Raw genomic sequence first — 68,310 nt, forward strand, 5'->3', positions numbered from 1 at the left:
CTGGATCTCCCCCAGCGCTTAGAACAGTGCTCTGCACCTAGTAATCGCTTAACAAATCCAACATTATTATTAATTTGCCTACCACCTCGATTGTAAATCTCCCCAGCGCTCAGTACAGCACTCTGCCGACAGTAAGCGTCTAGGGAAGCAGCGTGGCACAGTGGAAAGAGCCCGGGCTTGGGAGTCAGAGGGCATGGGTTCGAATCCCGGATCTGCCACTTGGCAGCTGGGTGACTGTGGGCAAGTCACTTCACTGGTCCTCAGTGACCTCATCTGTAAAATGGGGATGAAGCCTGGGAGCCTCACGTGGGACAACCAGATGACCCTGGATCTCCCCCAGCGCTCAGAACAGTGCTCTGCACCTAGTAAGCGCTTAACAAATACCAACATTTATTAATTAATGAGTAGCACTAGCTGAATGAGCAAAGTGAAGGGAGGTGGCAGGCCCAGGCCGCTCCCCCTCCCTCTCCTCCCGCTCCAGAGGCCGAGGAGGCCGAGCGGGCGGGGAAGAAGGGGGGCGCGCAAGGCCCGCCGGGAGTTGTAGTCCGCGGGGAGCAGAGAGGCTGCCGGGAGCTGTAGTCCGCACGCGGAGCCCCCCCCCCGCTCCCCGCCAGCGCTCCCTCCCCCGCCGCTCCCGAGGAGAGGGGCGGCACCGGGAAGGGCCGAGGCGGAGGGAGGACGGGCCGACCCCGGAGAAGCCCCTCGGCCCGGGCCTCTCCACCCGCCAGGGGCGGCGGAGCGGGGTCGGACGGCCGCGGGGGGAGGGGCGAGGCCCCGCTCGCCTTTTGTTCCCCGCCGAAGGCCGGCGGGCCCCGGCCGCCCGCCCAGAACTACCGCTCCCGTCGTGCCCCGGGCCGGTCTCCGATTGGTTCCCTCGGCCCCGAGCTCCGGCCTGGGATTGGCTGGGACGGCGGCGGGGGCGGGGCCCGGAAAAGGCAGGGGCAGAAGATGGCGGCGGGGCAGGGGCAGGGGCGGGGGCGGCGGCGGGGTCGGGCCGGGGCCCGGGCTTCGGCGCTGGGGCGGGGCCGGGGCAGGGCCTCAGCCTGAGGCGGAGGCACAGCGGCGGCGGCGGCGGCGGCGGCGGGGAGGGGGGAAGGTGAAGGTGCTGACCGCGGCGGCAGCGGCGTTGGTGTCCGGGCCGGGCTGGAGCCACGGTGAGGAGCCGGAAACCGCGGGCCTTTCCCTCCCTCGGGGGAGCTGCTGCCCAGCGGGCCGAGCGGGGGTGGGCGGGGGCAGGGAACGGGGAGGGATATTAGGGGGTGATTCCCCCCTCTCACCCAATTCCTTCTCCCACCCATTTCTTCCCCCCTTCCCGTCCATTTCCTTCCCCTTCCCGTCCATTTCCTCCCCCTTCCCATCCATTTCCGTCCCCTTCCAGTCCATTTCCTCCCCCGTCCCACCCGTTTCCTTCCCCTTCCCCACCCGTTTCCTTTCCCCTTCCCACCCGTTTCCTTTCCCCTTCCCACCCGTTTCCTTTCCCCTTCCCACCCCTTTCCTTTTCCCTTCCCACCCCTTTCCTTTTCCCTCCCCACTTCTTTCCTCCCCCCTTCTTTCCTCCCCCCTTTCCTCCTCTTTCCTCCCCCCGTTCCCACCCCTTTCTTCCCCCACCTATTTTCTCCTCCCTTCCCTTTTTCCCCCCCTCCTCATTCCCCCCACCTCCATTTTTCTTCCATGCTCTTCCCTCACCTCCTCCTCCTATTACCCAATCAATCGATCTATCCGTGAACGCCTACGGTGTGCAGTCCATTTCATCGAGCACCTGGGAGAATTCAGCAGAGTCAGTAGGCATGATCCCTCCCTGGAAGAATTTACAGTCTGGCGGGGGAGACGGAAAAAATAAATTACAGATAGCAGGAAGAAGAAAGGGGGAGCGGGGGGGTTATGTGCCTTAAGTTAGGGCTTCAGAAAAATGGGGTATGTAAGGTATGTGAATAAATGCTTAGGTGGCTAGGAAGTGCCGAAGTGGCAGTTGCGGGGCTATAAGAGGAGAAGATTAGAAATTATTCGGTGAAGGCATCTTGGAGGAGATGTGATTTCAGAAGGGCTTTGAAGATGGGTCTGCCGGATGTGAAGGGGGAGGGAGTTTCAGGCAGGGGGATGGGCGTGAGCAAGAGGTTGGCAGCAGGAGAGGAGAGAACGAGGCCCAGTGGGTAGATTGGCTGGAAGAACAAAGAGTGAGAGCTGGAGGTAGTGGGAGGAGAGAGCGGATAAGTGGATAATCCAAGCATTATCCCATTCAGCCTTGATGACTGCATCACCCTCGTTGCTGACCTCCCTGGCCTCTGTTTCCCCACTCCAGTCATTCGTTCATTCAGTCGTATTTATTGAGCGCTCACCGTGTGCAGAGCACAGTACTAAGCGCTTGGAAAGTACAATACAAGCGCTTATTATGTGCCAGGGAGTGTACTAAGCATCGGGGTGGATACAAGCGATCCATACTTCACTCGGCTGCCCAGATTATTTTTGTACACATCCGTTCAGTCTACGGTTCCCCACTCCTCAAGAACCTCCAGGGTTTGCCCACCTACCTCCACATCAAAGGAAAGCTCCTCACCATCGCCTTTAAAGCGCTCAATCGCCTCGCCCCTTCCTACCTCACCTCTCTGATTTCCTACTTTAACCCCAGCCCGTACACTTCGCTCCTCTAATGCCAACCTGCTCGCTGTATCTCGATCTCGTCTATCTCGCCGCCGACCTCTCGCCCACGTCCTGCCTCTGGCCTGGAACGCCCTCCCTCTTCGTATCCGACAATCACTCTCTCTCTCCAGCTTCAAAGCCTTATTAAAAGCACATCTCCTCCAAGAGGCCTTCTCTGACTAAGCCCTCATTTCCTCTTCTCCCACTCCTTTCTCTTGCCCTTGCACGGGGATTTGCACCCTTCATTCATCCCTCCCTCAGCCCCACAACACTTAGGTACATATCCAGAGTTTCTTCGTTTGAATTTATAGTCTCCTCCTATAGATGGTTAACTTGTTGTGGACAAGGAACCTGCCCAGTGACTCTTACATCGTACTCTCCCAAGTGCTTAGTATAGTCCTCTGCACACAGTAAGAGCTCAGTAAATACGATCGGTTGATAGTGGGTTGGAGAAAGCTAATTGAGTGCCCTAAGACCAATGGTCAGAAGTTTCCACTTGTTCAGAGAGGGATGGGGGGTTGGCCCTGTCAGCCCTTCCCCCCCCCGCACCTTCACCCCGCCATTTTCTACCTTCTTTTTCTTCACACATTCCATTCTGATTCTGGAGTGAGACCGAGCTCCCCATTCGTCAGAAACTGGAGGGTCAAGCTCGGAGACAGGAAGTTCTGGGCCCCTTTCTACTCTCCAGCTACACCCACTCCTTTGGGGAACTCATTTGCTCCCATGGCTTCAACTACGATCGCTATGCGGTTGATTCCCATATCTACATCTGCAGTCCTGACCTTTCACCATCTCTGCTGTCTCATATTTCCTCCTACCTTCAGGACATCGCTACTGGGATGTCCCCCCGACACCACAAAGTTGGCACCTTGAAATAGAGCTCTTTATCTTCCCGCCCAAACCCCGTCCTCCCCCTGACTTTCCCATCACTTTAGACAACCCCACTATCCTCCCCGTCTCACAAACCCGTAACCTTGGCGTTATCCTTGACTCATCGCTCTCATTCAGCCTGTCACCAAATCCTCTCAGTTCAACCTTTACGGCTTTGCTAAGATCCGCCCTTTCCTCTCCATCCAAACTGCTACCTTGTTAATTCCAGCGTTTATCCTCTCCTGCCTTAATTAATAATAATAATAATAATGGTGTTTGTTAAGTGCTGTGCCAAGCACTGTTCTAAGCCCTGACATTGCATTGGCCTCCTTGCTTCTTGGCTTCTGTCTCCTGCCTCTCGCCGCTCCAGTCCATACTTCACTCTGCTGCCCGGATCATTTTTTTTTACAAAACTGTTCAGTCCACGTCTCCACTCTCCTCAGGAACCTCTAGCGGTTGCCCATCCACCTCCGCATGAAGCAGAACCTCCTTACCGTTGGCTTTAAGGCATTCAATCCATCTCCCCCCCCTCCTACCTTACCTCACTGATTTCCTGCTGCAGCCCAGCCCGCACAGTTGGCTACTCGGTCTCATCTATCTTGCCGGTGACCCCTCACCCATGTCCTGCCACTGGCTTGAAACTCTCTCCCCTCTTCATATCTGACAGATGATCACTCTCCCCAACTTCAAAGCCTTATTAAAAGAGCATCTCCTCAAAGAGGCCCTCCCCAGCTAAGCCCTCATTTCCGTTTCTCCCCTTCCCTTCTGTGTCAATCTCGCTCTTGGATTTGTACCCTTCATTCACCCTTCCCTCAGCCCCATGGCACTTATGTACGTACCCATAATTTATATTAATGCCAGTCCCCCCTGTCTAGACTGTAAGCTCCCTGTGGGCAGGGAACGGGTCTACCAACTCTGTTAAATTGTCCTCTCCCAAGTGTTCAGTACAGGGCTCTGCACAGAGTAAGCGCTCAACAAATACCACTGATTGACAGAAAGGGCCTGTAAGCTGTGGCATCCGGCTCAGGGCCCAGACCATTCAGTCGTATTTATTAAGCGCTTACTGTGTGCAGAGCATTGTACTCAGCACTTGGGAATATACAGTACAACAGTAAACAGCGACATTCCCTGACCAGCTCTCCCACCTCGATCCGCCCCCCTCTGTCCTATAGGGGTGAACCTTCTCACCTGGGTGGGGCGGGGGAGGGACTTGGGGACAGAGTTACCCTCTTACTTGAGCACTAACTCATGCACAAACGTAGCGCCCCTGCCTTGCCTTTCCTCCTAGCTGGAAATTATTTCTGCGTCTGCCGTCCCCCACCAGGCAACTCCTGAGGGGCAGGATTTCTATCTACTAATTCTGTTGTCCTCTCCCGAGCACTTACTAGAGTGCTCCGCACCCAGCAGGACCTCAGTAACTGGTGCCCCCGCCCAGCAGAGCATCCTCAGTCTCGGCCTCCGCGGGGGCCCTGAGTGCTGGGCTCCAGGTGGGTGCTAGTTTGGGGTGGCAGGGAACCAGGGTGGGAAGGGAGGGAGTGTTCAGTACCTCTTGTCTCTTCCCTCAGCCCCACCTGCACCCTGTCCATTGGTCTGCCCGCCCTTCCTGAGGACGTGGGCATCGAAGACGCGTGATGGCAGCCTCGCTTCTGATGGCTGGTTCCCAGGTGAGCTGCGCGTAGCCTCGGCGGGTCTCAAGACTCTGGGCTGTCAGTCCCGCGGCCCTGCTAGAGCAGAAGCTCCCCGCGGTCAGGGAACGTGTCTCGGCTTCTGTCGCGCTTTCCCAAGCGCCGGACACAGCGTGCGGCCCCGGGTGACACCCGACGCAGATCCTGGCCCCAGACTGCAGTTTCCCACTCCTCAGCCCGCTGTGCCCTGGGCAGCTCCTCTCCCTCTATCCCTTTGACCATCCCAGTCTGGGCCCCGCCTTCCCAGGCGGGCGGGCTGGTGGGTCACCAGGGCAGCCTGGTCAGGGGCTGCGTTTCCATTCCAGACACCTGTGACGTTTGAGGACGTCGCCGCTTACCTGACCCGGGAAGAGTGGAGGCCGCTGGATCCCGCTCAGAGGGACCTGTACCGGGAGGTTGTGCAGGAGAATTTTGGAGACATGGTGTCACTGGGTATGGTGTCTTTGTGTGTCTGTGTTTGTGTGTCTGTCTGTCTTAGTTGGGGGATCTGTGTGGTCCCTGGTGGGGGAGGGGACTGGCTAGACCCTGGGTCCCACCCAGGCCCAAAGCCCCTTAGGGGTGGGGGATGTATCGGAGCTGACTCGGTGACGCCGAGGCTCTGGTTCACTTGCGGACCCTTTGTGAGTTTCTGGGCCCAGCTTGACCGTGGTTGAGCCGTCAGGTGTGCCGTTCCCGTACCTACCCCGGAAGAGACCCAGAGCTGGGCTGGGCCTGGCTCCTTGCGGTTGTGATTAAACCCCCCACCCAGTGGGTGAGCAGGAACCCTGGCTCCGCACCTTCTCGAGGCCGGTCCGGCCCCCGGCCCCTGACCCGGGATCCCCCGGCTGTCCCCCTTCTTCCGCTTCCAGACTTTACAATTGGCGGCGAGAACGAGGTGATCCCCAAGCAGGAGGTGGTGGACGAGGCATACGGGGCCCTCCCGGGGCGGCCCAAAGGCGGCGGCTCCCAGGAGCTGGAGTTCGACGGGGGCGGCCTGACGGCGCGGCCCTGGGGGTCGCTGGCGGCGGAGGGCTGGGCCGGCTACCCCCCGGCCCAGGTGGCCGACCTCCTGGCCCAGGCGGAGGCCCTGGGGGGCGGGGCCGGGACGGACGGGGCCGGGGCCGGAGGGGGCCGCTTCCTCAAGTGCCCCGAGTGCGGGAAGGGCTTCGGCCAGACGTCGGACCTGAACCGGCACCGGCGCACGCACTCGGGCGAGCGGCCCTACAAGTGCGGCGAGTGCGGCAAGTCCTTCAGCCGCAGCTCGCACCTGATCCAGCACCAGCGCACGCACACGGGCGAGCGGCCCTACGACTGCAGCGAGTGTGGCAAGAGCTTCGGCCGCAGCTCCCACCTGATCCAGCACCAGACCACCCACACGGGCGAGAAGCCCCACCGCTGCACCCAGTGCGGCAAGAGCTTCTGCCGCGCCTCGCACCTGATCCAGCACCAGCGCACCCACACGGGCGAGCGGCCCTTCGCCTGCGCCGAGTGCGGCAAGGGCTTCGGCCGCAGCTCCCACCTGGCGCAGCACCAGCGCACGCACACGGGCGAGAAGCCCTACGCCTGCGGCGAGTGCGGGCGCGGGTTCAGCGAGCGCTCGGACCTGATCAAGCACTACCGCGTGCACACGGGCGAGCGGCCCTACCGCTGCGAGGACTGCGGCAAGCACTTCAGCCAGAACTCGGACCTGGTGCGCCACCGGCGGGCCCACACCGGCGAGCGGCCCTACGAGTGCCGCCAGTGCGGCGAGAGCTTCAGCCGCATCTCCCACCTGGCGCAGCACCGGCGCACCCACACCGGCGAGCGGCCCTACGAGTGCCGCCAGTGCGGCAAGGGCTTCAGCCGCAACTCCCACCTGGCCACCCACCAGAAGACCCACACGGGCGAGAAGCCCTACGCCTGCGGCCAGTGCGGGCGCGGCTTCAGCGAGCGCTCGGACCTGGTCAAGCACCAGCGCACCCACACGGGCGAGAAGCCCTACGAGTGCGCCGAGTGCGGCAAGGGCTTCACCCAGAGCTCCAACCTCCTCACCCACCAGCGCACGCACACCGGCGAGCGGCCCTACGAGTGCGACGAGTGCGGACGGGCCTTCAGCCGCAGCTCGGCCCTCATCAAGCACAAGCAGGTCCACGGCGACTAGGCGTGCCCTCGGGGTATGCGCGGGGGCGGACGCCCCTGCACCCGGAGCCCCGAGCGGAGCGGGGCCGGGGAGGGCGGCGACGAGGCCCGCGGGCCTCCGTCTCCCCAGCTCCGGACCCAGGGGGCCGACGGGCCCCCGGCCGGCCTCTCTCCGGACCTCGCCTTGGAGCTCGGGCCTCCGGCCGGACGCCCTCCCTCCCTCATTCCGGCGGGTCCCCGCTCCCGGCCGCCCTCCCTCCTCGGACCTCACCGACGGACGTGGAAGGGGATGCCGAGAGCCGGGGGTCCGGGACCGCGGAAGGCACGGAATCCCCAACCCCCCGGCCCGTCCGCTTGCCCACACAGCAGTATTACTCGGAATTGATGATGACGACGATGACGACGACGACGATGATTCAGCCTTTGGAAATTATCTCTGGGAAAACTGGAGGGCGATTTAAGCGGGTGGGCCCTCGATGACAAAGGCGTGGATCCGGGTACCCCTTTCCCGGGTCAGGCCCGGGCAAGGGGGCCGTAAATCCGAGAGGAGCGACGCTTCCCCGACCCTCTCCCTCCGCCTGTGGGTCTCCAGTGTCCCAGGCCTCACGCCTCTCCTCTGCTGGGAAAGCGGCAGCTTCGGGGGGATGGGGGTTGTTCGGCGGAGACTTGTTGCTGGGGGCCGGCCCGGGGCCCCGGTCCGTGCCCAGGGGAACCCGGGCTAGCCCCAGGCGGGGATCCTCTCACTTAGCCTGGGTCGGGGTGGTTCCCCCCTACCTGCCTGCCTGCGCACTGGGTTGTGCTGGGAAAGGTGGGCAAGGGCTTGGTCCCAGGCAGCAGCGGGGTGGGGGTGGGGCCCATGGGGGAGCTGGGTCTGCTTTAATTCGGGCATCTTGGGAGCAGGGACATAGGCTGGTGGGGGTTGGTCCACAGCCCACTGGGGTGAAGCAGTCACTGGCTGTGGGAACTGGGAGCTTCCCGAGGGATTGGCTCCCAGGGTTTTCACCCTTTCCCTGAGGGATATCCTCCCGGAAAGCGACTGAGAATTTTAAATTTAGGGGAGTGGGGAAGCTGCCGGGTGTGGGGGGGACCCCAGTGTCCGGGCGCACTGGATTTCCCAGGCCTCCCTCCGGAGGGCAGAGGCGGGGATGGGCAGTTTCGGGCTTCTGCCCCGGGCTGGCCCATTCTCCTCGCGGCTGCAGCCATGGGACCAGCTGAGCTCCCGGAAGCGAGCGGTAGTGGGGAAGAGAAAGTCCTGAGGTCTGTCCTCCTGAAGGGTGGGCGGCCCCTCGGGAGAGGGGAGAGACCCTTTGTGTCTCTGCCCCACCGGATGCCCCAGATCTCACCGGAAACCCGTGGCGCTTTATATTTGGGGGGTGGGGGGAGGGCACTGAGGGAACAGGGTGATGGGGGTTGGGGATCTCAGGACCCTGGTGGGGGAACATTATCCATGTGTGTTTATTTGCATTGTATTATGGCAACTACTCAAATTAAAACACTCAGAATTTTAACGCACCAGGTGTTTGGAGTCATTACTGCCCCTCTCCGCCTGAGCGTCCGTGCCACCACCTCACCCACGCATCCTTCACGGTCAGCTCCCTGGCCCTCTTCTCCAGCTTCGGTACCGTTGGGCCTCCACACACCCTCGAGTAGGGGAGAAACACTAATAGTAATAATAATAATTGTGGTATTTCTTCAGCACTTACTGTTTGCCAGGCACCATACTAAGCGCTGGGGTGGATTCAAGCAGTCCTTGTCCCACCCGGGACTCACAGTCTCCATCCCCATTTTACAGATGAGGTAACGGAAGCCCAGGGAAATGAAGTGGCTCGCCCGAGTTCACACAGCAGACAAGTGGCGGAGCTGGGAATAAAATCCATGACCTTCCAACTCCTAGGCCTGTGCTCTATCCACTCCGCCATCCTGCTTCTCTGTGGATAGGGGAAGCAAAAAGATAGGGGAAAGGCAGAGTGGGAGTTTGGATAGCACTGCCCCAAACCAAAAGACACTGCTCTAGACTGTGAGCCCATTGTTGGGTAGGGATCGTCTCTCTCTCTGGCCGAATTGTGCTTTCCAAATCCTTAGTACAGTGCTCTGCACACAGTAAGCGCTCAGTAAATACGATTGATAGAATGAGGCAATGAGAGCAATGAGAGCCCAAGAGAAGCTCAGCAAGCTTGAAGTCGTGGGGAGGGGGTGGGCGAGTTATCCAGTCATTCAATCGTAGTTGTTCAGTGCTTACTGTGTGCAGGGCACTGTACCGAGCCCTTGGGACAGTGCTTGGCACAAAGTAAGCACTTAACAAATATTATTAACAACAGACACATTCCCTGCCCACAATGAACTTAGTCCAGTGGGGGAGATGGACATTAATATAAATCAATAAACGACAGATAAGGACATAAGCGTTGTGGGACTGGGGGGGATGATTAAAGGGAGCGAGTCGGGGTGACAAGGGAATGGGAGAAGAGGAAAGGAGGAAGGCCTCTTGGAGGAGATGTGCCTTCAATAAGACTCTGAAGCGGATTTGAGGAGGATGAGGGTCAGTGCGGGGTTACTGAGAAGCAGCATGGCTTAGTGGAAAGAGCCCGAGCTTGGGAGTCAGAGGACGAGGGTTCTAATCCCGGCTCTGCCACTTGTCTGCTGTGTGATCTCGGGCAAGTCACTTCTCTGTGCCTCAAGTACCTCATTTGTAAAATGGGAATTAAAAGTGTGAGTCCCACATGGGACAACCTGATTACTCTGTATCCCCCCCAGCGCTTAGAACAGGGCTTGGCTCACAGTAAGTGCTTAACAAATACAATTATTATTACTGGAAGGAGAGGTAAACATGGAGAGAGGAGAGTCCAGGTGTTGGCTGTTCCTTGGCTCCCTCTAGACTGCGAGCTTGTTGTGGGCAGGAATGTGTCTGTTGTTATACTGTCCTCTCCCAAGTTCCCAGTACAGTGCTTTGCACACAGTGAGCACTCAATAAATAGGATTGAATGAGCAACAAGAGTGTTGGATGTTCCGCGCTGCTCCCCCTCTCCTCGCCCCCCCACCCTCTGCTCTCCTCCCTTCCCCTCCGCACTGTGCTCATTTGTATATATTTATTACCCTATTTATTTTGTTAGTGAGGTGTCCATCCCCTTGATTCTATTTATCTTGATGATGTGGTTTTGGTTTTGTTCTCTTTTACTCTGCTGTCTCCCCCGTTTAGACCATGAGCCCGTCATTGGGCAGGGATGGTCTTTATCAGGTGCCAAATTGTACCTTCCAAGTGCTCAGTACATAGTAAGCGCTCAATAAATACTATTGAATGAATACATATTATTTATTACCCTATTTATTCTGTTAATGAGGTGTACATCCCCTTGATCCTATTTATCTTGATGATGTTATGTTTGTTTTCTTTTGCTTTGCTGACTTCCCCGTTTAGACCGTACGCCCGCCACTGGGCAGGGAGGGTCTCTGTTGCTGAATTGTACCTTCCAAGCGCTCAGTCCAGTGCTCAGCACATAGTAAGCGCTCAATAAATACTACTGAACATACATTACCTTATTGATTCTATTTATTGCTATTGTTTTTGTCTCCCCGGATTAGACTGTGAGCCCGTCAATGGGCAGGGACTTACTGTCCATTCCAAGCGCTTAGGACAGTGCTCAGCGCATAGTAAGCGCTCAATAAATACTACTGAATGAATATATATTATTACCCTATTGATTCTATTTACTGCTATTATTTTTGTCTGTCTCCCCGGATTAGACTGTGAGCCCATCAATGGGCAGGGACTTACTGTCCATTCCAAGCGCTTAGGACAGTGCTCTGCACATAGTAAGCGCTCAATAAGCAGGGTGGCCCAGTGGCAAGAGCCCGGGCTTGGGAGTCAGAGGTCATGGGTTCGATTCCCGGCTCTGCCGCTGGTCAGCTGTGTGACTGTGGGCGAGTCACTTCACTTCTCTGGGCCTCAGCGACCTCATCTGTAAAATGGGGATTCCCTGGGAGCCTCACGTGGGACCACCTGATGCCCCTGGATCTCCCCCAGCGCTTAGAACGGTGCTCCGCACATAGTAAGCGCTCAACAAATACCAACATTATTATTATTATTGTTAAATACTATTGAATGAATGAATATGAATGAATGAATATGATTGAATGAATGAATGACGGGGTTGTTTCGGCTCCGGCCGGACAGAGAGGCGTGGGGGTGGGTGGTCCGGCCGGGGGGCTGAGGCGGTGGGCGTCGTTCCGGGGCCGCCAAGGCCGCTGTTCGGTCCTCGGTCGGTCGACGGTCGGCTGGGCGGCGAGTCCGAGCCGCCTCCGCCGCCTCCCCTCAGGCTCCTTTGTGTGTCTGCCCCGAAGCCCCGCCCCCCGGGCCGGGGGCCGGCGGCGCCGCGCCCCGCCATTGGCCCGGCGGCGGGCGCCCGCCATTGGCTCGCTCCCCCCCCCGGCCCTCCCCGGCCATTGGCCCGCGCCGCCGTCGCTCGGGGCGGGGGAGCGCGCCGATTGGCCGGGCCCCGGCCGGGGCCCAGTCCCTGGAAGCAGTTCCGGGAAACCCCGCGCGCGCTGCCGGGAGCTCGCTGGCCGTCCATGAGGGGGAGGGGGGGGGGCGGCGCGCGCGCGCCATTTCTGGTCGTTTTCAAAGCGCCTCGCGCCGCTCCTCGCGGGCCCCGCCGCCGCCCTCCTCCTCCTCCTCCTCCTCCTCCTCTTCCTCCTCCTCCTCTTCCTCCTCCTCCTCCCCGCCTCCGGCTTCCTCCTCCTCGCCGCCGCCGCCGCGCTCTGCCCTGGTGAGTCTCGCGCCGCCCGCGCGGGGGAGGGAGCGGCGCCGGCGCCTAGGCCCGTGCGCGCGCGGCCGGGGAGGGGGGTGGCGCGCGAGGCTCGTGGCGCCCCCGGGCGGGGACGGGCCCGGGCCTCGCTCCTCGCGGACACCCGGTGGGCCTCGCCCATCGCCCCGGGACCGGTCCTCCGGCTCCTCCCGCGGAGGACATCTTCCCCGGGGCCGGTGGGAGCTGTCGGAGGCTCAGGAGCCTCGTCGCATCGGGGAGCAGGAAGGCGGGGAGCTGGGGGGGGGGGAATCTTGGCGAAAAGGCCTTTTCCCTTCCAGGTCAGCGTGCGAGCGGGGCGTAGAGAGAAGGTTGCATTAGTTTGGACGCCATGAGGTGGTCTCTTTGTCACGGTGTGTAGCTTTGGTCAGCCCAGTTTTTAGCCAGGAAGCAGCGTGGAGCTTGAGCGAGGTGGCCCCGGTGCTCAGCGTGTGCACGTGTAGGTGTGAGTGTGTGTACACACGCCGCACGTGGCCGGGGAAGCCCTGGTAGGGGCCGTCAGTGTGCAGGGAGGTAAAGTCCGGGGAGGTCTCCGCCAGACTTTGTTTCGTCGAGAGCTGCATCGCCCTCGTGCTCCCTCCCTCCTTCCCCGCGATGGGGAAGCGAGTCCTCTTGGAATGGGCACGTTTGGGGGCCGGGCCCCGGAGCTCGGTTGGATCGGCGACGGCTCCCAGGTGTGAAGCGGTGGGCTTCCCTCCCTCCTCTCCCCCGCGCTCTGCTTTCCCCCTCTTTCTCTTCCTCTCGGCTCCTTTGTGCTTTTTCAGAGACCCGCGTTGTCTTGTTCGGCGAAGGGCGCTCAAGAAGTAGGCTTGTTGTTGAGCTCCACCTTGGCGGCACGTGTGCCGGGTTTGGCCGTGGCCCTCGTGCCGTCCGCGTCAGTGTGGCCCCGGACCCAGCGCCCCCTCCGATCCCGCCGGCCCGGGGCCTCGAGCGGAGGCCGGTCGACCGACGTGACCCCGGTGGGTGCCCGTTAGGAGACCCCCAGTTGCCGCCCGGCGGGTCCGGCCTGGGGACTGTCGAGGGACCCCGACGCGGGTCCCGCCGGCTGCTTCCCCAAGTGGGCTCGAGGCTTCGGCGGCGGCCCCGTGTTCCTAGCCGAGGGCCGCCCTCACCCGCCACGGGTGCCCGGCCGAGGGGCGCGGGAGCCGCGGCCAGGTGGCGGAGAGGGGGACGGGGTCAAAACCCAAACCCGCCCCAACGCAGGGGACGGACGGAGGCCGTCGGCATGGGGTTTGAAGAGTGACTGTGAGGCGGAGTGTCAGGAAGCAGCTGCCCCGTGGCCGGCGACGTCGAGCGGGTCCGGGGGCGGAGGGGACCCTCCGAGTTTCCCGATGGGCCCGCGCACCAGATCCTTAATCTCCAGAAGCCGAGGGAGCCCTGCGACGCTGGCCCCGGGACTCCGGCAGCTGCAGAGTAAGCCCTTTGAGCTGAGGCCCGGAGAGGGGCCGCTTTACAGACCGGCCCCCCCCCCCCCCAAAATCACCCGCAGGGTCGTTTCGCAGAGTGAGGCAGAGGCTCCGCCGCCCCCCTCTCTCTGCCCCCGGCCCCCAGCCCCTGCCCCCGCCCCCCCAGGTCCTGCCCGTTTCAGCCCAGACGGTCAATATTATTCCGGTGCGGGTTCCCGGCCGCATGCGTCCCCGTTAGTTTAGATAAGTCACGCGTTGTCCTACCAACTAGTTCTCTGTGGCTCAATGTAATGTAGCTCCTGAATTTCTTCCAGCAGCCTAATAAAATGGCTAATCAGGTGAATGGTAATGCCCGACAGTTAAAAGAAGAGGAAGAGCCCATGGATACTTCCAGTGTATTTCACCCCGAACACTCCGAGACACTGATAGAGGCAGGCCTCCCCCAGAAGGTGGCAGAAAGACTTGATGAAATATTTCAGACAGGTATAATATGCATTTCTTGTTTCTGACTGGTTATGAAAGCGAGGGTAAAGCACCGTGCCTTTCCTAGCTTTCCGGGCGAGAGCCCGATGGCCCTGTTTCTGGTCTGCGAGGCGCTGAGTGTGTGCTGCTCCCCTTTCCCCGGCCCCCGGTCCTCCCTCCCCCCTCCGGCGGGCAGGCCCAGGGCTCAGACTGCACCGCTGACCCCCGCCCACCGCGTTCCCGGGGCCCGCAGGGTTGGTTGTTAGTGCGGCTCCCTCCGCCGCCCCCCGGGAGAGACCGCATCAGTTTGTCCGAGACCCGCCACACCGCCCCCTCCCCCGAGAGAATGTTTCCAGCGCACTCGGTTTTACGTTTTCTTTCCTCGATCCAAGTCCAACCATCATTTTGCTTTTACTTTTCGACTGCCCGCTTCTGGGAGCGAGGTCTGAAAAGCTGGCTTAGAGGTGACCCGGTGGCTTAGCGAGCAGGCCGGAGAGCCTCCGGGGGTGGGTGCCCGGGGGGGCCGGAACTGGCCTCGCCCCGTGGCCGCTCCATCGGGATCCCCGGGAGGAGCATCGAGCCGGCGGCATCCGGTTTGGGGTTACAGGAGGGGTGCTCTCCTCCGAGACGGTCCGCACACGTGGCCGTCCTCCCTCGGGGATGTCAGGGCTGGGGCCCAAGTGGCGGGGATTAGGGTCCCGATTCTACCTGAGGCAGTTTAGTGACAGGGTGTTTATATATGTGTGTGGGGGTCTTGAGCTGCCTGGGAGGTGGGGACAGGGATGCCTGTGATGGTTGCGGGAGGGGACCTTGGAAACGAGGAGCCCCATCCCGGGACCCCTCCGGTTTCCGCCGGTGGACGGAGTCGCCTGGGTACAGATGGCTCTGGAGGGATTGGCGGGCTTGCATCCTGGGCTGGCTGGCGTTCACGCGGTGTGAAGTTCTTGTGTTAGAAGCAGGGAAGTCAGAGTCCCTGCCCGAGGTGGACTCCCTGACGTGTCCAGTTCCCCGGTGACCCTCGAGGAAGTTTGGAGGCGGCGCTACGTTGGGCACGGCGCCCCTCCAAAGTCAGCCGGTCCCTTGTGTTGGCTCCGCCAACCCTCTCGCTTGCTTGCTGCTTTAGCCCACTTTGGGGGCCAGCGCTGGGTCTCTCCCCTCTGGCCTGCCGAGTCTCTCTCTCTCTCTCTCTCTCTCTCTCTCTCTCTCCCTCTCCCTCTCTCCCCCCTCCCGGTTCCCCGCGCCGATAAATCCGCCCCCGTCAGAGTTAAGCCGGCTGGTTGTTTTCCATGCAAGTTCACGCGGCCCCTTGATTCCCGTGGCGTCTTCCTTTTCACGGCTTGGACAGTCGAGTCGCCGTTGCGTGCGCGATCTTGTGCTAGCTTCCTTGCGCCTCTTGGGAAATGGAGTTCCCTGTCGACGTTCAGCGTCCCAGCCGCCACGGCTCCGGGGAGAACTCGGCCCTTCTCGCCGGCCCCTTCTCACTCCCCTGCCCCGGGCCGGGAGGCGTCTTCCCGGGGCCACCCTTCCCTTTCCATCTGCCCGGATTGTCGGTCGGGGTCTTGAACCAGCAGGAAATGGGTTGGATGAAAAGTCCTGACCTTCCCCCTTCTGGCTTCCTGATCAGTGGTTCCCTGGGGGGAGCCCCAGGGAGAGCCATAGCTGTTCTCCGAGGCCCGAGGTGATACGTGTCCAGGAAAAGGGGGGGGGTGTCTCTCTCTCTTTCCCTCTCACCCTCCCTCCCCTTCTTGCCCCCATGTCCCTCCCTCGGCCCCTCCTATTTGAGGTGGGTTTTAGGGGAGGGCAGTGTCCGCTTCCTCGCCAGGGTGGTGGGTCCAGAATCCGGCGCATGAGGCAACCTCCCCGGCCTGACATAGCGAGAGCAGGATTCAGGTTCCCCGAGAATGAGAACTGGCTAGGGTTGGGGATATCAGGGGTGCAGGCCCCCCATGAAGGGTTTGGCTTAGTGCCGAAGCATTTCCATCTTAATTTTTCTTTTTCCTCATGCGTGTTCTTTTGCCCCGTCATATCTGTGTACGTCTACATACGTTTGTGTAGCTGCCTGTTAGTTGGACCGTGGCCTCGTTGGCCAGCGTGAGGGCGGTGCCGCTGGGCACCGCCGGGAGCTGACGGGCCCGTTTCGCCCGCTTCTCGTTCTAGGCTTGGTGGCTTATGTCGACCTTGACGAGAGAGCAATCGATGCTCTTCGAGAATTTAATGAAGAAGGGGCCCTCTCTGTGCTGCAGCAGTTCAAGGAGAGCGACTTATCACATGTGCAGGTGAGTCCCGGGGCCCAGTGCTAGCCCAACCATGGTTGGAAGCGCCGGCCCTCTGTCTGCTCACCGTTTTCTGTCCGTCCGCTGTTTGTCCCTCGTCTGTTTCCCCACAACCGGTCTCTCTGGGAGAGAGTCGCTGCCGGGCTTGCGATTATTTATTTTGATGCCATGTCATTGTCCCCCACCGCCCCCCAAGACCCTAAGCCTGTTGTGGGCAAGGATTGCCTCTCTCTATTGCCATATCATACTTTCCAAGCACTTAGTACAGTGCTCTGCACACAGTAAGCGTTCAATAAATATGAGTGAATGAATGATTGAGTGAATGGGGATGGGGGCTGGTTGGGTCTGGCATGGCTGGAGGGGCCAGACCCTCAGGCTCCACTCCAGAGGGCCAGCCCAGTTACCCCGACTTCCGGCCTGCCCCCATGGTGCCCGCCGGACCCCGGCCTGGCTCGCAGCGTGGCGGAACCGTGGTGCCCGCCGGACTGAGGGTGGGGCTCGGTACACTTTGTTTTGAACCTGACCCCGGCTTGCCTTGCAGAACAAGAGTGCGTTTTTATGCGGAGTCATGAAGACCTACAGGCAGAGGGAGAAACAGGGGAGCAAGGTGCAAGATTCATCCAAGGGGCCAGATGAGGCCAAGATCAAGGTGCGGCCAGAGTGAGCGGGGAATCGCATCTGTAAAATGGGGATTGAGACGGAGCCCCACCTGGGACGGCGGCTGTGTCCCAACCCTATTCGCTTGTATCCATCCCAGCGCTTAGTAGAGTGCCTGGCATATAGTGAGCGCTTAACAAATGCCACAATGATTATCATTATCATTCAGGCGCAGGTGGCTACTCAGTGGACCTCTCTTGGCACCAGGCAGCCTTTTGGGCCCTTTAACGTCCCTTTCCCCCAATTCAGGGGTAGGGCTGAAAAGTGGGAATGTTGGCAGATCTGTCCATCAGAGACTCCTACATTTGGCCCTGAGGGATCGGCCCTCTCTTTCTTATATCTGCAAAGAGCCGGGGGCCCTGGATCCCCTCTGCCGCCCCAGGACCGGCGGCGGGTGGTGGCCGACTGGACCGGCTGCCCCGGACCTCTTGCTTGGCCTTCCCTTGGCTTCCTGCTTCCCTCTTCCCGGGTTTGGTGTGGGGGTCGTTGGACCCCTTGTGCATTTGGTGGCAGGCACCTCCCTCGCTCCCCACCCCGCACGCCCCAGCTGCTTGGCTGCCGGCGCAGGGACGACCTAGGCAAGAACACGCCACTCCTTGGTACCTCAATCTTGTCTCTCTCGCTGTCAACCCCTTGCCCACATGCTCCCCTGGGGCTGGAACTCCCTCTCCGTATTTAACAGTTCGTCACTCTCCCCCACCCCAAAACTCTTCTAAAGTCATATCTCCTCCAAAAGTCCTGCTTTGACTTTGTTTCCCTTTTCCGCCCTCCCCTCATCATTGAGTGTGCATTTGGCTGCATACTCCTTGAGCACTTTGATATTCACCCCAGCTCCATAGCACTTAGGTAATTATCCTTATACTCCCCTACTTCCCCTATCTGCTATCTACTTTAACGTGTGCCATCCTCAGTAGGCTGTAAGCTGCTTCTGAGCAGGCATCGCTTCTACCAACACCATTACATGGTAATAGCCGAAGCGCTTAGTAGAACGCTGTGCACCGAATAAGGCCTAGTGGACAGAGCACGGGCCTGGGTTCTAGTCCCAACTCCACCGCTTTTCTGCCGTGCGACACCTTGGGTGTCACTTAACTTCTCTGTGCCTCAGTTACCTCATCTGTAAAATGGAGATTAATAATAATAATAATAATAATGGCATTTGTTAAGCGCTTACTATATGCAAAGCACTGTTCTAAGTGCTGGGGAGGACACAAGGTGCTCAGGTTGTCCCACATGGGGCTCACGGTCTTAGTGCCCATTTTACAGATGAGGTAACTGAGGCACAGAGAAGTTAAGTGACTTGCCCAAAGTCACACAGCTGACAAGCGGCTGAGCTGAGATTTGAACCCATGACCTCGGACTCCCCAGCCCGTGCTCTTTCCGCTGAGCCACACTGCTTCTCTAGATTAAGATCTAGATTAAGACTGTGAGCTCCATGCGGGACAGGGGCTGAGTCCAACCTGATCACCTCATATCTACCCCAGCACCTAGAACAGTTCCTGGCGCATAGTAAGCACAAAACAAATACCGTAAAGTAAGTAAATAAATGTCATTGATTGAGGGTCGGGAGAGCCTCGTTGAATGGGGCCTCTTTGTGAGCGCAACTTAAGCTGGGCCTGACCCGCCCCGCCCCAGGCGCTGCTGGAGCGGACCGGCTACACTTTGGACGTGACCACCGGGCAGAGGAAATATGGGGGCCCTCCGCCGGACACTGTCTACTCTGGCCTGCAGCCCGGTATCGGCACCGAGGTGAGTGGACGACCCCGACCGCCGAGGGGGCCGTCAGACAGGGGCTGGGGGCGGAGGATCGGTGTCTTTGTTCCCGGGCCGGCGGCCGGGATTGCCGGGATCGTGTCACCACCCCAACTTCCTGGCTCTCCTCTGAGCGGGGGTGGGGAGAGTGGTGCTGGGGACGGAAGGAGAACCCGAGGTGTTGGATGGTCTCTGCTGGGTCACTGCAGGGGAGAGTCAGGGGTGTGGGCTGGTCTGTAGGATTGAGTTGGTAATGGAGGCCTTTCATGTACTTGTTGGCTCCCCCAAGCCCTTAGTAAGGTCCTCCGCACACAGTAAGGTCTCAGTAAATACCACTGATTGAATGTTGGGGCAACTGGGGTGTGAGATTATTTTTGAATTCTTGTCCATCCACGCTTTTGTTCCTCCCCTCGCGCTCGTCGTCGTAGGGGTGGGGGTCACTGTCACCGTCACCGTATTTATGATCGGCTTACTCTGCGGCAAGCACTGTACCGAGTGCTAGGGACACGAAGCCCGGTGACGATGTCCTCCCCGCCCCCCCGAGAGGCTCCGACCGACAGCAGCGGCCCTGGGCCAGACCCAGCCACCGCCACAGGGCTCCGCGGAGCCACCCGGCGGGTCACGGTCAGAAAACGGCCTCCTGGCCGTGGGGGCGCTGGGATGGGGGGGCACCAGGGCGGGGGGGCCGCCAGGAGCAGCAGGGTGACCTGGCACCCAGTGTCTCTTACCCTCCCGCGCTGCTGCTAGTAGAGATGGCCCCTCCCCGGGGCCGGCAGGGATTCTCTGGCCGCGAGTGGGTTGGGAAGGAGCAGGTGGCCTGGGCCGGGCACCTCACCTCCATGACCATCCATCCTGCTCTCTGGCAGGAGAGGTCCTCGTTGCCGAATGAAGCTCCCAGTTGTCCATCTGGGTGACATTTTCTCCCAAGTTGCCAAGAGACACAGCAGCCCCCCAGCCAAATGGGTGTGTCCAGGGTGAGGGGTGGGCGTCATGGCCGGTGTTGATGAGAGTCCCGCGCTGCCTACTCCCGCAGGTGTTCGTGGGTAAGATCCCACGGGACCTCTACGAGGATGAACTGGTGCCCCTCTTCGACAAGGCCGGCCCCATCTGGGACCTCCGCCTCATGATGGATCCTCTGTCGGGCCAGAACCGGGGCTACGCTTTCATCACCTTCTGCGGGAAGGACGCCGCTCAGGAGGCCGTGAAACTGGTGAGCTGCCTGGGCGGGGAGCCGGGAAGGGGTTGCCGTCTAAACGCCCCCGGGTCTCGGGGCGGGGTGACTCCGGGCCCGCCGTCAGAATCCGGCCATTGAGGGGTCAGCCTGGCTTCGGGAGCGGCCCGGGTAATAATCATGATTAATAATTATGGTACTCGCTAAGTGCCGAGCACTGTTCTAGGTGCTGGGGTAGATTCAAGGTAATCCACAGGGACCTCACTCTCTTATCCCCATTTTACAGATGAGGGAACTGAGGCAGAGAGAAGTGAAGTGACTTGCCCAAGGTCACACAGCAGACACGAGGCGGAGCCAGGATTAGAACCCAGGTCCTTCTGACTCCCAGACCCGTACTCTATTCACTAATCCATGCTTCTCCGGAGGGGGCGGGGCGGTGGGGAGAGCAAAAAAGGAGGCCAAGATCCCACCCGGAGCAGTCGAGGGGCCCCTCCCCACCCCCAAGGTCAGACCTGTAACACTTCTGTGGCGTGGCGTAGCATGACTGGGCATGACACCAGGCCTCACTTTTCTTAGTGCGACAACTATGAGATCCGTCCCGGGAAGCACCTGGGCGTGTGCATCTCCGTGGCCAACAATAGGCTGTTTGTCGGCTCCATCCCAAAGAACAAGACTAAGGAGAACATCCTGGAGGAGTTCAGCAAAGTCACAGGTAACAAGAAAAAGATGACCTATGGGCTGGGGGGCAGAGGTGGAAAGCGCGCGTCTCTCCGGGCTCTGTGGTCTGTCCGGCTCCAGCCCCGCCCGGCCCGTCGGGGGTCGCCTTGTGCCTGTCGGACAGGGCTTTGTCGGGCCAGGGTCTAGTTGTGGAGGTCTTTGGGGCCTGTGGAGGTTGGGGAAGGCCCGGAGCCCCAGGGTCGGTCGTCGTGGAGGCCGAGGGGAGCCCTCAGCGGCCCCGGCTCCGGTCAGGGCCTGGGTCAGATGATTGTCGCTCGCCTCTCCCAAATAAACCCTTGTCGCTGCCTCTTGCTGGGTTCTGGGGGAGCCCGTTGGGCCAGGGAGGGGCACTTCTTTGCCCCGCTACCCGGGGCCACCCTGCTGTGTTAGTGACAGTCGGACATGGTGTTGTTCTACTGCAGTAGGGTCCCCTCTCTGCTCTGGGCTGGCGGGCCTCCTAGCGCGCCCGGTCGGCGAGGGCCCCGGCATCCGGAGAGCGGTGATGGGGCTGCTGTCACGGTCCGGGGGCAGGGCGTTGTGGGTGACCCCGGACAGGCAATGTTGCCTTTGAGCAAGGGTCCAAGGCCTGCCCTTCCCTGTCCTGCCCTGACCAGGGATTGGGTTGGTTCATTCATTCAGTTACTGTGTGCAGAGCCCTGTACTAAGCGCTTGGGAGAGTGTACTACAACAGTAGAGATACATTCCCTGCCCACGAAGAGGTCTGTCCCTCCGGGAGGTCCTTTCTCCAAGGGAGTGTTTGCTGACTGGCTTTTCTGGGAAATTTGGGGCAGTAGTGACTCCGGTCAGGGACCCTCAGCTGGACCCAAGGTCCTTCCGACCTGATCTTTCCCGCCTGGATGGGTTGAGCGGGTGCAGTGGCCTGGAGGGGCGGGGGAGGGGAAGTGTTTCTATTTTAGTCCTGAGCAGTGGGGTGAGTAAGAAGCTCAGCTCTGGGTCATCTCGGTAGCAAGATTACTTTGTGCTAATCTCTGAAAAATTCCGCTGCTCTGCCTCTTTCCGGCCCGGTGTCTCTACCGAGTTTGCTCCCGGACTCTGTCCGGTGGAGTCCGGGACTGTTCCGAGAGCATTGCCACCTTCAAAGGTCATGGGTTCTAATTCTGGCTCTGCCACATGTCTGCTGAGTGACTTCGGGCAAGTCATTTAATTTCTCTAGGCCTCGGTTCCCTCATCTGTAAAATGGGGCCCCATGTGGGACAGGCACCATGTCCAACCTTATTAACTTGTATTTACCCCCGGGGCTTAGAACAGTGGTTGGCACATAATAAGCACTTAACAAGTACTATTATTTTTATTATGATTATTACTATTATTCCGGGTTGCCGAGACTCTCTAGTGCAGCTGCTCACGCTTACTCTCTCTGGCTTTCTCTCCCTCACTCACTCCCACCGCTGAGCCCCGGCTGCTTCGTTCCAGCTCGGTTCAAATCCTTGGAGTTTCCAGTCACTTGAGCAGAGGTCTAGCCCCCCATCCCGCTCTGTCCAGGTCTCCCTCAGCCCGGGCCCTGGTACTCTTTTTGTCAGGGCGAAGGTTGGAAGGAGAGGCGCTGTCTTCTTCTTCTTTTTCTTCTTCTGCCTTTTCTTCCCTGGGATCCTGCTTATCTGTTCAAGGTGGAAGAAGCTGGGAGCTGAGACATTTTCTTTAACCTTTCCTTGGCTTCTTTGGGCAGCCCTGCCTCGCTCTTCTGCCACGTCTGGTCAGTGACTGCTCCAGCCAGCTTCCTCCTCCTCCTTCCCTGCTCTCCCTTTTTCTCCCCCTTCTCCCCCTTTTCTCACACCTCTTTTCTCCCCAGTGTCAGACACGTGAGGGCTCTATAGGAAAAAGTCACCCGCTGACTGCGTAGTTAGAGCCGGGGGACCCAGTGACTGGTGTCTTTTGATTGACTCAGAATAAAGGAAGATCACTTTGTTGCCTTGCACCTCAGCGTAGGGAGGGTGGGTGGGTGCGGAGGGCTCTGGGCACAAAGAGGCCCAGCAGCTTAGTTGAGTGGGACTGGTTTCCGCCGTGTGGCTCCGTGGCTTGGACTGGCCTCCAGTTGGCAGCAAGTAGTGCCCACACCCGGCATTCTCTGCACTCGGGACTCCCTTTGCTAAACTCGGCTTGTCCCCAAAAACCCGACACTGCTTAATTTGTACATGTGCACGCGCGTGGGTGTTTGTGTGTGTGTGTGCGCATGTAGGCTTCCCACTTTGACTCATTTGCTCTTGCCGGTGATTTTGCCCCCATGGAGTGTGGATCTGGCCCGGCCAGGCCCCCGCTGCCAGTTGGCAGCAGGGGCACAGGTGGTGGATTGGGCACTGATCTTGGGAGCAAGAGGCGATCCCGCCTTCACCCGCTCCCTGTGGCCTTCTGGAAGGCAAGTGGGGGCAGCGCGGAGGAGATAGAGGCAGGCCACGGCTGGAGTTTGGGGAGCGAACTGTCGTGCTGGGCAGACCAACTCAGAGGAGGCGGTGGGGAGACGTACCGGTCCCCAGAGGGTGCTTACTCGGGGAGCTGGGTTGTCCTAGGGAAAAACACCTTTCTGAGCCAGGAAGGGTGGGGCGGGGGTGGGGCCACCTGGCGTCAGAGCCGGCGGTGTTCAGCAAGTACCTAAGGATGCCGGAGACGAGGTCCGGTCGCTTCAGCCCTGTGCCAGTCGTGGCCCGGGCCATTATCCAAGAGGGACAATAATAATAATAATGTTGGTATTTGTTAAGCGCTTCCTATGTGCCGAGCACTGTTCTAAGCACCGGGGGAGATACAGGGTCATCAGGTTGTCCCACGTGAGGCTCACAGTCTTAATCCCCGTTTTACAGATGAGGAAACTGAGGCACAGAGAAGTTAAATGACTTGCCCAGAGTCAAACAGCTGACAAGTGGCAGAGCTGGGATTCGAACCCATGACTTCTGACTCCAAAGCCCATGCTCTTTCCACTGAGCCATGCTGCTTCTCTAAGCCCCGGCAAGGGGCTGGCCAATCAGCCAGAGGTGCCCGTCTGTCAGGGAGCGAGACCCCCCTCCCCCAACCATAGCCCCCCACCCGGGGGGGACAGGGCGATGCCCGGGACAGGCCCCCCCAGTGGGGCGGTGTGGGCGGGGGATGCTTTTGGCTCATCTATCTGGCTGTTGGTTTAACAGAGGGTTTGGTGGACGTTATTCTCTACCATCAACCTGATGATAAAAAGAAGAACCGGGGCTTCTGCTTCCTGGAATACGAAGACCACAAGTCAGCAGCGCAGGCCCGCCGCCGCCTGATGAGTGGCAAAGTCAAAGTCTGGGGCAATGTGGTTACGGTTGAGTGGGCGGATCCCGTGGAAGAGCCGGACCCCGAAGTCATGGCGAAGGTAACGGCCCGCTCCGGGCGGGGGGCGGGGCCCGCTTCGGGACGGGGTGGGGCCGCCCACCCGCCCTCAGGATGCTTCGCGGGACCACGGGCGGCCGCCCCCACGTGGAGGCCTGGCTGCTGTCGACTGGGGACGGCCCGGTCCCTTCCCTCTCCGTCCCCGAGCCAGGTTTGGAGCGAAGGTGGCCCGGCGAGGGCATCTCACGGGGCCGGGGGGTGGCGACTGGGTGGGCCGTTGCTACTGCTGGCAAGAGAGGATCTCTCCGAGGTCGCCAGGAGGAATGGTCAGCGGGTAGGGCGGCCCTCTGAGCCTAGTCCGGGTGGCCCGGGGCTGGAAGCCCAGAGCCTCGGCAGCCGGAAGAGCGTGGCCTCCTGACGCTGCCCGTTCCATCCCCCTGACTCGGACCAGTTCCTTCAATCAGGTGAAGGTCTTGTTTGTGAGGAACCTGGCGACCACGGTGACCGAGGAAATCCTGGAGAAGTCGTTCTCCGAGTTCGGAAAGCTGGAGAGGGTGAAGAAGCTGAAGGACTACGCTTTCGTTCACTTTGAAGACAGAGGGGCAGCAGTGAAGGTGGGCGCCTGGGGGATGGGGAAGCAGGGCAGGGGGACACCAGGGGGTTCCGGCCTCGGGAGCCTCGGTGGCCGAACCCAAGTACTCGGTGGCTTCAGGAGGGCTCAGGGTCGGATCGGAGAGGGGCAGCGGTGCCGCCGGGCCAGGCCGGTCCCGAGCGGGGTTCTGTTTTTGCGCAGGCCATGGACGAGATGAACGGGAAGGAGTTAGAAGGGGAGGAGATCGAAATCGTCCTAGCAAAGCCACCGGACAAGAAAAGGAAAGAGCGCCAGGCGGCCAGACAAGCCTCCAGAAGCACCGCGTGAGTCGGTCCTGCCCTGTTGTGCTTGGCACTTTCAGACTCCCCCACCTTTATCCATACCCACACGCCCGGTGAGGGTTGAGCGAGAGTTCTCCCGTCTCTGGGGAGAGCAGACAACGGGCAGTGGGCAGGGGCGGGAGCCATGGGGTAGTGCCCACTTCTGACGTGAGTGTGAAATAGTCCTTGATTCGGAGAGGCCCGGGCATGGAGGGATTGGGAGGGGCAAACATGGGGTTGTTGTTCCCCTAAACCTCCCTCTATAGACACATGGGGTCCCTAACTGGAGCTGGGTGTTGGGGTGGGAGTTGTGCTCTCCCAAGCGCTTAGTACAGTGGCGTGCACACAGTAAGCACTGAATAAATAGCGTTGATGGAAGTTCAAGATGAATCTCAAAAGAATGCTTCTATGCTCCAAGGATGGTGAGCATATGGTGAGGGAAAAGTAATCATTGATGACTTGAGAGGAGGTTTTTTTGATTCTTTTCTTAATGGTATTTGTTCCAGGCACTGGACTGAGCACTAGGGTAGATAGAAGATCATCAGGTTGGACACAGTCCATGTCCCCGATTGGGCTCATAGTCTTTCATTGGTTCATTCGGTCGAACTTATTGAGCCTTACTGTGTGCAGAGCACTGTACTAGGCCCTTGGAAAGCACAATTCAGCAACAAAGAGAAACAGATCCTGCCCACAACGGGCTCACAGTCTAGATGGGTTTAATTCCCTTTTTAAAGATGAGGTGACCGGATCACACAGCAGACAAGTGGAGGGTTGGAGGGAGAAGTCTGGCGGCCTAGAAGGCTTGAGGGGAGTCGGTCAATAAATGCATGGTATTTTTTGAGCACTTACTGTGTGCAGTGTACTAAGCGCTTGAGAGACTACAAAACAACAGAGTCGGTAGATACGCTCCCTGCCTTGCAGCCTAGAGCCGGAGACAGGTATTAAAATAAATAATGGGTATGTACATGAGTACGGTGGGGCTGAGGGTGGGGTGAGAGAAGGGTATAAGTCCCAGTGCGAGAACAACGTAGAAGGGAGTGGACGTCGTTGGGGAAGGTCGCTTGGAGGGTTTGTGATTTTAATGCGGCTTTAAAGGAGGGGTGAGTGGTTTTCTTTTATGTGTCGGGGGAGGGGGTTCGAGACCAGAGGGAGGGCACGGGCGTGACGAATTAAATGAAGTTGAGGTACAGCAGCGACATCAGAAGAGTGGAGTGTGGGGTCTGGGAGGTAGCAGGAAATGAGCGAGGTGAGATAGGGGGCGAGGGCTGATCGAGCACCTTAAAGCCAATGTTAAGGAGTTTCTGTTTGATGCGGAGGCGGTTGGGCAGCCACTGGAGGTTGTTGAGGTGTGGGGCGCTGTGGACCGAACGTCTTCTTAAAACAGTGATCCAGGCAGTAGAGTGAAGTGTGGACCGAAGTGGGGAGAGACAGGAGGCAGGGAAGGTGGCAAAAAGGCTGAAGCAGCGTGGCCTAGGAGAAGGAGCACCGGCCTGGGAATCAGAGGGCCTGGGTTCTAATCCCGGCCCTGCCTTATCCTTGCTGCGTGACCTTGGGCAAGTCACTTAACTCCCCCATGCCTCAGTTCTCCCCTTCTCCCTCCTATTTTGACTGAGAGTCCCACGCTGGGCAGGGAAGGTGCCCAACCTAATTCACTTACATCCACCCTAGTGCTTAGAATGGTGTTGGACGCATAGCAACCACTTAACAGATACCATTTAAAAAGGAAAAAAAAAGCGGTGGTCCTTAGATCCTGGGAGAGTCATTAGTGCTGGGTCAGTGGGGGAGAGGCGGGGACGGGTAGGGGAAAGGGTGCCGGATGGTCCATCCCGTGCGGGCGGGAAGCTACCCAAAAGGCCAGCCGGGCAGGCCGGTGGGCCCCGGGCGGCCTGACTGCCATTTCTCCCCGCTAGCTACGACGATTATTACTACTACCCTCCACCCCGGATGCCCCCTCCCCTGAGGGGCCGAGGCCGTGGAGGGAGGGGCAGCTACGGCTACCCCCCGGATTACTATGGCTACGAAGACTATTACGACGACTACTACGGCTACGACTACCATAACTACCGAGGCGGCTACGAGGACCCCTACTACGGCTACGACGACACCTACACCGTCAGGGGAAGAGGAGGAGGAAGGGGCGGGCGCGGGGCCCCGCCCCCACCCCGAGGGCGGGGCCCCGCGCCCCCTCCGAGAGGTAGAGCCGGCTATTCCCAGAGGGGGGCGCCCCTGGGCCCCCCCCGCGGAGCGAGGGGCGGGCGAGGGGGTCCCGCCCAGCAGCAGCGAGGACGCGGGGCCCGCGGAGCCCGGGGCAGCCGGGGGGGCAACGTGGGCGGCAAGAGGAAGGCCGACGGGTACAGCCAGCCCGACTCCAAGCGCCGCCAGACCAACAGCCAGCCCAACTGGGGCTCCCAGCCCATCGCCCAGCAGCCTCTGCAGCAAGGCGGTGACTATTCCGGTAACTATGGTTACAATAATGACAACCAGGAGTTTTATCAGGATACTTATGGGCAGCAGTGGAAGTAGACCAGATAGACAGACAGACCAGAGTGGGCTGGCGGTGGCTATTGGTGCGATGCATTTGGCTCTAGCGCTACTTTCTTCACAAACAAATCAAAATGGCCTTCACCTGTTGCGCCCTTCAGTGGCCAAGTGTCGCCATTTGTATTGGGTTGAAGAATCACTTTTGTGTATATACTCGTCTTTTTTTCCCCCCTTCCCTTCCCACCCCCTTTTTGTTTTGTTTCTCTTGTTTATTTGTTTCTCTTCCTCTCTCTCCCCACTCCACCCTCGTCACCCTCTCCTCTCATCCACGCTCTTGGACATTACTAGGGCTTTGCAGACTCCTCTTCCCCGAGGGTTACAGTGCTGCTTTTATCGTTTTACGCTTCATTTTAGCAGTTTCAAAGCAGGCTGGGCACCTTGTTCAATCATGATTTTGGCAGAACCTCTGGTTTGGGACAGTCTCTTTTTTTTATTATTATTAATTTTTTTTTTTTGGACTTGGAACTAGACTGCATAGGAGAATGGAGTATATGCTGTAAATAAAAGTACAAGCTAGTGCTTTGTCTCAGTAGTTTTAAGAAACTAAAAACCAACAAATTTAAGTTTTCTTGTATTGGAAATAACATGATTGTATGTTTTGCATTCCTAGAAGTAGGTTAACTGTGTTTTTAAATTGTTATAACTTCACACCTTTTTGAAACCTGCCCGACAAAATTTGTTTGGCTTAAACGTCAAAGCCGTGGCAATTTGTTCCTTGATGTGATTGTATTTCCAATTTCTTGTTCATGTAAGATTTCAATAAAACTCAAAAATCTATTCAAAACATTTACCTATTTCAAATTCAATGGTGTCCTAAAACATTCTTTCCAGTTGTAATCTGCCAGGAATATTGTTTTCCAAATCCAACTGCCTAGGCGAGTGATCAAATTGAGGCCAAATTTCTTGGGAATTCCAACCTGGAGCGCTGCGGGCATCCGAGCGGGCGTTAGCTCGCGTGCTGCCGGTCGGCCCCGGACTCGGGAGCCTCGTTTCTCCTTGGTTTGGAGAGAGCCGGCCCCCTGCCCCGCATCTCTCGTGCGATGGCCGCGTAGGGCTGGCTGTGGCCGCCCCGGCGCTAGGCGGCGGAGGGTCCCGCGGCGGTGGCACTTTGCCTCGACGCTCTTGGAGCCGTCGGGGGAACTTGCCGAAGCTGCTGGATCTGCTGCCACTGCCTCTTGCCATCCCTTGTGCCCCCCCGGGCACCTCCCTGCAGCCGGCTTTCACTGCTCTGCCGCTGCCGTAAGAGAGAGGGCACGGGACCTAGTCCCCCAACCCCAAAAGTCTAGTCCGGTCCTCTGCCCCTGCCCCCACAGATATTCACCACTATTAACCCCATTTCCCAGCCCTCGTAGAAGCTGGTCTGTCGTTCCTTGGTATATTAGCCGATCATCGTGGCTGGGCAGACCCCCTTCTCGGACATGCCTGCTGCCCTCTCAGAGAGCCCAGCTCTGGCCCCCCGCCTTCTACCTCCCTGAAATGGGGCTCAGGCCCCTGCCCGTCTTGTCTCCCAGGTGGCATCTGGCACGGCCCATCCGGAACCGATAGGCCTGTTGGGTTCTCACTCCCCAGCACATTTGAGCCTCTTCTGGGCACGGAGGATTTTTCTGAATCAATCGAAGCCACTTTGCCAGTAGGGGTTGCTTTAATCCCCGCTTTTCAGAGGTGGGCACGGAGTAGGCTCCGGTGAGCCCATGGTTTTTGGTTATTTTTTTTTTGGCTGGGTCAGGGCCCCGCAGAGAGCCGATGATGGGCTTTGGATCATCACAGCGGGTGGGCCTGACCTCGACCCGATGAGTCTGAAATTCCCTGCCAGTGAACTCCTGCGTCCATCTGGGCAGCTCCCTCCCCTCCCCGTCCCCAGTGGAAAGTCCGGCAGAATCCAGGGACCCTTAGACCTCTCCCCAAGAGGCCCGGCGCCCTAATCTCACTACCCCATCCATTGTTCCAGGGGTGCAGAGTGGCTCCCAACTCAGGGGAGAGCTTGCTCTCCCTTGGAGGCAGGCCTCTAAACCGGGGAATAGCCTACCCGCAGTTCCAAGGGGAGATAGAGAGAGAGAGAGAGAGAGAACCAAAGAGCAAGGACCTTATGCCAGCAGTGGAAAATCTGTGGCAATAGAGCCATTTCCTCTTCCTCCTCCACCACCGCCCCAAGTTTCCATTTCCACCCAGTTGCTAGCCAGATTTTTTTCCCCCCTGACCCAGGTCTCGCCGAGGAAGGGTCCTCCAGGCCCTTCCCCCAGGACCGGGGCATCAATCTTTATTTGATCACTCACTTAGAGCAGTTGTCTCAATGTCTGTATTCTCATGGAGGTGTTGGATTCAAAAAACAAAACAAAAGAAAAAAAAACCACACACAAAAAAAAACAGAAACAAAAAAACACCACCAAAAAACAACCCAACAGATTCTATCGGGTTGCCAGATTTCTAGCAATCCCAAACTTGCCGAGACGTAACGATCTTGCGGGTTAATCTTACCCTGTGTCCGAGGTGAATCTCCTACTGCCGAAGTCGAGTAAAGCAGTTTGGCACACCGTTGCGGCTTTCTTAATGGGAGAGGCCTCGTTGACATGTTGGAAATCTCCGTGCCTCTTGTCGAACAGGATTCGGAATCTGAAGCCGATCACTTGGCAGGGGCTGGACGGCCATCCTTTCGAGCAGCTGAGCTGTAGCTAAAGAAACACGGTTTCAAAATGCCACGTTTCAGTCCGAAAGAGTGGGAAGCCATTAAATTTCTCCCCTAAGCAGATAGCCCCCCGACGGGCCTGGGGTTCTAAAGTGCCCGCTCCAGCTTCTGCCTCTCCTGCGCCCATACGTTCTGTTTGTGCCCGGAGCCATGAGGGAAAACGCTTACCCTGAGGCCACTCTCCGAGAGTTCTGGCTTTTGGAAAAATTGCCTCTCTGAGATCCTGCTGCTCAGAGTTGGTGCACAGCAATCTAGAATGTGAAGTGTCCTTTTTTAAGAATGCAAAATGGAGGAGGGGGAGGGCGGGGTTCAGGGGAGCGTTCTAGGGGGCTCTTGTTTCTCGGATTCTGGGAGCTTCTGCTAATTGGGGCGGAGTGGCTAGGAGAGACCTCAGCTGGTCGGTGCATGCCGCAAAACAACTCGTGTGTCCGTCGGGGTGATAACCGTGGTTCTTGGGGAGGGGGGCCCTGGGTTAGGGTGTGGTGGGGGGGTGGCAGGGTCAAGGGCAAAGCCAATTCATCTCGGGGGGAGGAGCTGATATTGCAGTCGGTGATTGATTCCCAGGAGTGCCGAGTTAATGGGAAGCACGCACACCCGCACACACGCAGGCGTGCACACACCCTCTCCCGCAGCCCACCGAGATTTCGGAAGTTGTCCCGAGTTCTGCTCCGGAGTGCGCGTGTTCCTGTTGTAACCCTCCTTCCTTTTATCCCCTGACTGTCAGGGAAGCGTGCTTGAGGCTGCCTGGCCTCGCGGGGCGCCGTGGCGACATGCTAGGTCAGGTGCGTGGGGACCCTAACCCGCAGAGCTGACGGTAAGAGCACTTTCTTTATCGTTTTCTTTCCCGAGAGGGGCCGCGGGGTCCCGGGGGTGGGGGCATTAAGGCCACAGGCTCCCGGCTAGATCCCGGCGGTCGACCCGGCCGCAGAGAGCCGTTCTTCAGAGGACTCGGCGTCCGGCCGGGGCTGGGGGCGGGAAAGGAGTGGGGGTCCGCTCTGAAGGTCCCCCCGTTCTGCCTCCGCACCGGGTGGCGGGCTCCAAGAACACTTGCACGTGGCTGCCAGTCATGACCTGAGGGTCCGGACCTGGGAACCCCCTTCCCAGAGAGGGCCCTTGGCCCGTGCTGGGGTTGAGGAGTTTGCCCCTGGATAGTCTGACCATCCCCTCCCAGAGGGAAGCCCACCTGGTCACATCAGACAGAGCCCAACCAGTTGCCAGGGAGGATTTACATCCGGAGGAGTGGGTAGCAAGGCAGTGTGGGAAACCTGTGGGTTCTTCTTGGACTGGGGCCGGGCCTGGAGCCCGGATACCACTCTCCTGGAGGAAACTGAATCCGATGGGATCTGGCCCAGCTCCTCATCCCCCCGACTCACCCAAGCTCTGCTGCTGGCCTGCAGAGGTAGCCGCTCAGCGGAAGAAGGCCAGGGCAGCAATTTGACCCAAGAAGCCGTCCAACTCTTTGGCATTGGAAGTCACGGTGGGTTGCTGACACCATGGGAGAAGCCACATTCACAGACCCTGGAAGGTCCCCGGCTGACCCAGGTACCTCATGCCTGTTCTCACTGGGCGGAGGAAGCCGGCGGCCGGCTCATCAGCCTGCTTCTCCCTGGGCCTCGGCCCGGCCCACAGTCCCTCTGTTGGGCCGGGTCCCAGGCGAGGCCACCCACTGGGAGAAGAGCCACAACCTCCTCAGAGCGACACACCCGGTGCCTGGCCGGGTATGGGTGAGGAACTCTCAGAGGCGCGCTGGCACTGGCACGTTCACCCTCCCCCTGCAGGTGGGCCCACCGGGCCCTGGGGCCCAGATGGTGGTTCATAAGAGGTCTCCAGGGTGGGTGTCAGCGATGAGTGTCGCCGCAGCTCCAACCTCACATGGGGCAGTGGCAGACGCTTGGGCGAGGTCATTGTCTGCCCACAGCTCCGTTGACACATTGGTGTACTGGGTGGCGGGGAGGCCGAACGTCCATCCATCTCCACACTGGCATCTCTGATCTGCGGAGGACAGAGGTGGGCATGCCTGAAGGCTGCAGCTTTCGGCCCCGCTGCCTAGGCGCCCACCCTCTCCCTGTCCCCGCCAGGAGCAGATCTGCCTTCCGTCTCCGGATCCCACGTCCTCGTGGCCCCCTGCCTGGGCTGCCGGCAGCAAGGGAGGGGGATGCCATCTCATCTTCAGGGAGGGCCCGGGGCGGGATACTCTCGCCCTTGCTCGTGTCCGAGGTCCGCGATGCTGCCAACTCTGCCGCGGGCACCATGGAGTCTGTGACCCACCCCCGTCTGACTCCTGCAGCCCCTCCTGTACATTCCGGGCTGGTGAGCTCCCAAAGTTCCTCCCGCCTCCCCTTCCCATCCCCACCAACCAGCCAGGTTCCAACCTGCATGAGAGGCCTAGTGCCTTGAAGCTGTATCTGACTCCGACCGCTACCACTAGAGGTCAACAAAATTCCGGGACGGGCTGATCTTGCCCTTTCCTAAAGTCAAATCGGTGGGATTTATTGAGCGCTTCCTCTGTGCAGAGCACCGTGCAAAGCCATTGGGAAGGCACGGCGTAACGGAGTTGGTAGGCACATTGGCTGCCCACGACCATCTTACAAGTCTAGAAATTAAGGCGAGGGTTTTAACGTCAGTGGTAATCATGACAACAAGAACGATAATTTGGGTATGTATTAAGCACTTGGCAGCTGCCAAGAGCTATGTGAAGTTCTGGGATAGATACAAGATAAACAAGTCAGACGTAGTCTCTGTCCCACTTGGGGCTCACACTTTAATTAATCAATCAGTGGTATCGATTTAGCGCTTACTGTGTGCAGAGCACTGTACTAATCACTTGGGAGAGTGCAATACGACAATTAGACGTGTTCTCTGTCCGTGGTGAGCTGCAGGTCCGTAGGGGTAGACAGACATTAGAGGGAGAGAGAGCAGATGTTGAATCCCTATTTTATAGATGAGGAAACTGAAGCACAGAGACATTAAGTAACCTGCCTGAGGTCACACACAAGCAAATGGTGGAGCCGGGATTAGGCCCCAGGACTCCTGACTCTCAGTCTTGGATTTTCTCCACTGGGCTGTGCTGCTTCCATACAAGAGAAGTCAAAAACATAATTCCCAAAGGTGTCCCGGGAAGACAAATAAATCAATGACTCTATTATAGTTAGCATGTTCAGAGTGGCCACCGGGGACTTCTCTTCTCTGCTGCCTCCTGACCCGGCTCCCGGAGACAACCCATCCTATTCATTCACTCAGAGCCTTCGAGAGCGTGGGCAGGGGCCTGGAGGAAGAGTGGAAAACGGGCCCTTGGCCAAAGCACACTTGGGCTACCACCAGTGAGTTAATTTCCTCGCCAGTCCCGACTACTCCTTCACTGCCATGTCACATCTCCTCCTGCCTCCAGGACATCTCTTCGGCACTTCGAGCTCAAAGCCAAACACCTCATCTTCTTGCCCAGTTCCTCTCTTGACTTCCCTATCACATTGGACACCACCACCATCCTGCTTATCTCTCCAGCCCCTAACTGGCATTATGCTTGACTTTCACTCTCCCTTTCCAACCCCAAATTCAGGCCCATGCTTCACGCTGCTGCCCAGATCACTTATCTAACACATGGTCTTGTGCACTTTTCTCCACTCCGCAGAGACCTCCAGTGGTGGTTGCCCATCCATCTTCACATCAGACAAATTCCCTACCGTTGACTTTAAGGCAGTCAACTCTCCTTCCTACTCAACCTCTCTCTTCGTCTACTACACTCCATCTCACACATTCTGTTCCTCTCAGGCCGACCTGTTCATTGTGCTTTGTTCCCGTCTCTCTCACCACTGATCTCTTGTTCCCGCCGGCGCTTCCGCCCGGCATCCCTTCCCCTGTCACATCTGGCAGACCACCGCCCTCCTCTTTTTCAAGGCCCTTCTGAAATTCTGTCACCTCCAGGAGGCCTTCTCTTACTAATCCCTCATCTCTTTGCCCCATTGTCCCCTCTAAAGCCACTTAAAGGACTTCTGTGTCACCTAGACACTTGGCTGCTTACCCCACCATCCCCGACCCCGTTGTACTTGTGCACCGTTCTTTACTCTCTATTGATTCCTTCTACTGGTAATCTGCAAGGGTTGTTTCTACTGCACTATTGTACTCTGTCCAGCTACCAGTACAGTGGTCTGCCCAGCCAAAGAACTCAGTGACTACTTTTGATCGATTGACTGGCATGGCAGAGCTCCAGGGCCTCGATAAATGCTATTGATTGACTGTTGATTGTTTGTAGCCATTTGCAGCTTTCTCCTCTGTCCAATTGAGAGGCAGCTTGGCCCCCGGCAGGAGGGGCCCCGCCGCGCTCCGGTCCCCCGCAAGGAACACGCAGGTCAGTGCCGTTTACGGGCAGCAACTGGAGCTCCCCCCGTGCCCCCCGGGTTTGCCGCTGGAGGTTCCACGCAGAGTTGCGGGTCATATGGTGAGTGTGCGTGAGGCCAGCGTGGGTGAGAAGGATGGTGTGGGGAAAAGGTTCTGGGCAGGCATCGGTCTCCAGAGCAGTTTGGGAGGCAGCAGAAGGATGGCTGACTCCCGGAGGCAGGTACAGGACCCCGGGGGGGAGGCGGGAGCTGTGCTGCCGCCCGGCTGGGCCAGCAAGCCCCTTCGGGTGAGCCGAGCGTCCCCTAGCCGGGCTGGGTGCCCTCCAGGTCTGGGGAGCAGAAGGGCTTCCTGGTGGCCCTGGGGATCCTCTTTCAGGAAAATCACCCCACTTTTCTCCAAGAATCTCCTCTAGGGGCAGACCTAGATTAACCCTCATAGGGGGTTGGGGTTTTGCGGTTTCATGGGCCCCCAAGTGATGTGTGAGGCCATATCCTTGTCACCCTCCTAGACCAGAAGCACACTGCCCAGTGCCATCAGCCAACCAGTCAGTCATGTTTATTGAGCACTTCTTCTGTGCAGAGCACTGTACTAAGCTCTTGGGTGAATACAATTTGCTTGTACCTACCCCAGTACTTAGTGCAGTGCCTGGCACATAGTAAGCGGTTAACAAGTTCCATAATAATTATTATTATTTCAATACAACAATAAACTGAGACATTCCCTGCCCACAAGAAGCTTACAGTCTAGAGGGAGAGACAGACATTAATATAAATAAATTAAGGAAATGGACACAAGTGCTGTGGGGCTGGGAGGGGGATGAATAAAGCGAGCAAGCCAGGGAGATGCAGAAGGTAGTAGGAGAAGAGGAAAGGAGAGTTTAGTTAAGAGCATACTCTGTGCCTAGCTCCCCACCCCGCACCAAAGAAAACAACTCACCAAATGCTTGGGAGGTTCAATAGACTTAGTAGATGTGCTCCCTGCACTCAAGGAGCTTACAATCTAGCAGAGATGGCCACTAAAATATTTTAGATAGGAGGAAGCAATAGAGCATAAAGATCTGTGTATATGTGCGTAAGGGGTGAAGTGGGGAGTAAGGTTGAGTACCCAAGTGTGTAGATGATGTAGATGTGCTGAGGTAGCATTTGGGGGTGAAATAGATGAGGTTAATTGTGGAAGCCCTCCTGGAGATGTGATTTCAGAAGGGCTTTGAAGATGGGTAGAGCAGGGGTTTGCTGGATGTGACTTGGGAAGGAATTCTGGGCAGAAGAGAAGGCCTGAGCAACAAGAAAGAGGCACAGTGAGTCGGGTTGCCTTGGGAGAAGCAAAGCGTACGAGGTGAGGTGAGTGAGTAAATAGGGGGTAGAGGGTTGATGAAGGACCTGAAAGACTATGGCCAGGATTTTACACTTGATTTGGAGAGGAATGAGCAACCACTGGAGGTTTTTGAGACATGGGAAGATAGCAATAGTATTAGTAACTGTGTGTCAAAAACGCTCTGCTAAGCACTGGGGTAGAAACAAGATATACAGGATGGACACAATCCCTCTCTCATGGGGCTCAAGTTGTTCTTCCCCTTGACTCTATTTATTGCCTTTGTTCTTGTCTGTCTGTCTCCCCCGATTAGACTGTAAACCCGTCAAACGGCAGGGACTGTATCTGTTGCCGACTTGTTCATTCCAAGCGTTTAGTACAGTGCTCTGCACATAGTAAGCGCTCAAAAAATACTATTGAATGCATGAATGAATGAATGAGAACAGCTTGTATCCCCATTTGACCACTGAGGAAACTGAGGCACAGAAAAACTAAGCAACTTGTCCAAGGTCATTCAGCAGCCAGAATTAGACCCCAAGTCCTTTGACTCCCAGGTCTGTACTGTTTCCGCTAGCACACACTGCTTCAGAGCGAGGATGAGACGTGCGCAGAGCGATGTTTTGGAAAAATGATCCAGGCAGCAGAGAGAAGTAAGGACTAGCGAGGGGAGGAGCTAGAGGCAGAGAGATCTTTGAGGAGGCTGATGCAGCAGTTGAGTCGGGAAATGCTGAGGGTTTGGACCAGTGGGGTGGCCGTTTGGATGGGGAGGAAGGGATGGATTCTGGAGATGTCAGTGAGGAAGAATAAACAGGATTTGGCGACAGAACAGACGTGCAGGTTGATAACCTTATTAAAAGCACATCTCCAAGAGAACTTCCCAACTAAATCCTCATTTCCCCTATTCCCTCTCCTGTGTTGTCTTTGCACTTCATTCATTCGTATTTACTGAACACTTAGTGTGGGCAGACCACTGTATTAAGTGCTTGGGAGAGTACAATACAACAGTAAACAGACACATTTCTTGCCCACGAGGAGTTTACAATCTAGAGGGGTGGAGCTTGGATTTGTACCCTTTATTCACCCCACCTTTATCTTATATCTGTAATTTATTTAAATGTCCGTCTCCCTCTCTAGACTGTAAACTCGTAGACGAGGAACGTGACTACCAACTCAGCTCTTATTGTACCCTCCCAAGCACTTATAAGTGCTCTGCATACAGTAAGCACTCAAATATAATTGATTGATAGGCAGCAAGGATAATGCCATTGGATGTGGACTTGAGAGATGAAGAGGAGAGTGGTTGTGCCTACAGTGTACAATCAATGGTATTATTGAGAGCTTATTCTGTGTGGAGCACTGTATTAAGCACTTGGAAGAATACCACGCAACAGAGTTGGCAGACACAGTGATGGGAAATGTAGAGAAGGAGAGGTTTTGGAAGGGAAGATAAGTTCAGTTTTGGACATATTGATCTCGAGATGGTGGGAGGTGTGATATTTCAGGGGAGACCAGGGCAGTGTAGTAAGGGAGATTTCAGTCATCAACATAGAGATAATAATGAAAGTATGAGAGCGGGTGACTTTCCCAAGCGAGTGAAAAAGGGACCCAGAGGTCCAAACCTACAGTTTGGGATTGGGGGGGGGGGGGGGGGGGCAGAGAAAGAGCCCGTGAAAGAGATTGATAAAGAGTGGCCAGGAGTGGGAAAACCAGGAGTGGTTAGGGTTCAAGAAACCAAAGTTATATCCTGATTCTGGGAGAAGGGGGCAGATTATGGCATCAAGAGCAGCTGAAGAGGCTTGGGTACAAGGACAGAGTAGCGCCTATTAACCAACTCCGCTGCCATGTGCCTTCCCTAGGCCTGCCTTGTTTTCTTCCAGGCGGAGGACAGGAGCCCCCATCGACCTTTGTGATGGTTCCCTGCAATGGTTTGTACCCGCCGGGGCAGGCTCGTGGCCTCAACTGTGGGCAGGTAGGTCTTGAGTCCCGCTCTGCAGCTTCCCACCACACGCGGGTGTTCCACTTCTCCCACCCCGTCACCCCAAGCCATGACCCCAATAAACCATTCCCATAAGCTTTGGTGTCGTGTGTCTTCCTGAAGCCCCGGGGCCGCACTGCTACTGTAGCCTGGTCATCCCTCACTTCAGGAGCCAGGGGGACGGATGCTTCTCCACCTGCTGAACAGCCAACGGCTCCGGGGAGTGTCCGGCCGGGGCTGGAGAGGTGTTGCTCTGAGCCACTGTGGGAAGGTGGAGTGGGGTACCGGACCCTGCGGGGATCGTGGGAAAGAGCAGACTCACTTCCCGGGAGACCTCGGGAGGGGCAAGATTGGCACTGGCACTGAGGGGCGCTTGAGGTGTACGTGGTGGAACTAATGGGAGATTGGCGAAAGGCTGCAGGGGAGGGCTTCCTGAAGGAGGGAGGCCGGAGGACTGACCCTGAGGATGGGGTCCGGAGCCAAGAGGACAGCGTGGGGGCAGCGAGATCCACAAAATCTGATCCGCCCAGATCCTGGTAGAGGGAGAGAGGGTCTTCCCTCCATCTCCAGTCCTGCTGTCCCTTTCCCCTCTTCTCCCTTCCTTTCCTCTCCTTTCCCCGCTGCTGAAGCTATATAGGGCCTTCCTGTCCCACAACCATCAAACTCTTAAGGCCTGTCCCAGCAGGGCTGCCCCCTGGCAGATGCCACTGGGGGAGTTAGGCAAGGCCTCTGGACCATCGGCCCCCCAGGGCAGTGAGGACCTGGGGGTGGGAAGGGATGGGGATCCCCTCCTCTCAGCCCCCTCCTCTCCCCGACTGGCCTTGGTCTCCCCTGGGGCGTTGGGGGGAGGAAGACACACACCGGGAACAAGGTCGCTTCTCAAACTGCACTTGGTTGCCATGGCAACGGGAAAGAATGGCACGTGGGGGAGGTTGGGCGGTGGGCGACGATCCGCTGCCAACTCCACCCGGCTTCCCCTTCCCCCGCACCAGGAGACGCGTCGGGCTGGTTCTGGGGGAGTTCTCGCCCCCTCCTCCTCCAGCCGGGAGCGGGAGGGACAATGGCAGTGGAAGGTGCAGCGGGAGATAAATAATAACTCATGATGGTATTTGGTTAAGCGTTTACCATGTGCCAGGCACTTTACTAAGCGCTGGGATAAATACAAGCGAATCAAGTTCGACTGAGTCCCCGTCCCATTTGGGGCTCACAGTCTCAATCTCCATTTTACAGACGAGGTAACGGAGGCACAGAGAAGTCAAGCGCTTAGTAAAGTGCTCCGCACACAGCCTGCGCTGAATAAATACTATTGACTGATTCCCTGCAGGAGGGTCCGGGGAGAGGGAAGTTCTGAACCCCGACTTTCCTCCCTATTCTGGTGATTTGGGGGCGCTGGGCCAGAGAGACCCGGCAGCCATAGTCATTCATTCGTTCAGTCGTATTTATCGAGTGCTTACTTTGTGCAGAGCACTGTACTGAGCGCTTGGGACTTACCCTGCCCACGACTGCCCACCCACTGCTTCTCCACTGTCCAGCACAGGTAAGCACCGACGAGCACTGCACGCTACAATTTGCTTGTATCTACCCCAGCGCTTAGTACAGTGCCTGGCACATAGCGCTCAACAAATACCGTAATCATGATAAGTGGCTAGGCACGGGGTCCCAGTGTAAGAAGCAGGGCGCGCAGCCAGCGCCCACCACTGTGGGCGCGAGGAGGGGCGAATTCGAGGCGGGGGGCGTGTGAGCGCTGGGCCGGGGCTGGGGCGGGGGGTGGGCCCCGAGCGGGAGGTTGCCCCCCCTCCTCCCTCCTTCCCGGGGTGAGAGCAGGCGGCGGGGAAGCCGGAGAGCAGACAGGTAGGTCCCCGCGGGATGGCAGCCTCGGCCGGCTGGAGACTAGACGCTCCCAGCGATAGCATCGTTTGGCGCCTTTTCATTATTTTACGGCTCAGAATTTCCTGTCGGGCCGCGCTCCCGGCGGGCTCCAGGCCCTCCCTCCTTTCCTCCTTCCCTCCTTTCTTCCCTCCCTCCTTTCTTCCCTCCCTCCTTTCTTCCCTCCCTCCTTTTCCTCCCTCCCTCCCGCCCCGCACCGGGCTGCAGGAAATTGGGGCCCAGCGGGCTCCCAGGGGAGCTGCCAGCAGGCTCCAGGGGTGGCATGAACAGGAAGGTGGGGGTCCCAGGGGGCTCCCAGTCCACCGCCTCTCAGCCTGCCGCCGCAGGGGAGAACATCCCCGTCGAGCCCCCCAAGGGCTGTGTGACCTTCGGAGCTCCCCTTAACCTCTCTGGTCCTCCCAACCCAAGCCTCCCAGAGGTTGCGGGAGGGGGCAGCCAGTTGGAAGGGAGGAATGCCAAGAACCTGTCCGGGGTCCCACCCGTCACTTCACCTTCCTCCCCACCTTAACACGCCCCCCCCCACACACCCCTCCCACACACCACCCCCTCTCCAGGGCCTGGTTTCCCCGGCGACGGTTCCCTGCTCCCGGGTCGAGATTCAGCCATCCAAGTTCAATTCCCATGCAGTTGGTGGCCTCGGCCGGCTCTGGTCTGAGCCTCTTCCGTCTAGACAGTGACAGCTGCAGCAACAACCTTAACAACAACAGCAGCCCCTCTGGAGAAATGACAAACCGTGGACACAGGGTGGGAGGGTGGAGATCTCCACTCGATGAAAGCTAAACTCCCGCCACACGGCCCCTCCCCCCCGCAATCACTGGAGTTCCTTTCAGGGAGGAGGGGCGAATCTGTGTGCTCCCAATAATAATAACAATAGAGCTGTGAGTTAAACACTTACTATTTGGCCAGCACTGTACTAAGCACTGGGGTAGATACAAGATGAATCCAGTTAGATACAGTTGCTGTCCCGCACAGCCAAAGTGAGGGGGAACAGGTACTGAACCCCAATTTTACCAATGAAGAAATGGAGGCACAGAGAAGTTAAGTGATTCACCCAAGGTCACACAGCAGACAAGTGGAAGACCCAGGAATAGAACCCAGATCCTCTGACTCCCAGGCCCAGCCTTTTTCTACTAGACTGTGCTGATTTAGCGGATCGGGGACATTGGAGAACCTGTTTTCTCTCCTCGTTCAGGCAGGATGAGGAACCTGTTAGCTCTCTGTGATTGTGCCTTCTCTTGAACCAGGATGAAGAAGGCAGTCCTCGCCTCCTCTCCATGGTCCCTAGGGCCACAGGAACCACTTGTTCAGGGAGGCTGGGGGAGCTACTTATATTAATGTCTCTCTCCACCCCTCTAGACTGCAAGCTCACTCTGGGCAGGGACTATGTGTTTATTGTATTTTCCCCAGTGTTTAGTTCAGTGTTCTGTACACAGTGAACACTCGATAAACACGATTGAATGAATGAATGTTCCACTTGTTCAGGGACGCTGAGGGATCTGTTGCTCCTCTCATTCAGGGAGGATGGGAGATCTGTTTGTTCAAACAGAAGGTGGTCCTTGCCTCCTCTCCACACCTCGGAGGGCCATGGGGAGGGAAGGATGAGCTCTTTGGTGCAGGAGCTCTGTGTGAGACTAGAAACTCCACCAACTTCAGGACCGTGACTCTCGTGGGTGAGGGGGAAGTGGGAGGGTTGTGGCTTTGACTCTTCCATCTACCCCTGTTTCCTTCCTTCTGGCCAGCAGCAGGGGTCCTGGACCTCAAGTGGGCCCTAAGAGAGGTGGAACCCTTGGAGTGGATCCTCTAGGTTCTTTCTTCACAACAGCTCCATGATCCATCCCTTTTTCACCACCTAAATATGCCAGCTGGTCCAGGTCCTCGTCACATCCTGTCTACTATTACATCCTCCTCCTTTCTGACCTCCCTGCCTCCAGCCTCCCCACTCTCTGGTTCATACTTTACCCTGCTGCCAACTCATTTTTCTAAAACTTTGTCTCACAGTCCCTCCGAAACCTCCAATATGTACCCATTCATCTCTGGATCAAAGAGAGCTCCTGACCATTAACTTAAAGGCACAAAATCAGCTCGCTCTCCCCACTACTTAACCTTACTCCTCTCTCATCACAGCCCAGCTCACAGGCTTAGTTCCTTTCAAGCAACCTGCTCAGTTTGCCTTGTTCTCAATGTGCACAATCATCACCAACCTCTTGCTTACACTCTCCCTTCTTCTTGGCACGCATTTTCCCTTCACATCTGACAGATTGCTGCTTTCTCATCTTCAAAGCCCTTCTGAATTAATCAATTGTATTGATTGAACACTTACTGTGTGCAGAGCACTATACTAAGTACTTGGGAGAGTAAACTATAGCAGAGTAGGTAGATATGTTGCCTACCCATGAGGAGCTTGCAGACTAGAGGGGGAGATAGGCAACAGATATGAAATTATGCCTCCTCCAGGAAGCTTTCCCTGATTAATCTCTCTTCACCCCTCCTTATTTTCAGCTCAGAATTTGAATACTCACTCCACCACCATGGTCGCACTTAACTTTCATCTTTATACTCCATTGCTCCCCCAACCTGTAATTTATTTTAGTCTTGACCTCCTCAGCTATATTGTAAACTCCTTGAAGATAGATGTCTACCATCTCTTTTGTACTTTCCCAAGTGCTTAGAACAGTGTTCTGCACAGAGTAAGCGTTCAGTAGATGCTGTGGATTGATTGATGCCGAGAAGGTGAGGGGTAACTGTTCAGGGTGGCAGCCGGGGATGGGATGACACACTCAGAGAGAAGGAAGGTCCAAGGGGTCAGCTAACAAAACCGGATTCTCTCTGAGAGGAGGAGTTAAATCTGGGAATGCTTCCCGGAGGAGCTCAGTGACATTTGGAAGGACAGGAGGGTTAAGAGGAGGAAGGAAGGGCGCTGTATGGAGGGGGAAATGACATGGGCTGGGGCGCAGAAGGAGAAAGGTCTTTGCTGCGAGGAAGGGGGGCAAGGGGACAGGATGGAGAAGGGAAGGAAGGGGATCCTGGGAATGAGTCATGAACCAGCCCTTTTGCTTCTGCTTCAGGGAGGGCTGGGAGCACAGCCTTGGAGCCTGGAATTGACGGCATGAATGAAACGTCCTGGGAGGGCCACAATAGAAGTGAGTCTCAAGGCACAGGTAAATCCAGAGATGGTAGTGAAGGAGTTGCAAGAACTGGAAGGTGGGGCTCAATCAGGGAAGGCCACCAGGGGAGGTGGGTTTTTTAGGTTTTGTGGGCTGGGGGAGGTGGGTGCATGGCCCAGCAGACTATCTGTACTGTATCTAGACTGAGCTCCTTGTGAGCAGGGAAAGTCACTGTTTATTGTTGTATTGTACTTTCCCAAGTTCTTAGTACAGTGCTCTGCACACAGTAAGCGCTTAATAATTACGACGGAATGAATGAAAGAATTCCAGACGAGGATCATAGACTGTAAGCTCCTTATTGATGGGAAGTGTTTCTACCAACTCTGTTATATTGTACTCTCCCAAGTGCTTAGTACGGTGCTCTGCACACAGTAAGAACTCAATAAATACCATTGATTGATTGATTGATTGATTGGGAGAGTCGAGAGTCAGCTAGGTGGAAGCGGGCAAGGTCGAGGGGCAGAGTGCCCTGGGGAAGCCTCACCACAACAGAGCAGACGGGGAAGGGCAAGCTTGGAAGCTAGTAGCAGAAGCTGGCTACAGACAGGGGAGCTGAAGAGACACTTCAGGTGTGTGACTTCCAGTTATTCATTCATTCATTCCATCGTGTTTATTGAGCACTATTTGCAAAGCATTGTACTAAGCGCTTGGGAGAGCACGCTATAACAATAAACAGACACATTCCCTGCCCACAAGAAGCATACAGTCTAAAGGGGGAGACAGTAATATGAATAAATAAATCACAAATATGTACTCAAGGGCCATGGGGCTGGGATTAGGGATGAATAAAGGGAGCATTCATTCATTCATTCAATAGTATTTATTGAGCGCTTACTATGTGCAGAGCACTGTACTAAGCGCTTGGGATGAACAAGTCGGCAACAGATAGAGACAGTCCCTGCCGTTTGACGGGCTTACAGTCTAATCGGGGGAGACGGACAGACAAGAACAATGGCACTAAACAGCGTCGAGGGGAAGAACATCTCGTAAAAACAATGGCAACTAAATAGAATCAAGGCGATGTACAATTCATTAACAAAATAAATAGGGTAACGAAAATATATACAGTTGAGCGGACGGGTACAGTGCTGTGGGGATGGGAAGGGAGAGGTGGAGGAGCAGAGGTAAAAGGGGAAAATGAGGCTTTAGCTGCGGAGAGGTAAAGGGGGGATGGCAGAGGGAGTAGAGGGGGAAGAGGAGCTCAGTCTGGGAACGCCTCTTGGAGGAGGTGATTTTTAAGTAAGGTTTTGAAGAGGGAAAGAGAATCAGTTTGGCGGAGGTGAGGAGGGAGGGCGTTCCGGGACCGCGGGAGGACGTGACCCAGGGGTCGACGGCGGGATAGGCGAGACCGAGGGACGGCGAGGAGGTGGGCGGCAGAGGAGCGGAGCGTGCGGGGTGGGCGGTAGAAAGAGAGAAGGGAGGAGAGGTAGGAAGGGGCAAGGTGATGGAGAGCCTTGAAGCCTAGAGTGAGGAGTTTTTGTTTGGAGCAGAGGTCGATAGGCAACCACTGGAGTTGTTTAAGAAGGGGAGTGACATGCCCAGATTGTTTCTGCAGGAAGATGAGCCGAGCAGCGGAGTGAAGAATAGACCGGAGCGGGGCGAGAGAGGAGGAAGGGAGGTCAGAGAGAAGGCTGAAGAAGGGGGAGGGAGAAAGGGAAAGATCCCAGGGGGCTTCTGAGGACTCAGGGCACAGACACTCAGCTCACTGGTGGGTAGGGAAAGAGGGGGTACCCTAGGCCAGGCCCAATTGAGAAAGCATCCTTCCAGATCTCAGCCTTTCTGGCCCCCTCAGAGAAGGCACCTCTGTCCCCCACCTCCTGGGGCCCAGGCTTTGACGAGGGGCTGCAGGGATGGAGGGAGGGGTAGTCAGAGGGTGGTAACAGCTCTAGGTCTAGCACTGCCCTGGCCCAACCCTAGACAGTCAGTCAATCGTATTTGTTGAGCACTTACTGTGTGCAGAACGCTGTACTAAGCACGTGAGTGAGTATGATAGAACAATTTCCAGACATATTTCCTGCCCACAATAAACTTACAGTCTAGAGGGGGAGACAAACATTAATATAAATAAATTACACATAGTTATGTAAGTGCCGTGGGACTGGGAAGGGGCATGAATCCAAGGAGCAAGTCAGGGTGACAGGTTCTGAGTCCCCCGCCTGTGCTAATAATAATAATAATAATGGTATTTGTTAAGCGCTTACTATGTGTCAAGCACTGTTCTAAGCATTCGGGGTAGATACAAGGTAATCAGGTTGGACACAGTCCCTGTCCCACAGGGGGCTCACAGTCTTAATCCCCATTTTACAGATGAAGTAACTGAGGCACAGTGAAGTGAAGTGACTTGCCCAAGGCCACACAGGAGACAAGTGGCAGACCCGGGATTGGAACCCAGGTCCTTCGGATTCCCAGGCATGTGCTCTATCCACTAGACAGGCCTCCCAAACTGTCTGCCGTTTCCACTCCCCATCAACTCCAGCCCAGGTCCTGCTCCCCCTCAGCCCCCACTTCCTAATTTGGCTCACAGCAGTCTCTCCCCCTTCCCCATACCCCACCCTGCAGCTCCCCTTCACTGCCCACCTGAAGACCACCCCTGGCTCAAAGGAGGCAGTGAAGGGAAGGAAAAGGGGAGACCCGAGAAGGCCTGGACAGACAAATGGAAGGCCCAGTGGATAGATCACGGGCCTGGGAGTCAGAAGGTCCTGGGTTCTAGTCCTGGCTCTGTCAATCTGCTCTGTGACCTTGGGGAAGTCATTTAACTTCTCTGTGACTCACTTCCTTCATCTGTAAAATGGGGATTGAAACTGGGACCCCCCGACATGGGACAGGGACTGTGACCAAACTGATTCGCTTGCATCCACCCCAGCGCTTAGTACAGTGCCTGGCACATAGTAAGCACTTAACAAATACTACAATTATTATTATTAGTATTATTATTATTGAGTCTGGGGGCGTCCCCGGAGGCGGGAGATGAGGTGACAGGGGAGTGGGGAAGGAGAGAGGAGGGGGAGAGGAGGAAGCCAGGAGGCAAAGCGATCGATTTGGGGTGGGGGGCGAGGAAGAGAACAAGGAGGCAGGTGCCATTGAAGGTGGGAGTGAGGAGGGGAAGGGAAGCCAAAGAAGAGGGAGCGATTGAAGGTGGGGGGTGAGGAGGGAGAAAGGAGAGGAGGAGCAGGAGACGGGAGAGGCAGAGGGGATTGAAGGTGGAGGGCGAGGAAGGGAGAAAGGAGAGGAGGAGCAGGAGACGGGAGAGGCAGAGGGGATTGAAGGTGGGGGGTGAGGAAGGGAGGGGGAAGCCGAGGAGATAGAAGGGATTGAAGGTGGGAGTGAGGAAGGGAGAGGGAAGAGGAGGCGGGAGCGGTTGGGGTGGGGAAGAGGAGGGAGCTGAGCCCCGGCTGGGGGGCGACCTGGGGAGATGAGGGGGCGAGAACCGGGTTGGGGGGGCATCGGGGAGGGAGGCGGGGGGCTAGGGCGGGAACCGGGGGCAGCGTGAAGGGGGAGAAGGGTGCGAGGGAAGGGAAGGAGAGAAGGGGCGGCGGCGGCGGCGAAGGCAGCGGACGAGCGACTGGGAGGAGCCGGCGGGCGGCCAGGGTGGACGATCGGCAGATGTCGGGACCTGCCGGTGAGTGGCCTGGGCCCGGGGTGGGCCGGGGTCGGGGGGACCCAGGCGGGGTGTGGGAACGGGCCAGGAGGGGGCTCGGAGACCCCCTGATGGGAGCAGAGACCGTGCCCACCCGTCAACCGGCGGGGCGCGCCCTGTCTTTGGGGGACACCCGCAGCCCCCAGCTTCGTCCCGCACCAGGGCCCCCCGCCCCCCTTCAGATGGTTGGATATGGGGCGGGGGGGGGACTGTCAGTCAGTCCCTTCCCCTTTCTCCTTCTTCCTTCTCTCCCTCCCCCGCTTCCAAACCCGAGGTCCAAGCGCCCAGGCGTTCCGGGGATGGGATGGGATGGAATGGGATGGGAAGGGATGGGATGTAAAGGATGGGGGGTCCTCCCAGGAGGGTGCGGGACGCTACACCCCGTTAGGAGGGAGGGGACTGCGGGGCCGGAGGAGGGGCGGGAAAGGAACTACCCCGGACCCCCAGGGATCCCCTCAGCAGGGAAACGGGGGTCCGAGGGCCTCGCTCCCGCAAAGCGGGGCAGATGGAGGTTTCCCCGACAGGCGGTTGGGCGGGAGGCGCCGGTTCCCGCGGCCGGTCCGGCCCCGCCCCGGTCCGGTGGGGGCGGGATCTGCCAGGAGCAGAAGGCGTCGTCCCCATCCTCGCCCCCCGACAGATTCCCTCCCCGCACCCGCGACCACCGCACCGCTCCGCGGGAAACGCAGGCGCCAGAGCCACCGCAAGGGCCCCCTCCCGGCCCGGACTCCTCTCAAGTTCCCCGTTTTAGCCCAATAATAATAATAATAATAATAACCATGATATTTGTGAAGCTCTTACTAAATGTATTCACTCATTCGATAGTATCTATTGAGCTCCTACGGTGTGCAGAGCACTGTACTAAGCCCTCGGAAAGTACAATTCAGCAGTAGAGACAATCCCCGCCCGCGACGGGCTGACAGTCTAGAAGGGGGGAGGCAGACATCAAAACAAGTAAACAGGCATCAATAGCATCGATGTAAAAAAATAGAATTAGAGATAGATACATATCGTTTAGACTGTGAGCCCGTTGTTGGGCAGGGATTGTCTCTGTTGCCCAATTGGGCATTCCAAGCGCTTAGTACAATGTTCTCCACATATAAGCGCTCAATAAATATGATTGAATGAATGAATGAATGAATATCAAAACAAGTAAACAGGCATTCAAGTAAATAAATAGAATTAGAGATATGTACATCTATACACAAGTGCTGTGGGGCATGGGGATAGAGTAAAGGGAGCGAGTCAGGGCGACCGGGAGGGAGAGCTGAGGAAAGGGGGAGCTTGGTCTGGGAAGGCCTCTTGGAGGAGGTGAGCCTTCGGTAGGGCTTTGAAGAGGGGAAATGTGATTGGCAAATTTGAGGAGGGAGAGCATTCCAGGCCAGAGATAGGACGTGGGCTAGGGGTTGCCGGCAGAACAGGTGAGACTGAAGCACAACGAGAAGCAGGCACTGTACTAAGTGCTGAGGTGGCTACAAGCTAACCAGATTGGATATAGTCCCTGTCCCACTTGGGGCTCACAGTCCCAATCTCCATTTTACAGATAAGATCACTGAAGCACGGAGAAGTCAAGTGATTTGCCTAAAGTCCTACAGCGCGTGTTGGAGCTGGGAGTAGAACCCAAGTCCTTCCGACTCCCAGGCTCATGCTCTATCCACTACACCATGCTGCTTCTCAGCAGGTCATCCATCCTGGGGACCAAGTGGCCGGCCTGCCTCTCAGTCAGTCAGTCCAATCGGGAGCATTTATCGAGGGCTTTCCCGGCTGGGGGCTGCATAGAGGGAACGAGGCAGAAGCACCCAATTTGCGGGAGGCACTTGAGATCTGGCCCCTGCCCAGACAATTCCCTTTCCGTGCGTCGCCAGCCCCCTGTCCAACCTTCTATTCCTAGGTTGGGAGCACCCAGTAGGGCCAGGGACCGTGTCTATCTCACCTCCATCTCATTCCCCAGCACTTGGTACGCTGCCTGGCACATAGGAAGCACTTAATAAATACTAAACAGCAGTGGGGAGACTCCAGCTTCCCAAAGGTAGGGCTTGGTTGAGGGGGGCACCGGCTCCATTGCCCCCTGCAAACTGGCACCATTAAGGGCAGAGGGCGTCCCCACCGAGACGGCCCTGAGTTCGGCTGGGCCTTATTATTTTGATGATATAGCTATTAACAATGGTATTTGTTAAGCATTTACTGTGTGCCCGGCACTATTCTAAGCACTGGGATAGATAAAAGTTAATCAGGTGGGACACAGTCCCTGCCTCTTATACTCTTATCCCCATTTTACAAATGAGGGAACTGAGACCCAGAGAAATGAAGTGACTTGCCCAAGGTCACCCAGTAGACATGTGGCGGAGTTGGAATTAGAAGCCCCGGACTTCTGATCGCCAGGCTTTGGGAAGGTGAAGGCCGCTGCCCTGGGGCGATGTGTAGTGCTGGTCCCTGAGGGCCGGGCCTGGTCCGCGGCACCGGAGTCGCTGCCTGCAGGGCATTGATGAGCGCAGCTTGTTGCAGTGAGAACTGGCCGGCTCGGGACTCAGTTTCCCAGCGCTTGGAGCTCCTGTTGTCTGCTGGCCCCCCAGCTCCCGCCCCTGTTAATCAACCAATAATAATAATAATAATGTTGGTATTTATAATAATAATAATGTTGGTATTTGTTAAGCGCTTACTATGTGCCGAGCACTGTTCTAAGCGCTGGGGTAGACATAGGGGAATCAGGTTGTCCCACATGGGGCTCACAGTCTTAATCCCCATTTTACAGATGAGGGAACTGAGGCCCAGAGAAGTTAAGTGACTTGCCCACAGTCACACAGCCGACAAGTGGCAGAGCTGGGATTCGAACTCATGAGCCCTGACTCCAAAGCCCGTGCTCTTTCCACTGAGCCACGCTGCTTCTCAAAGGTATTTATTGAGCACTCACCATGTGCAAAACTCTCTTTGAAGCGCTTGGGAGAGAGTACAATACGAATAGAGCTGGTAGACACGTTTCCTGCCCACGAAGACCTCACAGTCTGGAGAGGGCCTGTCAGCCCCTCTCTCTCCACCCTCCCCCTTCTGGGACACTTTTCTTTTATTCATTTAAATGTATTTATTGAGCACTTACTGTTTGCAGTGCACTGAACTAAGCGCTTGAGAAAGTACAATACAACAATAAGCACATTCCCTGCCCACAACGATCTTACAGTACAGAGGGGGAAGACAGACATCGACAAATACATAAATTACAGATATGTACATAAGTGCTGTGGGGCTGGGAGGGAGAAAGAACAAAGGGAGAAAGCCAGGGTGACACAGAAGGGAATGGGAGAAAAGGAAGGGGGAAGGGGGCTTGTCTGAGAAGGCCTCTTGGAGAAGATGTGGCCTCAATAAGTCTTTGAAGTGGGGGAGAGTAATCGTCTGTTGTATCTGAGAAGGAAGGGAGTTCCAGGCCAGAGGCAGAACCGCCTCACTTGTTTCCCTCCACTTTAGGGAAAGCCTATTCTCGCCCTCAGCCTGGCTCCTGCCAGAGGCTGGAATTTAGGTGGGAGGTAAGGGGAGAGGCCACCCTCAGGATTATCTCTGAGTTTTGGCAGGGATAGTGCCTGCATACTGGATCCCCTGCCCTGGCCGCTGCCTCTGGGCGGGGAGGACACTACTCCCTGGCTCTCCAGAAGATGCTAGATGCCCTGTGGGCCTAGATCAGTTCCCGTAGTTGGTGGAGATTGGTCGAGTAATAATTGCTGTGGTATTTTTTAAGTGCAGTCAAATGCAGTGTGGAGTAACTCTGCCACGCATGGGGATAGATACCAACTAATGAGACCGGATACAGCCCTGATCCCCCATAAGGCTCACAGTTTGAGGAGAACAGGTATTTTACCCCATGTTATTGGTGAGGAAACAGCAGACAAGTGGCAGAGCTGGGATTAGAACCCAGGTCCCTTCACTGCCAGGCCCATGTTCTTTCCTCTAGGCCATGCTATTTCTCAGGACAGACAGAAGTGAGGGCCACTGGCTCTGAGGCACCTGTATCAGGGTGAAAGTGTCCTCTCATCTGGGCAATCCCAGACCCCTAATCTCCATCTGCTCCATTCTACTTACTGGGCACTTGGATGCAGAGTGCTGGGCACCACGTTGGGGGCTGGGCACAGGGTTCTGTTGAACCCTCCAGGCTAACACGTTCCATTTCTCTAGAAACATCAGGGCCCATGCTGTACCTCATGAGGACTGCCTTTATAGGCCTCCCACCACCTCCGACTCCTGAGGTCAGAGTTCTTGTTGCCAGCCTGGGGTTCGGAGAGCAGAGGTCCAAGTGGCTGCGGAACCCAGAGTCAGGCCCTACCTAGGGCTTGGTGCCAGGCTCAGCTCGCCCCTCGGGTCATCGGTGAACCAGTACACTCGGCGGGGGTTGCCTCCTGGAGCAGGTCCTGGCCTGTCTGCGGACTGACCGGACTGGCCTGCCGTGCGACAGGCCGCCTCTGAGATCCAGATCTGCTCCCAGACAGCCCCACCTCCATCAGCGTCACCGCCTCCAGGAGCCGGAGCTGGTTCTCGAAGCACTGCTGGAGGATGTGCCCAGGGTAGAGAACTCCCTGCCATTCCCGGAGCCCGTGGCAAAGTTGGTGTTAGTGGCGGTGGCCTGGGCAGGAGACTCCAGCTGGCGGCGTGACCCGGGGCCCCGGTGGACACCAGGATGCCACACTCCAACAAGTCGTCTGAGCTCTCCCCGGGAGGCTCCTCCAACACGTCCTGGGTGCCCTGGGCCGCACCGAGCACGGTCCACAGCCTCCAGATCTCGCTGGCCGTGGTTCTGTCGACCATCACCCTGGCCACTGGGCTTGCCAATGTCTTCGTGATCCTCGCCATCGCCCGGACCCAGAAGCTGCACACGCCCGCCAACTATCTCATTGGCTCGCTGGCCCTGACAGACCTGCTGGTGGCCATCCTGGTCATGCCGATCAGCATCGCCTACACTGTCAGTCGCCGCTGGGCCTACGGGCAGGTCCTGTGCGACGTATGGCTGTTTTCAGACATCACGTGCTGCACCGCTTCCATCTTGCACCTGTGTGCCATCGCGCTGGACCGTTACTGGGCAGTCACCGACGCCCTAGCCTATAGCCGGCGTCGTACGGCCGGCCGGGCGGCTGCCATGATCGCTGCCGTGTGGCTCCTATCAGTCTGCATCTCCCTGCCCCCGCTCTTCTGGAGGCAGGCCAGGGCCACGGCTGAGCTGGCCGACTGCACGGTCAACACGGACCAGCTCTCCTACACCATCTACTCCACCTGTGGCGCCTTCTACCTGCCCTCGGCGCTGCTGCTGGCCTTGTACGGCCGCATCTACGCGGCCGCCCGCAGCCGGGTCCTGCGGCCATCCGCCTTGGCGGGGAAGCGCTTCACCACAGCCCAGCTCATCGCCAGCTCGTCCGGCTCATCCCCGTGCACCCTCGGAGCTGGCATTCCCACTGGCCGGCCCGGCCCCACCCGCCCGGTCAGAGTCCGGCTGGCCGGCCGGGGTAGGAGAGGCTTGTCGTCCGCCCGGGAGCGGAGAGCCACCAAGACCCTGGGCATCATCCTGGGTGCCTTCATCGGCTGCTGGCTGCCCTTCTTCGTGGCCTCGCTGGTCCTGCCCCTCTGCCAGGGAGCCTGCCCGCTGCCCCCTGCTCTCTTCGACTTCTTCACCTGGCTCGGCTATCTCAACTCCCTCATCAATCCTGTCGTCTACACAGCCTTCAATGAGGAGTTCCGGCAGGCATTCCAGAAACTCGTCCGATTTCGGAAATGGGCCTAGCCCTGCCTCTGACCCCGCCCTACTGTGATCACTCTTTGTCTGCCCTCTCTCCTGTGAGACTGGGCTTGGGGGAAAAGGAGTCTGCCCCGTGGGTGGTCTCGGGGTCCCTGATGCAGTGATGCAGTTGACTGTGGTTAAGTAAACCCAAACCATTCCTTTCCCTCACCTAGCTGGACAACCCCCTGGCCCACGGGGGAAGACTCGGAGGCCTTTGCCCGCAAAAGGCCGGGAAGCTCTGAGGGTGAAGGGTTTCCTTTCTCTGCGCCCTGGAGGGGATCCCAAGAGCACAGGCAAGTCACACAGAGAGGGCCAGGCCCAAAGGGGAGTTTTGCTAGAAGACCCTGGAAATGGGGCTCCCAGCTGGGTCGTGCTAGAAGAAAGTAAGTCCTGGGGACAGGCCTTTGAATCCGGGATGGGGTTGGAGCAGTGGAGGAGCCAGACATGTTGGAGTCCTACCTCATTCCACCCTCCCCGCACCCGGACTGCCCCCTTCCTCAGTGACTACTAACAGGTTTTAGGGAATGGTGGGGTGATGGATGATGAGCAGGAGGTGAGCCTCCAGCCACAGTTTGGACACAGGTTCACCATTTGCAACTGGTGTGTGTTTGTGGGGGGTTGGCCAATAAATACGGGAGCAGCTGGAATGGGGCTGGGCTGCTTACTTCCGGAGATGGGAGGGTTCCTGGGGGAAGGGTGGGGCATCTGTACTTGACTCCTGAGCTAAGGGGGCAGGGAGTGATGCTGAGAGATGGGAAGTTCAGGGGGAGAGCCTACTTCTGGGTCATCAGACCACAAAACCCCATGGGTCAACTCCCTGGCCTGTGCAGTCCAAGACTCTGTCTCCGGCATGGGCACCAAGGCATGTGGAGGAACCAGCTGCTGAGTGCCCTCCTGGGCACCAACCCTCAGGGCTGGGGATGGACCATCACATTCCCCTGGCTCTCCCTTCTCCATTCCTGACTCCCCCGCCACAGTGACCCAAACGTGCACATGTGTGCCATGGATCTGTCCAAAACCCAGCAGTCCTATTGCCGTCTCCCATGGGAACACATCCTGTGGCCATCCCGCACTGGAGGAAGATGCATTTCCTGTTGTGTGTCCTAAACCTGCCATCCTCTAGAACCAGTGAGGAGCCCCTAGCCCTGGCCAGGTGGGATGGGATTTAGGGAGCAGCACTTCCATTTCAACCTGCCCTCTCAACCCCTCTTTGGCTCTGTCCATCCCAACCCTGACCCCCCTCAGCCTGTGTCTGTCCAGCCTGAAGATTCTGGCTGAGGTACAAACAACCAGCACTGCCTGCAGGGTCTCAGGAACAGGCAGCTGTGGCCCACACTGGACAAAACTGACTCCTACGACACCTGCCTGGAGGTGCCTGAAATAATAATAATAATAATAGTAATAATAATAAGAAGAATAGTATTTGTTAAGCACTTACTATGTGCCAGGCACTGTACTAAATGCTGGGGTAAAAACAAGTTAATCAGGTTGGACACAGTCCCTGTCCCACATGGGGTTCCCAGTCTCAAGCCCCATTTTACAGTTGAGGTAACTGTGGTGCAGAGAAGTGAAGTGACTTGCTTGAGGTCACACAGCAGATAAGTGGCAGAACCGGGATTAGAACCCATGACCTTCTGACTCCCCAACCCGGGCTCTAGCCACTAGGCCATGATGATTCTCTGAAATGCCCATAGCCGGGTTGGGATGAGGTAGGAGGATCCAGGTGGGAGGTCGGGCCACCCTTTCTAATAATAATTAGGGTATTTGCTAAGTGCTTGGAAAGTGTCAAGCTCTGTTCTAAGCGCTGGGGTAGATATAGGGTCATCAGCCCATGTGGGGCTCACAGTCTTACTCCCCATGTTACAGATGAGATAACTGAGGCACAGAGAAGTTAAGTGGTTTGTTCAAGGTCACACTGCAGACAAGTGGCGGAGTCTGAATTAGAACCCACGACCTCTGACTCTGTCTTTCCATTGAGCCACGCTACTTCTCTTCGCTACTTCTCTTCTGAAGCCAGAGGCTCGGGAACAGGGACGAGGGAGGGTCCAAGCTCCAGCGCTCCGCCTCATCCCCCTCTGAGAAGCAACGTGGCTCAGTGGAAAGAGCAAGGGTTTAGGAGTCAGAGGTCATGGGTTCTAATCCCAGCTCTGCCACCTGTCAGCCGTGTGACTTTGGATAAGTCACTTCACTTCTCAGTGCCTCAGTGACCTCATCTGTAAAATGGGGATTAAGACTGTGAGCCCCACGTGGGTCAACCTGATGACCCTGTATCTACCCCAGCGCTTAGAACAGTGCTCGGCACATAGTAAACGCTTAACAATCACCATCATTATTATTGTTATTATTATCCCAGGGAACTGTGGCCCAGAGAAGTGAAGTGACTTGCTCGAGGTCGCACAGCCGACAAGTGGCAGAATCGGGATTAGAACCCATGACCTTCTGACTCCCCAGCTCGTGCTCTAGCCACTAGGCCATGCTGATTCTCTGAAATGCCCATAGTCGGGTTGGGACGAGGTAGGAGGAATGTGTTTTGGGGGGGCACTGGGGCGGGCGCGGGGGGAGGTCTGAGCCGCAGGCGGCCGTTCCCGGCTCCGCCAGCAGGGGGCGCAGGGGGCTCGGGAAAAAGCCGTGGCCGCGGCCTTTCCTTTCGTTGACCCTGGGCTGCCTTCCTTCCCACAATGCACAGGGGCCGCCCGGATCGCGGGGATGCAAATGAGGGCTGGCGGGAGGCCCCGCCCCCTTTCCCCTCCCCCTCCCCCTCCCCCTCCCCCCTCCGGCGGGGCTCCCGCGGCCCCGGTGGATGCGGACCGGCGGATTCCGCACTGGCCTGGGGCTTCTCCGGGGGCAGGTGGAGCCCGGGGATGCGGGGGTCACCATGGTGACGGATCTTTGCCCCTGCAGGTTGGGGGGGGCTGGGCGAAAAGCAGAGAGGCATGGAGGGTCCCATCCCCCCCAGCAGGAGGTAGGTAGGAGGGGCAGATGGGGGCTAGGTTGGGGGGGCCTGGGCGAAAGCAGAGAGGCATGGAGGGTCCCCCCTTATATAGGAGGGGCGGAGGAGGCCAGGGAAGATGGGGTCTTCACCACCCGTTTTGGAACGGAAGAGCGCTAACCCCCACCCACTGCAGCGGGAATTGGGGGGGGGGGTGGAAGGGAACGGGACGGGGGGCGGCCCCCTCCCCCCGGAGCTGGAACCCGGGAGGCCACCGGCGTCCGTCCACCCCGCATTGGCTGGGGCCTTGCTGGGGCCGTCGGTCCCCGCCCGGCCGCACCTGCTAGACCAGCCGGTCCGGAGGCCCCCGAGCCTTTCCCTCCTGGGCCCCTCCCCCGGGGATGCGAGGAAAACGGGTCCGCGCCCGGCCCGGCCCGGCCCAGCCCGGCCCAGCGTGGTGTCCTGTCTCCCGGCCCCCGTCTGCAGGAAATGCGGCCGGGAACGCCCAGCGCAGCTCCCCGCATTATTGTTCCTGCTTCCCGAGCCGAGGAAGGACAGGCCGGCTCCGTGGAAACCCTCCCTCCCCCCACCGCGACCCTCGTCTTCCCGCTAAATCCGTCGCACCCAGACGGCGCTCAATAAATAACCATTACTTCTGCTGCTGTTGCCCCAGGTCTCTGTGGCACTTATCCTCCCCCCTCCCTGGCATCAGGCCTGACCCCTATCCCCTTGGGGACCGCTTTGGGGGAGGGGGAAAACGTGGGAGGGGGGAGGGCGCAGCTGGATTCCAGGGACTGCCTGGGCCCCAGGGGCTCTCCTGGGATGGGGGTCGGGAATCACGGTCGGGCCATCGGAGGGAGGCAGGCCCCTGGCCCCTGCAGGAAACGCCCAGGGTCTCCGCCGCCGGCAGAATTTTGGTGCAGGACTCTTTCGGGTTTCATGGGGGCTGGGCGGGCTCTGGAAGCACGTGGGGATGGAGAGAAGGGAGGGAGGGACGGGGTCGGGGAAGAAGGGAGAAAAGGAGACACTTTCTGGAAACTTCAACCGGCTTAGGGCTCGGGGGTGGTGCAGGGTGAGGGCTGGCTTGGGGGGGTGGGGCCTGGGGTCTTTGGTCAGGTGGCCGGGGGAGGGAGGCAGGCATGAAGCGGGGCAGCCATTTGGAGTCCCCTGCCTCCTGTCTTCCAGGATGAGTGTTCACTTTCCCCATGTAAAGGTTGACATTTACTAGGCAGTTTCTGAGTGATTTCGAATCCCCAGAGATCCCAGAAATAATTCCTCTGCTTTCCTAGAGGAAGCCCCATCCCTAGAGAGAAGATTGGAAGCTATAGACAAGCCCCGTCCCTTTTCAGAAGGTCAGGGACAGTGGCCCTACAAGGACGAGTCCAATTTCCACCTTGCCGGAACAGCAGCCTTGCGGTCGTTAGAGAGGCCTGGGCTCCGGCCGCTTCGATGCTCGCTGGTCCCTCTGCAGCGGGGAGCACGGAAAGGAGCCTGCAGTGTTGCGGCAAAAGGCAGCAGCTGATGCAGCGCGGGCTCTGCAGTGACTCCCAGATGCGAGGACGTGAGGACGTGAGGACGCGGAGTGGGGCGGAAAAGTACCAGGAACCTGTGCCGTGAACACCGGAGGGAGTCTGTAGGGCAACAGTACTAAAGCCAGCAGCTTCTCGCTGAGACCCCGGCCGACCAGCCTAGGCACGCTGGGTTCCTGCTGTAGGTGGATGTTTAAGAGCTGGGGAAACCCAGCGTAGCCTCCACCACCCAGACTGTTGAAGTGGGGCTGGGGACCTTTGAGCAGGATTTGGGAATGCTAGTCTCATGGCCAAGGTAATAGGGCCAAGACACCCAGGGTGAGTGAGCCGGGTGGGCGAGGGGCTTGGCAGGTAGAAGATGACTCCCCGGTGACTCGATGTCTCCCAGATGGAGCAGGGGGCTTCAGAGTCAGGGTGAGGAGCTGGAATACTTGAGTCCCGGGGGCAGGGCCCGGTACCTGACACTGGAGGGGGGACAGAGGAGGATGGAGACACAGTCCCTTCCCTCGGGGTGCTGACCTGGACCCCAGTATAGTTTGGGCAAGGAGGTGCTGTTTAGGTGTCTCAACTGTATATATTTTCATTACCCTATTTATTTTGTTAATGAATTGTACATCGCCTTGATTCTATTTAGTTGCCATTGTTTTTACGAGATGTTCTTCCCCTTGACTCTATTTGTTGCCATTGTTCTTGTCTGTCCATCTCCCCCGATTAGACTGTAAGCCCGTCAAACGGCAGGGACTGTCTCTATCTGTTGCCGACTTGTTCATCCCAAGCGCTTAGTACAGTGCTCTGCACATAGTAAGCGCTCAATAAATACTATTGAATGAATGAATGAATCCTGGGGACACCTCCCTGGAAAAAGGGTCACAGAAGGCCTGCCCAGACTATGAGCCCAGCACAAGCTACAGGCAATGAGTCATATTTATTGAGCACTTACTGTGTGCCATGTGCTTAGGAGAGTACAGTAATAACAGAGTTGGTAGACATGTTCCCTGCCCACAAGAGCTTCCAGTCCAAAGGGGGAGACAGACATTAAGCAGCGTGGCTCAGTGGAAAGAGCACGGCCTTTGGAGTCAGGGCTCATGAGTTTGAATCCCAGCTCTGCCACTTGTCAGCTGTGTGACTGTGGGCAAGTCACTTAACTTCTCTGTGCCTCAGTTCCCTCATCTGTAAAATGGGGATTAAGACTGCGAGCCCCACGTGGGACAACCTGATTCCCGTGTCTACCCCAACACTTAGAACAGTGCTCTGCACATAGTAAGCGCTTAACAAATACCAACATTATTATTATTATTATAATATAAATACATAAATTACAGATAGGTACATAAATCCGAAAGCGGTGAGGTTCTCTCCTCCCCTAATGGGCCCCAGGACCCAGTGGGAGGAGTGTGGCCCTGAGGTCCTAATAATAATAATAAGTATGGTGTTTAAGTGCTTACTATGAGCCAAGCACTGGAGAAGATACAAAGTAATCAGGTTGTCCTATGGGCTCACTGTCTTATTCCCCATTTTACAGGTGAGGAAACTGAGTCCCAGAGCAGTGAAGTGGCTTGTTCAAGGTCATAGAGCAGACAAATGGCGGAGCTAGTATTAGAACCCATGACTTGTGCCATTCTGCCCTTTTTTAAAAATTTAGGGTATTTGTTAGGCAGTCTGCACCAGGCACGCACTAAATTCTGGGATAGATAGATGCTAATCAGGTTGGGCACAGTCCACGTCCCACATGGGGCTCACACTATTAATCCACATTTTATAGATGAGGTCACACATCATCTCCCCTGTTTAGACTGTGAGCCTGTTGTTGGGCAGGGATCGTCTCTATCTGTTGCTGAATTGTACAATCCAAGTGCTTAGTACAGTGTTCTGCACATAGTAACTGCTCAATAAATACGATTGAATGAATGAATGTATGTCACTGAGGCACGGAGAAATTAATCGACTTGCCCAAGGTCACACAGGAGACAGGTGGAGGAGTTGGGATGAGAACCCAGGTCCTTCTGACTCCCAGGCCTGGACTCTCTCCACTGGACCATTCTGTTTCTAATACTAATAATAAGGTTGGTGTTTGTTAAGTGCTTACTATGTGCCAAGCACTGTTCTAAGCTCTGGGGTAGAGGTAAATACCAACATTATTATTATTATTACGTAGTAAGCGCTTAACCAGTACAAGGTAATCAGGTTATCTCACATAGGGCTCACGTTCTTCCTCTTGAGAAGCAGTGTGGCTTAGTGGAAAGAGCATGGGCTTGGGAGTCAGAGGTCATGAGTTCCAATTCCAGCTCTGCCACTTGTCAACTTTGTGACTTTGGGCAAGTCACTTCACTTCTCTGTGCCTCAGTCACCCCATCTGTAAAATGAGGATGAAGACTGTGAGCCCCTCGAGGGACAACCTGATGACCTTGTATCTTCCTCAGCACTTAGAACAGTGGTCGGCACATAGTAAGTGCTTAACAAATACCAATATCATTATTATTATTCATCCCAATTTTTAACAGATGAGGTAACTGAGGCCCAGAGAAGTTAAGTCACTTGCCCAAGGTCACCCAGTTGAGAAGAGGTGGAGTGGGATTAGAACCCATGACCTCTAACTCTCGAGCCCATGCTCTTTCCACTGAGCCACGTTGTTTCCCTGTCATCTGGGGCCCAATTTTGGTGAGGGCCGTTGCCCAGGCTCACTCGGGGCTCTTAGGGGAGTAATAATACAACAAATACCACCATAATAATAATAATAATAATGGTGGTACTTGTTAAGCGCTTACTATGTAATAATAATAATGTTGGTATTTAAGCACTTACTATGTGCTGAGCACTGTACTAAGCGCTGAGGTAGATATAAGGTAATCAGGTTGTCCCATGTGAGGCTCAGCCTTCATCCCCATTTTACAGATGGGGTAACTGAGGCACCGAGACGTGAAGTATTAATAATAATGTTGGTATTTGTTAAGCGCTTACTATGTGCAGAGCACTGTTCTAAGCACTGGGGTAGATGCAGGGTAATCAGGTTGGTTCCACGTGAGGCTCACAGTTTTAATCCCCATTTTACAGATGAGGGAACCGAGGCACGGAGAAGTGACTTGCCCACCGTCACACAGCTGACAAGGGGCAGAGTCGGGATTGGAACCCACGACCTCTGACTCCTAAACCCGGGCTCTTTCCACTGAGCCACACTGCTTCTAGGTGCAGAGCCCTGCTCTAAGCGCTGGGGGGCTACAAGGTTATGAGGTGGTCCCCCGTGGGGCTCACAGTTTTCATCCACTTAACTTCTCTGGGCCTCAGTTCTCTCCTCTGTAGAATGGGGATAAAGACTGTGAACCCCACGGGGGACCACCTGATTACCTTGTAGCCCCCCAGTGATAATAATGTTGGTATTTGTTAAGCGCTTACTATGTGCAGAGCACTGTTCTAAGCGCTGGGGGAGATACACGAGAAGCAGCGTGGCGCAGTGGAAAGAGCCCGGGCTTTGGAGTCAGGGCTCATGAGTTCGAATCCCAGCTCTGCCATTTGTCAGCTGTGTGACTGTGGGCAAGCCACTTAACTTCTCTGTGCCTCAGTTCCCTCATCTGTAAAATGGGGATGAAGACTGTGAGCCCCACGTGGGACAACCTGATTCCCCTGTGTCTACCCCAGCGCTTAGAACAGTGCTCGGCACATAGTAAGCGCTTAACAAATACCAACATTATTATACAGGGTGATCAGGTTGTCCCACGTGAGGCTCACAGTTAATCCCCATTTTACAGATGAGGGAACCGAGGCCCAGAGAAGTGACTCGCCCACAGTCACACAGCTGACAAGGGGCAGAGCCGGGAGTCGAACCCACGACCCCCGACGCCCAGGCTCTTTCCGCTGCGCCCATAGTAAGCGCTTAACAAATGCCGTCATGATTATCCCCATTTTACAGAGGAGGTCACTGAGGCCCCGAGAAGTGAAGTGACTTGCCCCAAGTCGCCCGTCCGGGGAGGGGGGGAGCGGAGGGTCGGGTCTCCATTCCCTCCTTCCTGCCTCCCCCCCCCCCCGCTTTCCCGAGCCGCCGCTGACGTCACGAAGAGGCCCCGCCCCTCGGGCTGACGTCACGAGGAGACCCCGCCCCCCTCCCGCGGCCGGCCCGGCCCGCCCCTCATTGTCAGTCCCGCGGCGCCCGACCCGCCGCGCCGCGCCGGCAGCCCCAGCAGCCCCAGCAGCCTCAGCCCGGGGACGCGGGGACACCGGGGGACCGGGATCCGGGCACCGGAAGTCGTCGAGGACCCCCCCTTCCCCCCCCCCCGCCCCCCGGGACCGGCCGGGAGCCACCGAGGTACCGGCGGCGGGAAGCGCGGGAACCGAAACGCTCCCTCTCCTTCCCTCCATTCCCTCCGCTCCCGCCCGGCCCGGCCCGGCCCGGCCCGGCCCGGCCGCCCGGGAGCCGGCTCTCAGGGAGGGAGGGAGCCGCGGGGCGGGGGCTCCGGAGAGCACGGGCCCGGTCGGTGTCACCCCCGACCACCCACACCCACACCGCCCAGGACAGGCCGGGATCGGGGCGGACCGATCGAGGGAGACGGAGGGATTCTCTGAGGGGACCGTTCTGAGGGGAGGCATTCTCTGAGGGGAGACAGACATTCTCCGAGGGGGGACATTCTCTGAGGGGAGAGATTCTCTGAGGGGAGAGATTCTCTGAGGGGAGAGATTCTCTGAGGAGACGGTTCTGAAGGGAGACATTCTCTGAGGGGAGAGAATCTCTGAGGAGAGAGATTCTCTGAGGGGAGACATTCTCTGAGGGGAGACATTCTCTGAGGAGACCGTTCTGAAGGGAGACTTTTTCTCTGAGGGGAGACTTTCTCTGAGGGGAGACATTCTCTGAGGAGAGAGATTCTCCGTGGGGAGAGATTCTCCGAGGGGAGACGTTCTCCGAGGGGAGAGAATCCCTGAGGGGAGACATTCTCTGAGGAGATTCTCTGAGGGGAGAGATTCTCTATGGGGAGAGATTCTCCGAGGGGAGACATTCTCTGAGGAAACATCTCTTAGGGGAGACATCTCTTAGGGGAGAGAATCTCTGAGGGGAGATATTCTCCGAGGGGAGAGAATCTCTGAGGGGAGACATTCTCTGAGGAGATTCTCTGAGGGGAGAGACTCTCTATGGGGAGAGATTCTCCGAGGGGAGACATTCTCTGAGGAAACATCTCTTAGGGGAGACATCTCTTAGGGGAGAGAATATCTGAGGGGAGAGAATCTCTTAGGGGAGATATTCTCCGAGGGGAGAATCTCTGAGGGGGGAGATTCTCTGAGGCGGCATCTCTTAGGGGAGACATTTTCCGAGGGGAGAGATTCTCTGCGGGGAGAGACTCTCCGAGGAGAGAGCGGGCTCCGACGGGGAGGTGTCTGCGGGGACTTCTCTGAGGGGAGAGGGCGCCGCGGCCGGGCTGGGGTCCGCGGCAGGAGGAGGAGGAGGAGAGGGAGGGTCAGCACCGGGGGCCCCAGGGCGCCTCGGCGTCGGGGAGGGGAGGAGAAGGAGGGGAAGGGAAGAGGGGAGGGGAAGGAGGGGTCTCCACGGGAGGGACGGGGCCGGGGGGGAGGGGAGAGGAGATTTCTGCCCCCCCGTCCGCCCGGGAGGAAGGAAGTGATGGGACAGGAAGAGCCGGGAGATGGAGGAGGAGCGGGGGAGGGTTTGGGAAAGGGAAAGGGAAAGGCCCGGGGAGCGGGGCAGCCGGTCCTTGCCCCCTCCCCCGTCCTGCGCCCCCCGAGTCCCTCCGCCCCTCAGCACCGCCGGGACGGGGGGCGGTCAGGTCGGGCCGGACCGGGCAGGACCGGACAGGAGAGGGGAGGCCCGCCGCCGCCGCCGCCGCCGCCGCCGCCGCCGCCGCCGCCGCATTAGCAGCTGTCCGCCCCGACTCCGGCCTTCTGCCCGGCCTTCTGCCCGCCTTCCCGGGCGATGCCGGGCCATGCCGGCTCCTGCCAGACCAATGGGCTGAGAAGGAATGCGAGGCATTTGCTTTGTTGAAGTTGCCAGTAGACAGTCCTCCGACCTAATTAATGAAGGAATCCGAAAAAGAAATTCGGGGGCGGGGAGCGAGGAAGGGGCGTGAGGGCTAATTACCAGCTAAGCTGGCCCTGGGGCCGCCCCAGCCCCTGCCCCAGGGGTGGCTTTTTCTCCTGCCAACACCCCCGGGGGTTTTTAAGATCCCCTGGCCCCGCCTCTGCCCGGTCCATCCCCCCTCCCGCGGCTTCTCCCAGCGGACCCCCGGGGGGTCGGGGCCGGGGAGAGCGAAGCGAGCAGGGCTTTTCCCCCCAGCAGCCGCAGTGTCCCGGGCACGGTGGCTTCGGCTCCCGACGAGGCCAGCCCGGCCCCCTGCCCACGCCCTTCCCGGGAAGCGGAGCGGACCATCTTATCGTTAGGGATTTCCCCGGGCCCCTTCCCCACGCCCCGGGACCTGAAACGCCAAGGCCGACCCTTCCCGATCCAGGGCAGCCCCCACCCCCGGCCCCTAAGGGAGTGGCATTGGGGCCGGGGGCCGGGGGAAGGTCCTCCCCGGGCTAGCGCAGTGACCTTGGAGAAGGGGAGCCCCCACCCCGGGGGGCTGCTGCCGCCTTTCCCCGGGACCGAGGGGGACCCCCGGGGGGCTCGGAGGGGTCGCCGCAGTGGGAGGCATTGTTTTCCTAAATGGTGGCTTGAATAATAATAATAATGTTGGCATTTGTTAAGTGCTTACTACGTGCCCAGCACTGTTCTAAGCCCTGGGGTAGATACGGGTAATCAGGTTGTCCCACGAAGGGCTCACAGTCTTCATCCCCATTTTACAGATGAGGTAACTGAGGCACAGAGAAGTGAAGTGACTTGTCCAAGGTCACACAGCTGACAGGCGGTGGAGCCGGGATTAGAACCCATGACCTCTGATTCCCAAGCCCAGGCTCTTTCCACTAAGCCACGCTGCTTCTCTTGAATAAAATGAACGCACCGGGAGCCCCAGCCCGGCAACCTCGGCAGCGGCGGCCCGGTGGGCCCGTCGTTTCCGGGGAGTACCGTTCCCCCAGCCAAGATGACCCTTCAGAGTTTGTAAGCAGAGCTTTCGGCCCCCTGGTCCTGCTGGGTCACATGGGGTTTGAAATGGTTAAATGAAGTAACAAGTAGCAAATTCTTCTGTGTCAGAAATAATTATTTTGATCAGAATTTCCCCCAGGGCAGATATGTTTTCGCTCAATTTACTCAGAGGAATTTTCCAAGTTTCTAAAACTAAACCATTTTCCTAAACGTTGTAACTAAAGCTGTTGGAGAAAACTGGGAGAGGCCGGGGGCTCCGGTGGAACGGTGCAGCCCGGCTCACTGGGGAAGTGATCGTGGTTTGGCTCTGGTGTTTGTGATTTAGAGAGCCAGGTCCTCTTCTCCTCTCCTCTCCGTGTGCAACACTCTGCAGCCTGACCTCGCTTTCCTGAATATCCCAAAAGCCTAGAGAGTCGCCTTTCTCTCTCCAGGCGAATGCGAACGAGGGACTGCAGTGGCTCAGGGCTCGGTTGGATAGGAGCTCAGCCACCCAGTGGCCCCACACTTCGATGGCAGGCTCAGGGAGAGAAAGGACTTACCGGGCTGGGGTCTCCTCAGGGATTCAATGAGATTGTGGGGGGAGGGAGGGACGCATGCGACACACTCAGGTGACCGGGCCCTTTCCCAAAAAAGCCCAGTCTGCAGCCTTTTTAAAATGCACACCCTGCTGGCTGGCTCCGACCGCATTTGATTTTTGTCGTTCCGTGTCCCGGTCACCTTGAGGGAGGTGGAGATGTAGTGATGAGCGCTCGGTGGGTGGCACTCGAGATCTGGGAGCAGGGGCCCCCGCTCCTGACTTAGGATGACCTTAGCCCTCATAATAACCCCAATCATGAGGGTGGCATTTGTTCAGTGCTTTCTATGTGTCGGATACTACTGTGCTAATTGTCCCCAGCAGGCTTTGGGACCTCGATCTAAGAGGGAGGGAGAACAGCTATCTCATCCCCATTTTATGAGTGAGTGAACTGAAGCCCCGAGAAGCGGAAGACTAGCCCTGGATCCCCCACAGCAGGCAGGTGGCTGTGCCGGGGCTAGGACCCGGGTTGCCCAACGCACAACCGTGTGCTCTCCCGGCCCTCTGCCCTTTGGTGGCCCTTTCTGGGCTGGGTTTTCTGGGAAGTCTGTGTCCCAGGGCTGCTCGGTGAGCGATCCGAGAGCTCAAACTGCACCGATTGCCACGCGCCCCTCCAGGGAAGGGTCCCGGGGACATTCACCTCGGGTGGCGGATGGACGTCGGCCCCGGCAGGAGTCCCGCGGTCCGCACTGCAGGGCTGCACCCTCTTTGGATGCCAGCCGGGAGCCCTCTAAATCGAGTAAGCTCAGTCAGCCCCACCCAGGGCTGCCAATGAGCAGGCTGAGCCTACCCTGCCTCTTGGGCGGATGCCAACCGAGCCTGTCCTCTCCAGTTAGTTTGTGCAGCTGGTACCCAAGGAGCGGGGAGAGCTGCTCTCGGGGCGGGCTTCTGGGATGCCGGCGCGGCCTCACCGACATCACCCACCCCGCCTTGCCTGCCTGTGGTGGCAGAGGGGAAACCCAATCCACTTCAGCGCATTCCGTATTGTCGGCTGCAAGAGAAGCCCTGGCCCAGCTTGGGAAACGCAGACTGCTGCTAAGCCAGTCCCCAGGTCACATTTCTGACATATCGAGGCAGTGATGTAACAGGACGTGGGGAGGTGGGAGGGGGGCAGCTGCGGCGGCCTCCCCAGGCACAGCAGACATGGGCCAGAGAAAGGGCCCCAGGAGGGTCTTTCCTGGGCCCGCCTCAATCCCTGGAGCTGTACCCAAAGCCCCCTCTCCCAGGGTGCAGAGAAGCAGAGAACAGGAGGGGAGTAGCCTCTGCTCCCCCCCATCCTGGGCTTGGGGAAAGCCCCTGGGATGGAGCCCTGCAGCCTGGTGGCCAGTTGGGCTGGGAGCGGCGATCTGCTGACAGCGGAGCCTCCACGCTGCCCTCTAGCCTAGGGACCCTCAACCTTCCTTCCTTTTCCTCCTTCCCATCTGTGGTGCCTGGGAAGGGGGGTGAACCGGTAAAATTGGGCTGGAGTGGATGAGGCAGGGAGGTCAGGACCCACTCAGTGCCTTCGTCCAGGTGTGAAGTTGGGAAGTTACATGACTGGTTTGGCTCATAAAAATAACAATAATAATAACAATTTTTAAAAAATCATAATTGTATCATTAGGCATTCACTTACCATGCCAAGTTCTGTACGAAGTGCTGGGGCAGATACAAGACTATCAAGGAGGTCATAGCCCCTGTCTCACTTGGGGCTCATAGTCTGGGAGAAAGAACAGGTACTGAATCTCCACTTTACAGATGAGGAAACTGAAGCACAGGTCATTCAGCAGGCAAGCGACAGAGCCGGGATTGGGGCCCGGTCCCACCGATTCCCACCATTCCCAGGCCTGTGTTCTTTCTGTCTTCAGGCCAGGCTGCTCCCCTATCACCCCTCTCCCATCAGCAGACCGGGAAATTGTGGACACGGCAGTCTATTCCCAGCGGAAACCTTGGCCGTGGATGCGCGATTTCCACTGGCTGTCCGCTTGTGGCTGCTCTGAATGGTGGGAATGGGAGCCAGAGTGTCAGTGAGTGTCCTCTGTCGAGTTTCCTGTAGTCACCAAGTCCCTGATTACCTCCCCCTCCAACCTGCCCTCCCACTTGGGAAGCAGCGTGGCTCAGTGGAAAAGAGCCTGGGCTTCGGAGTCAGAGGTCATGAGTTCGACTCCTGGCTCTGCCACTTGTCAGCTGTGTGACTGTGGGCAAGTCACTTAACTTCTCTGTGCCTCAGTTCCCTCATCTGTAAAATGGGGATTAACTGTGAGCCTCACGTGGGACAACCTGATTACCCTGTATCTCCCCCAGCGCTTAGAACAGTGCTCAGCACAGAGTAAGCGCTTAACAAATACCAACATTATTATTATTATCACTCCACCCCTCATGTGGACCGAGCGTCTCCGGGCTGGTGCGGGCTCAGAAGTGGGCAGTGGAAGGGAAAGAGACACAGTCTCTCCCCTCAAAGAGCTTCAGCCTGATGGATCACTAGCTAGTCTCCCTCCCAGTAGGGATTAGGAAGAGAATTTACTAAGTGTCTTCTGTGTGCAAAGTACTGTACTGAGCTCTGGGAAAAAGTCCACAGAGAAGAATTTAATGCAGGCTCTGCCCCTCAGTGGACTCCTGATTTCAGAATAAGGAATTGGGCGGGGGCTGGTGCCAGACGAAGCAACAAACAACAGAAAAAGACAAGGACCAGAGGAGCTTCGGAGGGCAGTGGTTGAAGGAGCGGTTTTGGGCTCAACACTGCCCAGGCTGGGAGTCCAGCCTCCACAGCCGCCGCAATCCCAATGTTCTGAAAGCTCTGCAGGCCTCAGGAGGGGAAATAGAGGCCCAGAAGACAGGCGGCTCGTCCCGGACCAAGATGGGAGTCAAGGTTTGGCTGAGAGCCCAGGGTTCCTGACTTCATTCAGGCCCTGGCCCTGACTCATCCCCTTCCTCCCCCGTGGCTTTGCTTGATTTTCAGTCTAGTCTCTGTCTTGCTGTATGTGTGTGAGCTTCCTTCCACTTTGGCTGGTTCCTCCAGGGCCTAGCTAGTGTCGGGGGTAGAGCCTGGGCGGGCTGGGGTAACTGGTGTGGGACAAAACAAAGTCCTCCCCGCCCCCCACAGAGGGAGCTCTCCCCTGTGGTGTGGTGCCCTGTGGGTGACAGCCACCCTAGGGTCTCCCCATGCTCCCCCAGTCCAATGTGGAGCCCCCCCAATTTCCCCCCTCACACTACCCCTTTCCCAGCAATTTGGGTGTGGAAGACTATGATTGGTTTCCTTGTTCAGTCAGCCCTTTTGCCACGCCGCCACCCTGATGGGGACTCATCTCTGCAGAATGCAGTTTTGGTTTTCCTCTGGCGAGACTGAATTTTTTCAGATCCTACTAGGAGCTTTGGTGGAAAGCTAATTCGGCTCTGCTCAGCTTGGCTCAGGTGGACGGAGCAAAGGAAAATGGACCCGAAGCAGGGCTGGAATCCCAAGCCAGAGATGTTTCAGCCTTTTCCCTCCTGGGCCGAGCCATCAGGCGAAGGGCCCAGCCACAGAGATGAGAGCAGGATGCGTCTGCAAGGAAAGATAGGCCCTGACTTCCCTCTGAGGCTTTGCTGCCCCCCTTAAAATCCTTTGAAGTCCCCTATTCTGGGATAGCCCAGCTGACCAGAACCAGCGCCAGAGGAGAGCTTTCCAAAGGAGGCTAGGGGCCATTAACAGCATCAGGTCTGCACAGTGCCATCAGGGTGAGGCCGGCCCCTCTCCCCCCGCCCCCACCAATCACCCAGGCAAATCCAGAGAAACAGGGTTCCCCCAGTACCATGGGACGAGCAGTAACAGTAATCTTCGAGTGCCCCCAAGGAGCAACATGCTGTGGTGAGCGTTTGGAGAGGACAGCACAGAGAAGTGAGATGTTCCCTGACCCCAAGGGGCTTCCATTCTACTGGGGGAGAAAGGCATAATGGTGATTACAAGTGGAGGGATCAAAGGAAATAAGTGAACGTAGGGTAGAGTGGACATAGATCCCCAAAGGCTGAGGCGTGTTAGCGATAAATGTGCTGGAGATGTAACCTGTGGGTTGGCCCAATCTGGGATGCTGGATACTAATCGGGGAAGGCTCTGTGGAGGAGGTGGGGTTTTAGGAGGGCTTGGACTGTGCGGAGAGTAGTGATCTGACAGATTAGGGGAGGAAAGCGGGAGAGGAGAGAATGAGGTCCGGTTAGAAGGTCGGTGTGGAAGGCAGGAAGAGAGCGAGCTTCAGAGAGTGGCAGGGAAAGAGAGCAGATAGGTAAGATAGGGCAAG

At 57.5% G+C, this 68,310-nt stretch overlaps 3 protein-coding genes and 1 long non-coding RNA gene across 8 annotated transcripts; all 4 read left to right on the forward strand.

Annotated features, from left to right (window-relative positions):
• The first annotated feature begins 1,077 nt into the window (after positions 1-1,077).
• Positions 1,078-8,801, forward strand: ZNF436 (zinc finger protein 436). The gene is made up of 4 exons (XM_029081274.2): positions 1,078-1,154; positions 5,073-5,171; positions 5,498-5,624; positions 6,041-8,801. Exons 2-4 carry the CDS (start codon positions 5,139-5,141, stop codon positions 7,309-7,311), a joined length of 1,431 nt encoding a protein of 476 aa, XP_028937107.1. The 5' UTR covers positions 1,078-1,154; positions 5,073-5,138; the 3' UTR covers positions 7,312-8,801.
• Positions 8,802-12,017: 3,216 nt separating this feature from the next.
• Positions 12,018-28,063, forward strand: HNRNPR (heterogeneous nuclear ribonucleoprotein R). Of its 5 annotated transcripts, none has more exons than XM_029080801.2 (12): positions 12,819-13,047; positions 13,292-13,501; positions 13,809-13,977; positions 16,114-16,232; positions 16,771-16,878; positions 18,519-18,632; positions 19,669-19,845; positions 20,383-20,518; positions 23,649-23,863; positions 24,285-24,434; positions 24,614-24,735; positions 26,643-28,063. In XM_029080801.2, exons 3-12 carry the CDS (start codon positions 13,821-13,823, stop codon positions 27,253-27,255), a joined length of 1,911 nt encoding a protein of 636 aa, XP_028936634.1. In that variant the 5' UTR covers positions 12,819-13,047; positions 13,292-13,501; positions 13,809-13,820; the 3' UTR covers positions 27,256-28,063. The 5 variants fall into 5 exon arrangements, with proteins under 5 accessions (XP_016082383.2, XP_028936634.1, XP_001511604.3 ...); XM_001511554.5 differs by having other exon boundaries at positions 23,658-23,863; XM_029080802.2 differs by having other exon boundaries at positions 13,812-13,977.
• Positions 28,064-50,461: 22,398 nt separating this feature from the next.
• Positions 50,462-52,667, forward strand: HTR1D (5-hydroxytryptamine receptor 1D). The gene has a single exon (XM_029081153.2). The coding sequence runs from the start codon at positions 50,923-50,925 to the stop codon at positions 52,015-52,017; it is 1,095 nt and encodes a 364-aa protein (XP_028936986.1). The 5' UTR covers positions 50,462-50,922; the 3' UTR covers positions 52,018-52,667.
• A 2,125-nt stretch (positions 52,668-54,792) lies between these two features.
• Positions 54,793-55,601, forward strand: LOC114817422. Its single transcript, XR_003765281.2, has 2 exons — positions 54,793-54,976; positions 55,430-55,601. It is a non-coding gene; the product is annotated as an uncharacterized LOC114817422 (long non-coding RNA).
• Positions 55,602-68,310: the final 12,709 nt, after the last annotated feature.

The sequence above is a fragment of the Ornithorhynchus anatinus genome, chromosome 16 (genome assembly GCF_004115215.2).
Source record: "Ornithorhynchus anatinus isolate Pmale09 chromosome 16, mOrnAna1.pri.v4, whole genome shotgun sequence".
Classification (NCBI taxonomy): Eukaryota; Metazoa; Chordata; class Mammalia; order Monotremata; family Ornithorhynchidae; genus Ornithorhynchus; species Ornithorhynchus anatinus.

Excerpts from the sequence above, each read along its gene's own strand:
- HNRNPR (XM_029080801.2), top strand. The coding sequence starts at position 13,821 with ATGGCTAATCAGGTGAATGGTAATGCCCGACAGTTAAAAGAAGAGGAA. Across the intron at positions 16,879-18,518 it reads CAGATGAGGCCAAGATCAAG|GCGCTGCTGGAGCGGACCGG; the intron begins GTGCGGCCAGAG and ends GCCCCGCCCCAG. Across the intron at positions 20,519-23,648 it reads GGAGTTCAGCAAAGTCACAG|GTTTAACAGAGGGTTTGGTG; the intron begins GTAACAAGAAAA and ends ATCTGGCTGTTG.
- ZNF436 (XM_029081274.2), top strand. The coding sequence starts at position 5,139 with ATGGCAGCCTCGCTTCTGATGGCTGGTTCCCAG. Across the intron at positions 5,172-5,497 it reads TTCTGATGGCTGGTTCCCAG|ACACCTGTGACGTTTGAGGA; the intron begins GTGAGCTGCGCG and ends TTTCCATTCCAG. Across the intron at positions 5,625-6,040 it reads TGGAGACATGGTGTCACTGG|ACTTTACAATTGGCGGCGAG; the intron begins GTATGGTGTCTT and ends TTCCGCTTCCAG.
- HTR1D (XM_029081153.2), top strand. The coding sequence starts at position 50,923 with ATGCCACACTCCAACAAGTCGTCTGAGCTCTCCCCGGGAGGCTCCTCC.